General features: G+C 47.2%; 1 long non-coding RNA gene across 2 annotated transcripts; it reads right to left on the minus strand.

Annotated features, from left to right (window-relative positions):
* Positions 1 to 8,984: 8,984 nt before the first annotated feature.
* On the minus strand, positions 8,985 to 59,554 carry LOC141222266 (uncharacterized). 2 transcript variants are annotated; one of them, XR_012290091.1, is made up of 4 exons: positions 59,237 to 59,554; positions 52,017 to 52,184; positions 10,664 to 10,795; positions 8,985 to 9,805 (listed from the first exon to the last, which is right to left on the minus strand). It is a non-coding gene; the product is annotated as an uncharacterized lncRNA (long non-coding RNA). The 2 variants fall into 2 exon arrangements; XR_012290090.1 differs by having other exon boundaries at positions 59,338 to 59,553.
* Between the last annotated feature and the right edge of the window lie 12,535 nt (positions 59,555 to 72,089).

The following is a 72,089-nucleotide window of genomic DNA, read 5'->3' on the forward strand; positions in this document are numbered from 1 at the left end:
TCTGAGACCCAACAACAAAATTTCCCCAAAAAGTCCCATGTAATAACGACAACATACAGAATTTAACCAAAACTCCTTTTAATGGTTAGAGGTCGGTCACAGCCAAAAAGGATGTGCTCAGCGCGTAACTGGTATAAAACCCGGTTAAGGCACTATTGGCCAGCTGAAACGGGTACAAATCCATATTCCACTGCCGGACTCCCGGCGCATATCATACTTCGTACTGGAGAAAAACATCAAGATAGAGCAAATGACTGCTGCTGTGACTTAAATACAGAACAACCAAATAATACCAACAAAACACACTGTACATGGGAAAAAAGGGGAGGGGTGGTGGGAAACGCAGACTGCGGGTCCCATGCTTGTGTGGAGAGAGGCAGGAAGAGGCAGGTGACTAGCCCAGGGGATGGGGGAAGACTCGGTTACCCGGGCCTTTAGCCTTAAGGAGGTCGCGGTGGTCGGCTCCCGGGCCCGTACTCTGGGGTCTCTCTTTAAAAAGGCGTTGATAGATGTTAAGTTTATAAAAGTTCGTGACGCAACCTGTGGCTTCTGGTGAGGATCACCAGCGCTGCGCAGTCCACTGAGGCCGATGATAAGGCAGCTGGATGGTATAGCTCCCCACAGGTGGAGCTAGGCCTCAGGGCAGTGTATGACGGGGTATGCAGGACAAGGAGACTCAGCCGCGTCAGAGCAAGAACAGGGACAGACACGATAGTCACTTCAGTACCTTTTACTGATGGAAATTCAGGCACTCCCCGGAGCACTGTAGGGTGAAGAGTGTATGTCCGGATCCTCCCCAATGAGCGGGTTTTGGGCCTCCTGTTCCTTGCCTCTGCGTAGTAAGTTTCTGACCTGCCTGGAGCTAGGCCTAACTTTGTCTCTGTCCTGCGCTGGCTGTCCTTGTGGTAGGGCCTTCTCTTGGAGTGCACGCTCCCGACCTACGGGGCCTATGTGTCTCCTGGCTCTGGTACGTATCAGCACTTTAGCGATCCTGGGACTTGTAGTTCTCCAGGGATTCCGGTTATATCTTACTGGGTCGGGGATATCCCGGTAAGCTTCGGACCCGGTGTCCGGTAATTTCTTCTTCGGGGTGAGCTAGTTAAGCTCCTCTGCCCCCTATGTACTAACTCTCTCCTCTCGCCTTCGGCCTACTCGGGCCCTCAATAGGCTACTCACACTAACGGCAGCTTGCCGCGCTTCACTGATCTTATGGCGCCGGCACACCTAAGCTCACTATTCTGAGCTACGACTCAACCGGGCTCAACTCTGTATTCAGGCTTGCACTAACTGAACTCTCCAGAGGAATTGCTGAGTCACTGAGCTCCACTGCAGACTGACCTGTTTCTGTGTCTCACTCTGCAGGAACTGACTGCCTGGCTCCACCTTCCCTTCTTTATATATCCCTAACGGGCTCCCTCTGGTGGTCTGAGATGGAAGGTGGAGATGTGTGAATGGTTATGGGGGCCTCTTGTGGAGGAATCCGTCAATACACCCTTCTAGGATCTGTCATACCAAGCACAGCTGGGCTTCACATTCCCCCCTAGTTAATCTCAGCACTCCCGAGCTGAAGTACATTTTATAAAACAATAACAATAGTAAACTTAAGCAATACATGAACAATATTCCCTTTATGGGAGGCACGAATCTTAAACGTTGCATAACAAAACAATTACAGAGTGTCCTCAGAATCCAAGTCTCCTGTGGTGAGGTTCCCAGCAAGGATGTCCATCTCACAAGGTAGAGTACTTTGGTAGTTTTGAGGGACCTGTCCTAAACCTTCTACGTTGGCCCTGGGGTAGCTGCAGGGCATGAAGATCCCGAGTTGGACCTCCAAAAGAGCCACTCCAAACAGGTTTTGCTTCTGAGGTCACCTAAAGGGCACTCCAGGGAGCGCTATTATATATAGTAAGAGTTTTTGGGCTGCACACAGTCCTCAGCCACGAAGTTCTTAGGCAAATAAAGAATTAATGAGAAAAAAGCACAAATGGATAAGCATGCATAAAAATAAACAGTCATGCAGTACATTACAATTTAATATACAATACCCCAGGGGTAACTATATATATTTTCAGAGATTTTTAACTATCTACTGAGTGTACCTAACAGGAGGTTTACCTCTTGTACTACATATTGACCTGCGTAGTGCTGTGGTTGGTGGAGTGTCAGTGTCTGTATCCTCAGTTACTCTACCAGTTCTACATGTAACCATGTTGTAAAACTGCCTTAACCTCTCTCTTGGACTGGCAAGTCTACCATTGGCTGGGCCCTGTTGCTCTGCTCCTGCCGGGGATCCTTCATCCGGGGATACTTCTTGAGCTGGCTCTTCTACAGCACTTACAGGTTTAACTTGCTGTGGAGGGTTTGCTGGCTGTTCATAGAATTGGAGTACTGGAATAATTACTGCACCTCCTATTTGAGGCCAATCCGCTGGGAAGTCTCCTAGGTCAGTGTGGGTCACTGCTTCTTTAGGTTCTTCCTGGGTTGTGAGAGGCACTTTTTCTTGGTGTTTCTGTAAGTCTGGACACAACTTTAGGTGGTCCCTGGACACTGTGGCAGATGTTCTTCCTCCATCACGACTAATTATGCATGTCTTTTTGTTGTTAAACCGTGACGGTAAAACAGTGTAGGGGTCTTTTTCCCACTGGTCATCAAGTTTGTGGTTACTTCTTTTTCTTTTTAACACTGTTTCACCTGGTGTGAAAGGTTCTGCGGGTGCGTTTTTGTTGTATTAAACTTCCTGCTTTTCTCTCACCCGAGTAAGACTGTCCTTGACACAAGCTTGTACCCTTCTGTACTGCTCTTGTCTGGTTTTGTCCCAGTCCTCAGTGGTCATATCAGCTTCAGGTTCAACAACACCAAGCTCCAGATCCATGGGCTGCTTTCCTGGCCTTGCCCGCATGAGATATGCCGAAGTGCAGTTGGTGGAACTCACTGGTATATGATTCTACAGATCCACTAGGTCAGGTAGTAGGTCTGGCCACTGGTTTCTCTCCTCAAGTGGTATGGTCTTTAGCAGGTTGATGATAATGTTGTTCATCTTTTCGCAGAGACCGTTTGTTTGCGGGTGATACGGTGTAGCTCTTATATTTTTACACCCGTAGAGATGGCAGAACTCCTTAAACAGCTCAGCCTCAAAGGCCGGGCCCTGGTCCGTCAGCACCTGCTCAGGGTAACCATGGGGTCTGCAGAAATACGCTTGGAACGTCTTTGCTGCTGTCTCTGCCGTCAGGTCTTTGACGGGGGCGACCACCAAGAAACGTGAGTAGTGATCCACCATAGTCAGAGCATAGGAGTACCCTGACCTGCTGGGGGAGAGCTCAACATGGTCCAGGGCCACGATCTCCAGGGGTCGAGTCGTCTTGATGGGTTGCAGGGGTGCCTTCTGGCTGCTGAAGTCTTTCCTTCTTAGGCCGCAGGGTCCACAGTCCCAGCACCACCTCTCAATGGAGCTGCGCATTTCTACCCAGTAGAATCGACATTTCAGCAGGGTCTCTAGCTTTTTCCAACCAAAGTGCCCCGCCTGATCGTGGTAAGCCTCTAATACCATCTGGATGTCTGTCTTAGGGACTACTATCTGCCATACCATCTCATGAGTCTTTGGATTGACGCACCTCCGGCACAGCTTCTCATGGTAGATAAACAGCCGACTTCGCTCATTCCACAGCTGCTTTGCTTGCAGAGACGCATCTTTCTCCAGGGAGGCACCTTCTTGAGTTATCAGCTGTTTGATGCGGCTGACAACCGGGTCGCTATCCTGGGTCTCTTTCCAGCTGTGCTGAGACAGGGGGTTTAACGTTTTTCCACGCTGATTCCTGGAGGCTCGTTGCTCATGGATCATTCCACTTCGATGAAGGGCAGGTAGCTCAATCTCTTCCAGGTCATCCACTTCTTCTTCTGTGTCTGACTGGTGAGGCATCCTAGACAGGGCATCGGCTTTGGCGTTCTTGCGGCCCGCCCGGTATTTGATTGTAAATTGGTAGTTTGACAGCCGAGCCATCCATCGTTGTTCCGGAGCTCTCAACTTAGCTGTTTCAAGATGGGTCAAGGGGTTGTTATCAGTAAAGGCAGTGAACTTGCTGGAAGCCAGATAGTGCTTGAATCTTTCAGTGATGGCCCAGACCAAGTCCAGGAACTCCAACTTGAAGCTGCTATAGTTCTCTGGGTTCCTCTCAGTCGGGTGGAGCTTCCTACTTGCGTATGCGATCACCTTCTCCTGCCCATTCTGCTTCTGACTTAGAACAGCACCCAGGCCTTCGTTGCTGGCATCTGTATACAGTAGGAACGGTTGGCTGTAGTCAGGGTAGACTAGGATCTCATCACCTGTCAGGATCTCCTTCATCTCCTGAAACGACTCGGCTTGCTCCTTACCCCAGTGGAATGGGGGTTTTTTGCCTTTGGGGGACTGTCCTACCAGGAGGTCTTGCAGAGGAGCTGCTCTCTTAGTGTAGTCCTTTACGAACCTCCGGTAGTATCCTACTAGTCCCAAGAACTGACGCACCTCCTTGAGGTTCTTCGGCTCTGGCCACTTCTGGATGGCTGTGACTTTCTCCGGGTCTGGTGCTTCCCCTTCCGGACTGACAATGTGCCCCAAGTACTGTACCTTTCTCTAGAGTAGGTTGCACTTTGAGGGCTTCAACTTCATCCCATACCGGGACAGTGACTCAAATACCTCTGCCAGGTGTTTCAAGTGGTCCTCGTACGTTCTGGAGTACACAATTACATCGTCCAGGTAAAGTAACACAGTCTCGAAGTTGCGGTGTCCCAGGCAGCACTCCATCAATCTCTGGAACGTTCCGGGGGCATTGCAGAGTCCAAACGGCATACTGTTGAACTCGCAGAGTCCCATCGGGGTGGTGAAGGCCGTCTTCTCCCGATCCTCCTCAGCCACAGCTACTTGCCAGTACCCACTAGTGAAGTCAAGGGTGGAAAAGTAATTTGCAGACTTTAAGGCAGCTAGGGACTCCTCTATGCGTGGTAAAGGGTATGCATCTTTATGTGTAATGCGATTTACTTGACGGTAATCTACACACATTCTCATGCTCCCGTCCTTGTTCCTAACCAGCACTAGGGGAGCTGCCCAGGGACTACAACTATCCCTTATCACTCCCGCCTTCCTCATGTCATGCAGCATTTCTTTTTCCTTCTGGTAGTGAGCTGGGGGTATAGGCCTATAACGTTCTTTGATTGGGGAATGGTTGCCTGTGGGGGTATGATGTTGAACCCCCTTAACCCTTCCGAAGTCTAGTGGATGTTTACTGAACACCTGCGAGTACTCTTGAACCACCCAGTGTACACCCTGTTTTTGGTGGGTAGGAGTGGTGTCCGACCCAACAGGGAGCGGTTGACACCAATCCTCCACCTGGGTTGCAGGGTCATTATCCTCCACTTCTTCTGGTGAAGTTAAGGACTCCGCCTCATGGATGCAGTTGTTGACAGCATGTAATTTGGCAACAGTGGCATAACGTGGCAGTTTGACCTCATCTTCCCCTAAGTTGAGAAGATGGACGGGCATCCTCCCATTACGTACATCTACCACTCCCCTGGCAGTTAAGAGCGTGGGTATGTGCTCAGAGCATAGGGGTTCTACTACCGCCTGGTAGCTCTGTCCTCTAAGACCTATGGCAGCTCTTCATCAGATGAGCATTTCACTCATTGGGGAAACGACAATGGGTATGGGGTCTGTTACCCGCACGTTACTGATTTCACCATCTGTTAACTTTACTTGCTGTTGATACATCAGGACGCGGATCTCCCTCTGCAGTGCCCTCCTCTCTCTCGGTCTGGCAGTGTCGGCGATCTGTTGGAGCAAGAACACAACTTCTCCCAAACAGTTACCAACAACGTTAGTGCCCAATACCATATACGGGTTGCTGTCATCAGGGTTATTCTCCACTACAATTAGTCCCTGGTCCTTCAGCTCCACTCTCCCCACCTTTACAGTCACATTCTTAACCCCGAGTAGGTTAAGGAGGAGTCCATTTGAGGCATACACAGACAGATTTGGAGCTGGCGGACGTAGGTCGTCCATGGACCAGAACCTCTTGTAGAGGACTTCAGGCATGATGGTTACCTGAGATCCTGTGTCCAGCAGGGCATGCGTCGGGATCCCGTCCAGTACAATGGACAGGAAAGGTCTTCCTCCGACGAACCTGTTGTACCAGTCTGATGGGCCTGGTGAGTCTACTCCTGGGTGTCGGCCCTCGGACCCAGGGTTTTCTCGTTTAAAGGACAATTCTGGGCGATGTGTCCGGTCTTGCGGCAGCGGTAGCAGGCTGGGTCCTTTGGTGGACGGCGCTAGTCACTGATCCTCGGCGAGGGTGGTGTTGGTCTCCTCCTCCTTCGCATCCAGGGGACATTCTCAGGGCTATCGGCTAACAGGATCTTCCCTCCTTCCTCAGGCTCCGTCCGCAACTGCAGAGCACTCAGCACAGTGGTCAGGGTTTTACTCAACTGACGCACCTCAGAGCGCAGACTGTCCAGTTCTTTAGGGGACGTTGCTGGAACTTTAGCTTCAGCAGCCACCGGGGAAAAGGTGGGTGTTGCAGGTACTGGGGTCGCCCCACCCTGGTAACGTTGGATGGCATTTGTTTCCAGGGGCTGCAGTCCTTTTATAGCCATGTCCTTAAGATTGTCAAAGGTAGCTTCTGGATGATCCAGGGACCACCAACGCACAGTCCTGCTCTCCTCTGGAGACCTCAGTCCCCGGACAAACTGTTCCTTCAGCATTTTGTTCTCATTTTCAACGCTGGTTGGACTAACCTGGTTTAGAGCCCGCAGGGCCCCCTGTAGACGCCAGGCGTAGTCCCGAACATTGTCCTCTGGTTGTTGGGAACAGCTGTAAAACCTCATCTGGAGGTCCGCCTCAGTAAGGTCCTCAAAGACAGTCTGTAGTTTTTGAAATATTGCGGACACTGACTCCTGGTCTGCGGCCGATCATGTTTCCACTTCCCGCTCCGCAGCACCGGTCAGCTGTCCTAATACAACGGCGGCTCTTTGTTTGCCGGTCATGGAGTACATGTCCAAGATACCACATATCTTCCGTTTGAATCCAGACAGGGTATTTGGTTTGCCGTTGTACTGGGGGAGCCACTTTGCTCCAGGAATGTACGGTAAAGTCATAGGAATTACGGGTGTTACAGGCGCTGCTGGTGGAGCGGCGGCTTCGGCCTGCTCATCATCGGGCTGAACTTCAGGGACGTTGACCGGTAGGTTGGCGTTCTGCTGCTTGTCGGACATCTTGGCACCCCCCTAGTTAACCGTGGCCTACCTTCTGTTTTTTTTCTTCCGGTAGGCCGCAGCTCCGCAGGTGACGGTTGTCTTCAGGACCTTGCGTCCTACGTCAGAGCGTTCAGCGATGCTCCTTACAGGAACTGGCGCTTCTAGCTTTGACGTCAAGGCGTGGGGCGTGTCCGGGGCTTAGCGCTCTTTTGAAGGTACGCCCCTTATTTTCCCGCGGTTACGCCCTTCTTCTTGCTCAACGGCCCAACAATGGCGGCAACCTTCACCACAACTTTACGTACACAGTTCAGAATAAAGGCGCACAGTACCCGGTGGCAATGGGCACAACACTCTGTCGTTGCAGCGGGCACGTAATCCTGTTCGTGACGCCAGTTGGAGATGACTAGCCCAGGGGATGGGGGAAGACTCGGTTACCCGGGCCTTTAGCCTTAAGGAGGTCGCGGTGGTCGGCTCCCGGGCCCGTACTCTGGGGTCTCTCTTTAAAAAGGCGTTGATAGATGTTAAGTTTATAAAAGTTCGTGACGCCACCTGTGGCTTCTGGTGAGGATCACCAGCGCTGCGCAGTCCACTGAGGCCAATGATAAGGCAGCTGGATGGTATAGCTCCCACAGATGGAGCTAGGCCTCAGGGCAGTGTATGACGGGGTATGCAGGACAGAGAGACTCAGCCGCGTCAGAGCAAGAACAGGGACAGACACGATAGTCACTTCAGTACCTTTTACTGATGGAAATTCAGGCACTCCCCGGAGCAATGTAGGGTGAAGGGTGTATGTCCGGATCCTCCCCAATGAGCGGGTTTTGGGCCTCCTGTTCCTTGCCTCTGCTTAGTAAGTTTCTGACCTGCCTGAAGCTAGGCCTAACTTTGTCTCTGTCCTGCGCTGGCTGTCCTTGTGGTAGGGCCTTCTCTTGGAGTGCACTCTCCCGACCTACGGGGCCTATGTGTCTCCTGGCTCTGGTACGTATCAGCCCTTTAGCGATCCTGGGACTTGTAGTTCTCCAGGGATTCCGGTTATATCTTACTGGGTCGTGGATATCCCGGTAAGCTTCGGACCCGGTGTCCGGTAAATTCTTCTTCGGGGTGAGCTAGTTAAGCTCCTCTGCCCCCTATGTACTAACTCTCTCTACTCGCCTTCGGCCTACTCGGGCCCTCAATAGGCTACTCGCACTAACGGCAGCTTGCCGCGCTTCACCGATCTTATGGCACCGGCACACCTAAGCTCACTATTCTGAGCTACGACTCAACCGGGCTCAACTCTGTATTCAGGCTTGCACTAACTGAACTCTCCAGAGGAATTGCGGAGTCACTGAGCTCCACTGCAGACTGCCCTGTTTCTGTGTCTCACTCTGCAGGAACTGACTGCCTGGCTCCACCTTCCCTTCTTTATATATCCCTAACAGCTCCCTCTGGTGGTCTGAGGTGGAAGGTGGAGATGTGTGAATGGTTATGGGGGCCTCTTGTGGAGGAATCCGTCAATACACCCTTCTAGGATCTGTGATACCAAGCACAGCTGGGCTTCACACAGGGTCTGGACTTATAAAGAGGGGAAGAGGGAGGAAGAAGAGGATTATTGGGTGAAAGCCAGGAGGAGAGGAGAAAAAGAACATGGGACACACAATTTAACCCCTTCAGCAGGGCACAGCAGTCAAGGGGCATTCAATTAAAGATTGACGTGCCCTGCAGACTGCTGAGACCCAACAACAATATTTCCTCAAAAAGTCCCATGGAATAACGACAACACACAGATCTTAACCAAAACTCCTTTTAATGGGTAGAAGTCGGTCACAGCCAAAAAGGACATGCTCAGTATTTAACCGGTATAAAACTCGGTTAAGGCACTATTGGCCAGCTGAAACGGGTGCAAATCCATATGCCACAGCTGGACTCCCAGCGCAAGTCAGACTTCGTCCCGGAAAAAAACATCAAGATGGAGAAAATGACCGCTAAGGAGGAGCGGAGTATTTATACTGCGCTCCGCCCCCCACCCATTTGGTAAAAAGCTTGTTCTATGCTATCCTGGAGACCGGAGAGAAAAATATCCAGCCCTATTTCCGTCAGATGGACTCCATCGGGTAGCATAAGACTGGAATTGTCTCCCTCAAGTTGGTGATGCCTCATGACCACTCCGGCCTTAAAACGGATAAAGCGGGACAAGCGGGCATTAAGCGTGCATTAAGCGTGCGCACAGAACGTTCAACTGCCGCCACATCTCTCGCGCCCTGCCATGCAACACGTGACATGACCTCTGACCAAATCAGAGTAAGCTCTGGAAAAAGTCTGTGGAATTTATCCACGTCGGAGCGCATGATTGTGAGGAGTTCCGCTAGGTGAAAGGAGCAGAGATCATTCCCGCCCGCATGCAGGACTAGAATTAAGGGAGAGGAAGCAGTCTGAGCTATCCGCACCACCTCGGGAAGAACCTGAGGCCAGGTCAAGCCTCTTATTCCTCTCAAAAAAACGTTGATGCCGTGGAACCCAAGACCTCTGCCACCTGGTCGACGTTCTGCTCTTTGGGATGCCCAGAAGATGTAAGAGTGGCCCAGTATCCTCACTGTGTGTTTTACACCATCTATGAAGAGATAATAAAGTTAGTGAAGCAATAAATTCGGTCTGATGTATCTTGCAAAACAGGAGGAACGCCATCTACCAATGTGCTGGATCTCGGAGTTAGGCAAACCAGCACGGGCTGCTTCGGTAGCAGCTGCTATCCTAAAGGAGTACGTACCAAATACCTTGAGAGGAAGGCCTACGAAAGCTAAACATTTCCAAAAAAACTAGATTGAAATTGAAAAACCGTAAGAGGAGAACCATCCTCATGTGAGAAAAAGGAGTCACCAGATCGCCAGAATGATAAGTAATTATTAACAAGGGTTAAAGGACAAATAGGACCGGGGATGGTAAGAAGGGGAACCCATGAACAAATACCGGACGGGTCAATTTTCGATTTCCGAAAGTGGATACGGAGACCTCGGTCACAGGGAGTGATACCATCATACTGGAGTCCTCCTGAAGTGCGCTTGGATGGGGACACCAATTCACTAATGCGCAAAGCACCAAACCAAAAAACGCGAGTCAAAAAGCGGCAGAGAGTAGAGCAGACTTGAAAGGAGAAGAGCGGACAGCGGGAGTGGGTTGATTAGGCGGGTAAGTAAACTGAAAGAAATGGGCCGTCTGTTCTCCTGACGAGTGTGCTCCCTCCTCCAATCCATAATAGCCTGCCGAATGATGAAAACCTTAGTAACATCGTTCCAACCTAAGAGGCGAAAATAAACACCGAGATCAGATAGGCGGTTCTGTGCAACGGCTCCTGAAACACCCATGCTACGCAAGTAAAGTAAATATTCGATTGTGACCTCCAGACGGGCAGCGTCGGATGCTGCTGCTGATCTATCCCCAAATAGGTTATGCCACTCATTCCATGCCTTACCGTAAGAACGCCATGTAGATGAGGCCACTGAAGATCTCACCAACTCCATCAATCTTTCTCTACCACCTCCCACATGAGGGATGGGCATGGATGCCCCTCTGGTTTGGCTGCGGGGAAACATTCCCGGAATTTCTGCCAATCGAAACGAGAAAGAGAATCAGCAATGACATTATTTGTACCCGGAACATGGCGGGCTTAAAACCAGATGTTTAAACGTAAGCATTTTAATACCAGGAATCTGAGTAATTTGATAACCAGGGGAGATGAGGATGACAAGTGATTTATGGCGTGTACAATACTCATATTGTCAGTCCAATAACAGATCCGTTTATCCCTGAGGGATGGGCCCCATAAAGAAATGGCTGTGATGATAGGAAATAACTCTAACCAAGTAAGGTTTTTAACCCAGCCCTCAGTGCGCCAAGATTCCGGCCAAGGTTCGGCACACCATTGGTCTCCAAAAATGACACTGAAACCAGTAGATCCAGCGGCATCGGAAAAAAGGGAGAGATCCTCATTAGTCAATTCCGATGACTAAAAGAATGTATATCCATTATAGGACAAGAGGAACTCCTTCCCAACCAGCAAGTCTGCTTTCAAAGGAGGTTTTATCCGAATTCTATGATGGGGAAGCTTGATGCTTTTGGTCGAGAGGGATAAACGTCTGGAAAAATTCTCCCCATAGGCATTACTGTGCAAGCAAAGTTAAGGAGGCCTAGCATGGACTGCATTTGACATAGTGTTACTTTGAGGACAGAACAAAATCCTTCAATCTGGGACAGCAATTTTGAATTTTTTTCTGAGGGAAGGCGAAAAACCATGGCAACGGAATCAATCTCAATTCCTAAAAAGGATAGCGAAGTAGTAGCAAAAGTTTTTCCACTGGATAAGGGAACGCCAAAATACGACGCGAAAAAAATAAAATTGTCCAGCAAAAATTGACAGGACCTGGAATCTGGTGGTCCCACAAAAAGAAAATCGTCAAGATAATGGATTATAGCGGAGGAACCTGTTTCATACTTAACCACCCATTCTAGGAAAGAACCAAATAATTCAAAATAATAGCAAGAGATGGAACAACCCATGGGAAGGCAGGTAGATCTCACATCACCGTTACTTTCTGAGTAGCAACGTCTTCGGAAAGTTTATGAAGCTACATTTACAGAAAACATTGGTCCACTGGCTTTACTAAACGCCATCTACAAATTCGAGCTTCAAGATTTGGAGAGGTGTGTATTGCAAGAATTTTTATCACCCAACCACTTTGAGTAGCAGAAGGAGAGATAGCATTAGCAAACTCTCAAGAACTATCTGCATTCTACAATGACGTAACAACGGTTAAACAGCCGAGCCCTTCTGTCAATTGAACATGAGCTCGCCAGACACCTGAATATTAAAGACCTGATTAAGGATTTTTCTAACCAGCAGGTAAAACGACTGCCTGTTCCATACATGTAAATTTGCATCTTCACATCTTCTACATGTAGCCAGTTTTACATTAGTGTGTTATTGCCATGTATGTTCCCCTGTATTATGGATGAGTGTCCTAGCCTGACTGCGGGATTACTGACCCAAAGTCCTAGTATTAGACAGATGTAACAGATCAGTTAGTAATGTTTCAGTTCTGAGACCTGCACCTGACTGACCCTGCGATGCACTATCCGTACCCCAGATGGGAATACCCATTTAATATTAGGGCTCAGTTTTTAGGATAGAGCGCACTATTGTTTGTTGTTCTTGAATTTATGGAAATACATCTTTATTATTATGGTTCATTTCCTTAGATCGTGTGCAAAACTGTTTGTTGTTTTAATATGTTTTCTGACCTCACAAAATGACCTTATTTTCATTGTATTAATTGGTTATACGTTTTGTCTTTGTTTTGTTACATTATAATTTTGCACTTTACATAATTGACCAAAGGATTTAACTAAATGACTCTTATGAAAAATAGATTTAATTAGCGAAATGTTTAGTGGGAATGTTTTACAAAACTTTTATGTTAAGGGCATTGACCGTGTTCTGGTTATTCTTAACCAATGTGTGTGTGAGATGATTAAAAGGCCCTTAATGCAGAAATTCAACATAGAAATATAGTCTATTTCCCATATTTCGTATTTAGTGCCGAAGTTCAAGAAAGACCATAATACTAAGTGCCTTATCATCATCTCAAACACATTGGTAAAGAATAACCAGAAAATTGCCAATCCTTTTAATCATAGTTTAACTTTTTGGAAGAATTTACTTTAAAGTTTGTCACCCCTTATATCATAAATAATAAATAAACAGAAATTGCTTTTCTAATAGAATAACACGTCCAGAAGAGATTCCTTTTCAGCAGTCACCTCATTATCATAGCCAGCAGGATTACAATGAGAGATAACAGAATCCACCATTCACATTAGGTCGTGTCACAGCTCACCTCTTCCCCTTTCCTGCACAATGACATCTGCATGTCACTAAACATGAGAACATGTATAGAAAACTCTCCCTAGGAATTAGACTCCCATATTTTGTCTTGTGATATATATACATCCATATGTCTATTGTTCATATCTCCAAACAGGCAAGACAGCAGATTTCCATAAATGTACAGAAAACAGGATACAATAATCTGAAGTCAGAAATACAGATTATAAAAAAATTATCACAATCTGGTTTCAATTAGTTTAAAAAATGTACGTCACTCATTCCCTTAAAGAAAAATAAGCAAAATATACCTAAAAAGAATATTGGATAGTTTAAGAAATGTTTAATAGGTTAGAGTAGAGTAGGGCCCTGCCAAAAGAGTCTACCTTGTCGTGGTGGCAGGCTTAAAAAATCTTTTGGCCAAAACAAAAGCTGATGGCTGTGTATGTGATATGGTGTTCGATGGGAACTGTTTATGTGTGATTGGTGAAACCGAGGTGCAGAAGCAGAGTTTTTCCAAGAGTGGGAGGTGGGACGGTGGAAAGTTTGAGGGGTGGAGGCGGGGCTGGTGTGGAGTCTCAAGGGTGCCCGGAAATGTTGCCAGTATGGGGTGCTGAAATTCCTGGTGGCAGCCCTGCTTCAGTATGTAGCAAAAATCACAGTCTCCTACTCTCCACAGGCATGTGTTCAAAGGAGTATGTTACGGATCCGGGTGGTGGAACCTCTGTGCTGCGGTGCAAGGAGGGACCAGAGGGGCGTAAGTAGCTGTCAACTCGGACTGACCAAGGTCATACGGCGGCTCAATCGACTCCGTGACCAGGGAAGACCGAGCAGAGAGACCAGGTGCTACTCTGGGACCAACCTTGTATGAGAGCAGGTGACTCCCACGGGTCAGAAGGCAGGAACTGACCGGTACAGCAGATGAGCACGGCAGGCAGGCTGACGGGTGATCCGGGTAGGCAGACTGGCAGACACGGCAGATAACAAGCAGGAGCCTCCAGATAAGCTGACTGGTAGGCACGGTAGGTAACAGGCAGGTGCTTCCAGGTAAGCAGGCGGGCAAGGCCCATAGACAGACTGGCGGACTTGACTGTAGACAGACTGTCGGGCTGGAGAGTAGACAAGCTGGCGGACTGGACTAGTAGTCAGGCTGGCGGGCTGGACTTGTAGTCAGGTTGGCGGGCTGGACTTGTAGTCAGGCTGGCGGGCTGGACTTGTAGTCAAGCTGGCGGGCTGGACTGGTAGTCAGGCTGGCAGCAGGACCTGAGGGCTGAAGCAGAGTTTAACACACAAAGCTACAACCTTGCATGGGCACCTCCATCTTGGAGGAGGTGCCTTTTATATGAGAGGTCCTCCGGTCATTGGCCGGGGACTCCTTAGGACGGCGTGCGCGGCCCCTTTAAGAGGGCGCCCTAAGCACAATGCCCGGGAAGCTGCGCGCCGGCAGAAGCAGGAGCGCCGGAGGACGCCGGGAGGGGAGCGCGGCGGTAAGAGGGACGGCGTCTCTGCCTGTCAAGGCGCAGAGACACCGATACTACAGAGTATTGTCATGACAAGCACTGGGGTGTTCAGAAAACCTCAAGCTGTCATGACAACCCTTTGGCACCCCACAATCATGATGCAGGGACAGTTAGAACAGTGTGCCCCACCTGGACCAGTCTCTGTAAATTCTGCCATCACAGATTGTTAGCGGCATATAACAGGTTAACGGTCGCTTCCCTCCACTCGCATCTGTTAGAGGCAGATGATGGCTGAATAATGCAGCCATCATTTGTCGGCTCAGTTCCCAAGTCCACATCAAAGAACGGGACCTGGGATTTGTTATTTTTTTCTATAAACCGTTTTGGTTTTTACTTTTTTTACTTTAGTCCCTTTACAGAATGTGAACCTGGTTGAGCTTTATTGCACGATGCTGCGAGGCATGATTTACAATTACAGCTGTGGGGGCCATTGTGTGAGTTGGTTGACTAAAAGAGCCCCCTACCTTTATTTGACAACCTAGATGCCACTGATACTATAGGTTGCGGCATCAAAGGCGTTAATTAAAGATAACAGCTAGGATCACAGACATTGACTGCTCAGTTCCTGCGGGAGCCCCTCAGTGATCCAGCTGGAATGGTGCCAGCACCAGAGGTGAGTATAGCTCCTATTATTTTACTTTGTGGAAACATATTGATTGAGAAGGGTTGGTCCTAGTAGTGAACATCAGAGAGAGACTTGCGGCCTAGCCAGAAAACCCAGTGATCCCCGCTAGGGCCAGAGCTTCATAGAGAACTTACATGGAAACTCACACGACTGGGCACACCACCTTTGTGAAGAGAACATTAACGTTAAATAGTGAAAGACTTTCTCTGCTATCCCAAGCTTACTGTTATTAGTTCTACTGTTGATTTGCCTTGTTACTAACACTTTACAGTTTAAAGTATATACCGTATATACTCGAGTATAAGCCAACTGTTTCCGCACACTGAACTCATCATCTTTCCTTCATCTCGCATATCTTCCCCACCTGATCTTTCTATCACAATAAATGACATCACACTTTCCCCGGTCCCCGGAGTAACCCCTGACTCTGCCCTGTCCTTCAAACCCCACATCCAAGCTCTTGCCACCTCCTGTGGCCTCCAGCTCAAAAGTATTCCCAGAATCCATCCTTTCCTCAACCCTCAATCTATTAAACTGCTTGTTCATGCCCTCATCATCTCCCGCCTCGACTACTGCAACACCCTCCTCTGTGGCCTACCTGCTAACACTCTCGCACCCCTCCAGTCCATCCCCAACTCTGCTGCTCGACTGGTTCATCTCTCGCCTCACTATTCCTCTGCTACCCCCCTTTGCAAATACCTTCACATGCTAATAATAATAATAAAAAGTAATTTTTCATTTAACTTTGCATGAAGCCCTGTGGGTTATACAAAATTTCTGAATACGGTTTTGAATATTTTGAGGTGTATACATGACATATAGATCCCTCAAAATCTTTTCAAATGTGTAGATGGTCCTGAAAAACTGAGGGATGGGACATTTCATTGGCATACAAAATTCAAAGTACAAAAATGAGACTTTTTCTAAATATTTATCAAATTTCCGATATTTTTTATATAAATGTCTATCATATTGACCTAAATTTACCACGAACGTAAACTACAATGTGTCAAGAAAAAAATTATTACCACATAAAATGGCACATATTAGTTTAAAAAATTTGGCTTGGTCAGGAAAGTAAAAAGTACCTTAAGTGGGAAGGGGTTAAAGAGTTATTCCCAATATATGTAATAATTCTGAAGTGGAGCAGACTCCACAATACAAACTGTTTATTTTATTAAAATAAATACATTTCTTAGACCTGATGAGGCTTGTTTGGTTGCATTAAAAATCCACTTGCTTTTGAGCCGAAACATTGGCACCTGTTCACACGGGCCAATAAATACACCATTTTTTATGTAATTTTCTATTAAGTGCTACCATCTTTTTTGCTTACTTATATGCCGACACTGGGGTATCGTGTGCCGGGACCCTTGGAGCTCTCACCGCCATAAAACCTGAACGGCCGTGCAGTCCCTCCGCCTCTTATGGGACGTGCTGGTGAAGGTGCGTACGCAATGACATCATCGCGTACGCGTCTGCATAGAGGGCCAAGATGCCAGTACAGAAGTGCAGCTGCAGGGGATTATATGAGAGGTAAGTATCAATTTATTTATTTTTAATAGAATTAATTAAATGGTCTTGGGGGAGAGCTCATGATGAACTGGGAGTGGAGGTTGGGGAAAGCACTTGGAGAATAGGGAGTGGGGGAAGGGGAGAGCACATGATGAATTGGGAGTGGGGGGGGAGAGAGCACATGGTGAATTGGGGGTGGGGAGAGCAAATGATGATTTTGGAGTGGGGGTGGGGAGAGCTCATGATGAACTGAGAGTCGGGGTGGGGAGAGCACATGGAGAATTGGAAGTGGGGGGTGAGGAGAGCACAAGGTGAACTGGAATTAAGGGGTGGGGAGAGCACATGGTGAACTGGGAGTGGGGGGTGGGGAGAGCACATGGTGAATTGGGAGTGAGGAGTGGATAGAGCACATTATTAATTGGGGGTGGGGAGAGCACATGGTGGGTGGGGAGAGCAAATTATGAATTGAAGGTGGGGGGTGGAGAGAGCAAATGGTGAATTGCGAGTGGGGGATGGGGAGAGCACATGGTGAATTGGGGGTGGGGAGAGCAGATAATGATCTGGGGGGTGGGGAGAGTACATGGTGAATTGGAAGTGGGGGGTGGGGAGAGCATATGCTGAATGGGGGGGTGAGGAGAGCAAATGATGAATTGGGAGTGGTTGGGGAGAGCAAATGATTAATTGAGAGAGGTGAGTGGGGAGAGCAAATTGTGAATTGGGAGTGTGGAGAGCACATGGTGAATTGGGGGTGGGGAGAGCAAATGATGAAGTGGGGGTGGGGAGAGCAAATGGTGAATTGGGGGTGGGGAGAGCAAACGGTGAATTGGGAGTGGTGGGTGGGGAGAGCAAATGGTGCATTGGGAGTGGGGGTGGGGAGAGCTAATGGTAAATTGGGAGTGGGGAGAGAAAATGGTCAATTGGGAGGGAGCGGTAGTGAGAGCTAATGGTGAATTGGGAGTGTGGAGTGCACATGATGAATTGGGGGTGGGAAGAGCAAATGGTGAATTGGGAATAGGGGGTGGGGAGAACTAATGGTGAATGGAGCAAATAGTGAGTGGGGGGTGGGGAGAGCAAACGTTGAATTGGAAGTGGGGGTAGAGAGCAGATGGTGAATTAGGAGTGCGGGTGGGGAGAGCAAATGGTGAATTGGGAGTGGAGGGTGGGGTGAGCAAATGGTGAATTGGGAGTGGAGGGTGGGGAGAACAAATGGTGAATTGGGAGTGGGGAGAGCAAATGATGAGTTGGGAGTGGGGAGAGCAAATGGTGAATGGGGAGTGGGGATGGGGGGAGCAAATGGTGAATTGGGAGTGGGGGGTGGGGAGAGCTAGTGGTGAATTTGGAGTGGGGAGAGCTAATGGTGAATTTGGAGTGGGGAGAGCAAATGTTGAATGGGGGGTGGGGAGAGCTAATGGTGAATTGGGAGTGGGGGAGAGCAAATAATGAATTGGGAGTGGGGGAGAGCAAATGATGAATTGGGAGTGGGGGAGAATAAATGATTATGAATACAGGTTGGGAGAGAGCATGAACATGACATAATGAATTGGAGTGGAGGGGTTCATGTAAATATAATGAATTGGGGGAGCGGAAGGTACAGAGTGGGGGGTGTTGAGGATGCAGGAGTGTGACTGGTAATGAATTGGGAAAGAGTACAGGTGCTATTTAATTTATATATTTATTGGGTGGAGAAAGTGGCTATTTACAGTTAGTGGGGGGGGCCGTGGTGGATTACAATTTGTATTTGGAATGGTGGGTTGCATAATAACTAATTATATATTAATGGTGGGTGCACATCTGTATTCAGCTGCGTAATGTAGAAATTGGGGAATGTGCTCTAGATAACTGTGTGCTATTTTATGCAGAGACGAGTCCTGGCTGGAAGAAGTGAGGTCGGTCTGCGCTGGATGAAAGTGAAAAAAAGCGAAGATGAAGGACTTCAACTAGAGACGTCACTTGTGAGTCAGTGTGTTCTCTGTACAATGACACTATATACTAATGTGCAGAGCTCCTGTGTATGTCACTGGTGATCACTGTATTACCTGTACACTATACACTATATGGAGAGCTCCTGTGCATAATGTCACTGGTGATCACTGTATTACCTGTACACTATATACACAGCTCCTATGTATAATGTCACTGGTGATCACTGTATTACCTGTACACTGACACTATATACAGAGCTCCTGTGTATAATGTCACTGGTGATCACTGTATTACCTGTACACTATATACACAGCTCCTATGTATAATGTCACTGGTGATCACTGTATTACCTGTACACTGACACTATATACAGAGCTCCTGTGTATAATGTCACTGGTGATCACTGTACACCGTCTACTATGTAGAGAGCTCCTGTGTATAATGGCACTTATGGTAATATTAGTATTTTTTTTTTTTTTTATTAATGATCAGTATTGTATTATTTGGTCACTATGTGGTGGTAATATGTGGTCCGGTCATGGTGTGGCGGTATTTGTCCCTTACACTGTGTGCAGAATTATTAGGCAAGTTGTATTTTAGAGGATTATTTTTATTATTGATCAACAACTATGTTCTCAATCAACCCAAAAGACTCATAAATATCCAAGCTTAATATTTTTGGAAGTTGGAGTGTTTTTTTTTTAGATTTGGCTATCTTAGGAGGATATCTGTGTGTGCAGGTAACTATTACTGTGCAGAATTATTAGGCAACTTAATAAAAACCAAATATAATCCTATGTCAGTTGTTTATTTTCACCAGGTAAACCAATATCAGTGCACAAAATTTAGAAATAAACATTTCTGACATGCAAAAACAAAAACCAAAAAAATTAGTGATCATTATAGCCACCTTTCTTTATGATGACACTCAACAGCCTTCCATCCATAGATTCTGTCTGTTGCTTGATATGTTTTCGATCAACATTGCGTGCAGCAGCCACCACAGCCTCCCAGACACTGTTCCGAGAGGTGTACTGTTTTCACTCCCTGTAGATCTCACATTTTATGATGGACCACAGGTTCTCTATGGGGTTCAGATCAGATGAACAAGGGGGCCATGTCATTATTTTTTCTTCTTTTAGACCTTTACTGGCCAGCCACGCTGTGGAGTAGTTGGATGCATGTGAGGGAGCATTGTCCTGCATTTAAATCATGTTTTTTTTGAACGATACCGACTTCTTCCTGTACCACTGCTTGAAGAAGTTGTCTTCCAGAAAGTGGCAGTAGGTCTGAGAGTTGAGCTTCACTCCATCCTCAACCCGAAAAGGTCCCATAAGTTCATCTTTGATTATATCAGCCCATACCAGTACCCCACCTCCACCTTGCTGGCGTCTGAGTCGAAGTGGAGCTCTCTGCCCTTTACTGATCCAGCCTCTGGCCCATCCATCTGGCCCATCAAGAGTCACTCTCATTTCATCAGTCCATAAAACCTTTGAAAAATCAGTCTTAAGATATTTCTTGGCCCATTCTTGACATTTTATCTTATGTTTCTTGTTCAAAGGTGGTCGTTTTTCAGCCTTCCTTACCTTGGCCATGTCCCTGAGTATCGCACACCTTGTGCTTTTTGATACTCCAGTAACGTTGCAGCTCTGAAATATGGCAAAGCTGGTGGCGAATGGCATCTTGGCAGCTTCACGCTTGATTTTCGTCAATTCATGGGCAGTTATTTTGCGCCTTTTTTGGCCAACACGCTTCTTGCGACCCTGTTGGCTATTTGCCATGAAACGCTTGATTGTTCGGTGATCACGCTTCAAAAGTATGGAAATTTCAAGATTGCTGCATCCCTCTGCAAGACATCTCACAATTTTGGACTTTTCAGAGCCCGTCAAATCTCTCTTCTGACCCATTTTGCCAAAGGAAAGGAAGTTGCCTAATAATTAAGCACACCTTATATAGGGTGTTGATGTCATTAGTCAACACCTCTCCTCATTACAGAGATGCACATCACCAGATTTACTTAATTGGTAGTTGGCTCTCAAGCCTATGCAGCTTGGAGTAGGACAACATGTATAAAAATTATCATGTGATCAAAATACTTATTTGCCTAATAATTCTGCACACAGTGTATATGTGGTATTATTTGGTGACCATTTGGTGGTAATATGTGGTCTGGCCATGGTGTGGCGGTATTTTTTCCTTGTATGTGGTATTATTTGATCACTATGTGGTGGTAATATGTGGTCTGGCCATGGTGTGGCGGTATTTTTTCCTTGTATGTGCTATTATTTGATCACTATGTGGTGGTAATATGTGGTCTGGTCATGGTGTGGCAGTATACCTTGTATGTGGTATTATTTGGTGACTATGTGATGGTAAATTGTGGTCCGGCTATGGTGTGATGGTTTTTGTTCCTTGAATGTGATATTATTAGTCATTTTAAAAAATGTATGTGACACATTCCTTTAAAGAAAAAGAAATAAAAATATACCTAAAAAGAGTATTGGATATTTTAAGAAAGGTTTAATAGGTTAGAGTAAAGTAGGGCCCAGCCAAAAGAGTCTAACTTGTCGTGGTGGTTGATTAAAAAAATCTTTTGGCCAAAACAAAAGTTGCTGGCTATGTATGTGATATATGGTTGAGTGGGAACTGTAAATCTGTGATTGGTGAGGGCGTGGTGCAGAAGTGGAGTTTTTCCAATATTTGGTGGTGGGACTGTGGAAGTTTCGAGGGGTGGAGGTGGAGCTGGGGTGGAGCCTGGGCGGAGTCTCAAGGGAGCTTGAAAATGTTGCCAATATTGGGCCCTGAAATTCCTGGTGGCAGCCCTCTATCTATCTGTCTATCTAAATAACAAAGTAAGGCTATGTGTGTTATGATCTGCAAGAAGAAATAAGGAAAGATAGGGGAAAGCTGTCCCTACAGTAAGACTAAGCTGAATCCCTACGATGTAGCGGGCTGCCTGTTCCTAGTCAACAGACCCACTTTTTTCTTCGGCTAGTCTGAACGAAGACCTATAGAATTAAGGAAGGGCTCCTAAAGAACTAAGGACTGGGACAAAAATGGGACACTTCCTAAACAGAAATTGTTGTAGAACACAAAAGACAAATTGACAAAAAGTACTAGAGGTCCAAGAGGACCAAGCAAACTGACAGAGCTAGGCACCGAAGCACCAGGCTAGCAAAACAGTCAAACAACACTGAAGTCCAGCAAAGCCAGAAGGGCAGAGCTGGAATATATAGGCAGGTGGTCACGTGGCCACAAAACACAAGATAGCAAAAACTAACAGGAGGGTTCTAACAGAACCCCCTCTTCTATGAGGATCCTCCTGATCCTCCAGGCCCAGGCCTTTGAGGAAACCTCCTGTGGAAAGCTTTAACTAGCCTAGGAGCAGAGACATCATCCGTCCTTACCCAGGAGTAGTCTTCGGGACCGAAACCCTTCCAGGAGACAAGATACTGTAATTTCCCTCTATGCCATCTAGAATTCAAAATACGAGAAATTTCATATTCGCCGTCTTCCACCACAGGAGGAACTGTGACAGTGGCGTCCCTATTAGATACGTCAGCCTTTTTCAAGAAGGAAACATGAAATACAGGATTAATCTTCCAGGAAGTAGGGACATCCAACCTAACAGCAGGTGGGTTAACAACCTGAAGCACTTTAAATGGACCCACAAACTTAGGACCCAGTTTTTTAGAGGGAATCCTCAAACGCAGGTTCTTCAAGGACAACCAAACCATGTCACCCACAGTAAACAAAACCTCTTTACGTTTCCTGTCAAAATACTTCTTGGACTTTTTGTTAGCCTCTTGAAGGTTACAACGTACATTAGTCCAAACTCTCTCTAAATCACCGGAAAAATTCTCCTCCTCCGGCACCGCCGACCCCAATTTGGAGAAAGAACCAAAAGACGGATGTCTCCCAGTACAACAAAAAAAAAGGAGAACACCCAGCAGAGGAGGATGTATGACTGTTAAGAGCAAATTCTGCGAGAAGCAGAAACTCCGACCACACCTCTTGATTGTCCGCCACAAAGCAACGCAAAAACTGCTCAACATCCTGGTTCTTTCTTTCAGTCTGTCCATTAGACTCAGGATGATAACCAGACGAAAATGACAAATGGACTCCCAACCTGCACAAAAAGCACGCCAAAAGCAAGCCACAAACTGAGGTCCTCTATCAGAAACAATATCCGTGGGAACACCATGGAGCTTGACAATCTCCTTAACAAATGCCTTAGCGAGTGTCTTGGCGCAGGGCAACTTAATGAATGGAACCAAATGACACATCTTACTAAAACGGTCCACGACCACCCAGATGACAGTAAAACCCTCGGACACAGGAAGATCAGTAATAAAATCCATAGTGAGATGCGTCCAAGGCGCACTAGGAACATCCAGAAGGCAAAGCAACCCCGCAGCAGGAGTATGTGAAGCCTTTGACCTAGCGCACACAGTACACTGACACACTCACTTGATGACTTCCTTCTGCCATCCAGGCCACCAAAAACTGCGACTGATCAGTCTCTTAGTCTCCGAAATTCCTGGATGACCTGCCAACAGAGACTCATGACACTCCACAAACAAATCTCTCCTAAAGGCTCCAGGCACGAACAACCTCCCATGGGGAGTGTTAGATGGAGCATCATCTTGAGCTTTCAGAATCCCATTCTCCAAAACAGAGTCCAAAGCCGCCACCACAACTCCTTTCTGTAAAATGCTCTCCTCCTCCTCGGCACCGACCGTAGGAGAGAAGCTGCGAGATAAAGCATTGGCTTTAACATTCTTAGTACCAGGGAAATAGGTAACAGAAAAATGAAACCGAGAAAAAAAAAGTGCCCACCTAGCTTGACGGGCATTCAAGCGCTTGGCAGCATCCAGATAAATCAAATTCTTATGATCTGTGAAAACCTGAATAGGAAATCTAGCGCCTTCCAAAAAATGACGCCAATGTTCAAACGCGAGTTTAATAGCCAGCAGCTCCCGATTTCCAACATCATAATTCAGTTCGGTTTCCGAAAAAATTTTCGAAAAGAAGGCACAAGGATGTACTCCACCCTTGTTCTCCTGAGACAAAACTGCTCCGACCCCCACCGATGAAGCATCGACCTCGACCAAAAAAGGCTTGGTCTCATCAGGCTGCATAAGGATAGGGGCAGAACTGAACCTCTCTTTGAGATACTCAAAAACTTCAATGGCCTCAGTAGTCCACTGGGCCGTATTCGCACCTTTCCTGGTGAGATCGGTTAGAGGTTTAACAATTACAGAAAAATTCTTAATGAATTTCCTGTAATAATTGGCAAAACCCAAAAATCTCTGTATAGATTTCAAACCAATAGGCCTAGGCCATTCCTGCACAGCCTGAACCTTCACAGGGTCCATCTCAAAGCAATCGCTGGAGACAATGTAGCCCAAAAAACAAATTTTCTGCACAGCAAACTCACATTTCTCCAGATTAGCAAAGAGTGAAATATCACCCAATAACTGCAAAACTTCACGTACACTCTGCCAATGGGACTCCAGATCTGGTGAATAAATCAAAATGTCATCCAAATACACAACCACATTCTTACCAATCAGAGGTCTCAGGATGTCATTAATAGGGTTCTGAAAAAATGCAGGTGCATTGGTAAGACCAAAAGGCATCACCAGATTTTCAAAATGACCTACCGGAGTGTTAAAAGCAGTTTTCCATTCATCACCCTCCTTCACACGTAACAAATTGTATGCCCCCCGGAGATCAATTTTGGAGAACCACTTGTCTCCCACTAACTGGTTAAACAAGTCAGGAATTAACGGTAACGGGTAGGAATTGCGTACGGTAATCTTATTTCACGAAAATCCAGACATGGACATAAACCGCCGTCCTTTTTTTTAACAAAGAAGAATCCGACTGCCACAGGCGACTTAGAAGGTCTAATGTGACTAGCAACCAGGCTAGTCTCTTTGTACTCCTCCAAGGCCTTTCTTTCAGGGATAGTCAGTTTAAACAAGCGACTTTTGGGAAGAGTAGCACCCAGAACAAACTCAATGGCGCAATCATAATCCCTATGAGGAGGTAAAACTTGCGACTCCTCCAAAAAAACCCTCCAAAAATCTTGAATAGGTACAGGTAATTCCACTTTTTCCACAGCCGCAGAGCGACCATTACAACATTTATCATAGCACTTCGGACTCCAAAACTTAATCACATTAGTAGACCAGTCCAATAAAGGATTGTGCAGTTTTAACCAAGGCAATCCTAGAACAACTGGAGAGGGTAAATTATCCAAAACAACCAAGTCCAAAATTTCTTGGTGAACTCCATTGATAGTGCGAGAAAATACTGCAACCTTGTGAGTAATACAGTTCAAAGGAGTGTTATCAATTGCAACCACAGAAATAAGTGATGACAAAGGTTTGGATTTCAATTTAAGGTTTTCCAAAAACCCTTTATCAATCACATTAAGTGCTGAACCACAATCCACAAATACCTGAAATTCAATCAAATCTCCCTGCAGAGTAGTACTCCCAGAAAGAAATACTCTTGCAGAGCATAAACAAGCTATACGGGCGTAACTGACCTTTTTTTTTCTTTACTTAAATGACGCTCACAATACTTAATCAAATGGTCACCTTTACCACAATAAAGACACAATCCCTCAGCGAATCTCCAGTCTTTTTCCTGAGAGTGGAGTGACATCTCCCCAACCTCCATCGGTTCCCCGCCGTCAGTGCAGATTTTCTGGGGACTAGGACCTGACATTACAGGAGTCTTTACGTCATTGAGCCTGCACCTCAGTCTCCTGTCTATACGAACAGCTAACTGCATAGCCTCCTGCAGAGTCTCAGGTGCAGGGAATGCAATTAGCAAATCCTTAACCCTTTCACTCAGACCAGCAAGAAATAAACATCTAAGCGCCGAATCATTCCACTTAACTTCTGAAGCCCATCTCCTGATGTGTGTGAAATAATTTTCAACATCATCAGACCCCTGATTCAAACGTCTAAGTTCTGATTCAGCAGATGAGATTCGATCAGGATCGTCATATAATAGCCCCATAGCAGAAAAAAATTCTTCAACAGAATTTAAACACGGATCATTAGGCTGGAGGGAAAAGGCCCAACCCTGTGGTTCTTTGCGCAAAAGTGACATAATAAAACCAATGCGCTGTGATTCATTCCCAGAGGAACTTGGTCTCAAACGAAAATATAACAAATAAGCATTTTTAAAGGAAAAAAATCTTGCTGTTTACCATAAAAAACATCAGGCAGTCCTACCTTTGGTTCCACAAAATGCGCTCCAGGACAGCTACTCACGTGTTGCTGAAGCTCGGCCACCTCCAGAGACAATCCTTGCACGCGTTGAGCCAACTCCTGGACGGAAACCATACTGATCCCTGAATTTCTTTCCTTTTAGTTTTTTTTTTGGGCTGGACTTACTGTTGTGATCTGCAAGAAGAACTAAGGAAAGATAGGGGAAAGCTGTCCCTACAGTAAGACTAAGCTGAATCCCTACGATGTAGCGGGCTGCCTGTTCCTAGTGAACAGACCCACCTTCGTCCTCGGCTAGTCTGAACGAAGACCTATAGAATTAAGGTAGGGGTCCCTAAAGAACTAAGGACTGGGACAAAAATGGGACACCTCCTAAACAGAAATTGTTGTAGAACACAAAAGACAAACTGACAAAAAGTACTAGAGGTCCAAGAGGACCAAGCAAACAGAGAAAGGCACAGAAGCACCAGGCTAGCAAAACAGTCAAACAACACTGAAGTCCAGCAAAGCCAGAAGGGAGGAGCTGGAATATATAGGTAGATTGTCACGTGACTGCAAAACACAAGATAGCAAAAACTAACAGGAGGGTTCTAACAATGTGCCCACGATGCAGAAATGCTCCGGATTTTTCCTGAGCGTTTCTGCATCTCCCCTGGCAGAAAAAACGCATGTGGATTGTACGTGCGGATTGTACATGCGGATTGTACATGCGGATTGTACATGCGTTTTTCCTGCCAGGGACATGCGGATGTGAAGCGTTCTTCACATGCATTTCCGCATGCGGTTTGACAAGTGCTTTCCAAGCGATTTTAGCATCACTTGGAAAGTGCTTGACAACTTGGTCACACTATATAAATCCATGCAACCAGCATGGATTTATATAGTGTGACCCAAGAGAATGTCAAAAAATAAATATTTACTTACCTTCTGATGGCCCCCGGTGTCTAGCTTCACCGTCCCGGCTGCCGGCAGATCATGTTACACTGAAGGACCTGCCGACGTCAGTGTCGCGTGACCCGTCACATGACTATGACGTCAGCGCAATTCCTTCAGTCCATCGAACTGCCGGCATGAGAGGAGGAGCTCATCGGGGGCCGCCAGAAGGTAAAAAATAAATATATACTTATTTTATTCATTTTTTTTTACAATTTTCTATGGTACAAGGGTCCGGAGGAGAGTCTCCTCTTCTCTAGACCTGGGTACGATCCACACATTAGAACGCATGGAATGCGCATCTACATATACAGTGATGCGTAATCCATGCGATCTAATGCAAGTAAATGGCGGCGAAAACGCAGCACTTCCGCAAAATAATTGGTAGTGCTGCGTTTTTTTCCGCAATGATAATCCGCAGTGGAAATTTCCGCAGCATGTGCACAGCACATGCGGATTATCATTGGGGACCATGGCAGGCCTTCTACCATGCGTTTTTTAAGCGTTTCTGCAGCGTTTTTGCTGCTGCGGAAAAGTTTAAAAATGCATCGTGGGCACACATCCTTATGGAGACCAATCTCTGTGATGGGGGAAGGGCACTAAAATAGTGTATGTCCTACACAACAAACTACCTGCTTGAAGACTGAAGACCGGGACACAGAGACACCGAATACAAGAGACACAAGCAGTGTCTGACTGGTGCCAGAGACCCCCACTGTCCAACTTTAGGGCCCCACTTCTCAACTACATGCAAATGTGACATTATCCTCAATCACAAATTTATATAACCATGAACTGGGTAGATTGGTAAATGAATAAGATGCTACCTTTGTCTGCACATAGTGAGTAAAGTTTATTGTGCCAAGTACTGCTCATATAAAAGGGTGGTGGCCACTCTGCACAGGGGTCCACTGGAGGATTCTCCTGTCGGCCAGTCCAAGCCTGAGCACAGAGCTGGCACAAAAATGCTCCCATCCCATCCAAAGTTCTGGCCAGAAGTGGTCTTCAAGGAAGAATTGTAATCAAAAACAATATCTTAGTCATAGAAACAAGGGTGCCGAAAAATGTCAGCCTTGGCTATGGACTAATGAGCAAAAATGTGAAATATTTGCCGTTCACAGAAGACAGTTAGTTTGTCAAAGGGCTGGAGAGTGGAACAATATAGAGGGTCTGCAAGCAACAATGAAGTATGGTGAAGGTGTAAGGGACGAGACAAGGGGTTCCTCGTTGTGTGCACATATTACGGATTCAGCTGATGGCACCTTCAGACTATGTTCTGCCACAGTTGGTGAGACACTGGGACTCTTTAACTCCGCAAAGAAGAAGACAGACATGTTTCCGAAAATAAACTCTCATTTACTAGGTCTGGAAAAAATGTACAATGGGTAGCAGGAATAATGCTTTAAACTTTCATCTGTATAGTATGACAGAGGTTCACATTTGATGGTTGAGGACGGTGGCGCAATACTTGTGTAGAACTTTGCAAATGAACAACAAGCTCCACCGAGGGCCTTCATATTCCCAGTACAGGGCTACATGGGTCGATGTATTGCGCTGTGACCATTGTACCAGCCTGACTGATCCCATATTTCTTCACAAAGACCTCCAGGTCTGGCTAACACTGAGACTAGCTTTAAAATGATTTATTTTTCAGTGGGTGCCCCAACTTGCCTTTGGTATGGAGTACTGCTGCCACTGTTACTTGAATGCTGAAATGTATTCCCTAGTATGTCTGTGACGCGCCCCTGGGCCTGTGTCGCGCAGCGTTGCGCACGCGGGAGCTTACCCGGAGCCGGATCTGTTGAGGGTTGTAGTCTCGTGGCGGTGATCCGGTCCGTGCCCAGGGAGTCAGACTAAGCGGCGATGTTTTAGCAGTAGATGTTAGATGACTACGCCACCCGTTGAGTGCAGCCAGGGAGCTGCTGCTGCAGGGCAGACCGCTGAGGCCGGTGGTAGGATTGTGCAGCGTGATAGTATAACCCCCAACGGGAGGGGTATGGCCTCAGGGCAGCCGACGTGGATGATGGGGGTAGCAGGAACCACTCGGAGACGGTACTGTGTAGTTCAGGGTCTTTACTGGTGACAAAGATAGACCCTCCCGGAGTACTGGCTAGCGATTGGGGCCTGGTCAGTCCTTGAGCAGATGGGATCTCCCCTGGCCAGGCGGAGTTGTAGGCCTCCCAAACTAACTGTACTCTTCTGGCTACCTTGCTAGAGGCGGGTAAAAGTAGCCCACGTCCCTGAGTGTGCCGTGTGGTGCTCACCCGTATGGCCGGTGACTCGGGGCCTTCTAGTAGCTTCCGCTCCACGATGGCGGTGCTGGTCCCATGCGTGTGACCGTGCCTTCAGGTTTCTTGGCCAGAGGACCTGGAATCCCCTGCCTGACGGATTCTGCTGCTGGGCAGGAGTTAGTCCCCACAGCCTCGGACTCCGGGTCCGGTAAGAAATCTTCTCAGTCAGGGCGAGCTCTGCAGCTGCCAGCCCCTGACTCCTTGTACACTGCTCCCACAGAGCTCCTGTTGTTTCTTCCTATATTTGCTTCTTTTCTCTGCTTCTTCTCTACTCACTAACCCTGCCTCAGCCCCAGGTTTATATAGGGGAAGTTCTTCCCCTCCCAGGACTGGGCAGGAGGTGTGGCATGCATAGGATCCCTGACCAAGAGACCTCCCACCTGCTCTCAGACGTAATATCTCTATCACTGTGGCAACCAGACCCCTGGGGTGTCACATTCCCCCCTAGTGAAATTTAGTACTCCGGGACTAAACATATTTTTAGAAAAACATAACAAGGTATAAACAATAATAATACAATAAGAAAAACACATAAAGATGGTTACGGCGTGTCCGCAACCGGGTGCAGTTTTGAAGAAAACAAAGGTGTCCATTTCACCAAAACAGGGAGACGTAACCAGGTAGGGGTCTGTCTTGCCCCGAGTCCTTAACAGTCTCTAGTCCATCCTGGGTTACGCTCCAACTAATTGTACAAGGATTCCCGGAAGATCCACCAAGGACTCCTAAAAATAACTAGAAACACAAAATTATACACAAGCAACAATACACAGGTAAACATAAATAAAACAATTTATACACTTTAAATCCTCCAGCGTGCGGGTAACTGGCCTCTAGTGGCTCTGGTGGACCTACGGAGCTGACTGTCTGGCCCCGAACTACAGGGTGTAGGAGCTGTCAAGGGTAAACTGGGCAGCTGTCTACGAGTTCCCTGGCTCACTAGGGATATGGCAGGCTCACTGCAAGCAGAGGATTGATCCTCCTGGTCTGCGGGTGTGGGGTCTTCTGCCTCCTGGACCGGCTGTTCTTCCAGCTCTACCCGTTGCTCCGTAGGTGCTTGGGATGACGGTTGGAGGAAGGTGAGTACGGGTACCACAACTGCACCATTGACTTGAGTCCAAGACCGAGGGAAGTCCCCGAGCACAGTACTAACCATATCTTCCCTTTCCTCTACGGGTCGATGGTCTTCTTGTTCCTCTTCAGGGTTCCTCAGTTGTTCGGGACACTTCTTCAGGTGGTCCCGGGATACAATGGCTGTGGTTTCCCCTCCGTCTTTACTGATGGTACAGACCTTCGGGTTATCGTGGCTTGAGGGCAGTACGGTGTACGGGTCCTTCTCCCACTGGTCGTCCAACTTGTGGAGCCGTCTTTTCCTCTTTAAGACCTGCTCTCCGGGTACCAGGGGAACGGCGGGAGCATATTGGTTGTAAGTTTTCTCTTGTCTTTCCCTAGCCTGACAGAGACTTCGCTCCACGCTCTCCTGTACTTTCCGGTTCTGGTGAAGTGTCCTCGGGTGTCAGGACTCCCATTTCCAGGTCAACAGGTAACTTACCAGGTCTCGCCCTCATTAGGTAAGCCGGGGTACAGTTGGTGGAACCTACCGGGATGTGGTTGTATAGGTCCACCAGATCGGGCAACTTCTCAGGCCACAGACTGCGTTCTTCCAGAGGCAACGTTTTTAGAAGATCCATTACCACCTGGTTCATTTTTTCACAAAGTCCATTAGTTTGCGGATGGTAGGGTGTCGTCCTTATCTTCCGGCAGCCATACAGATTGCAAAATTCCTGGAAGACCTCCGCTTCAAAGGCAGGTCCCTGGTCCGTCAGCACTTGGTCCGGGTACCCGTGTGGATGGCAGAAGTGCTGCTGGAAGGCTCTAGCTGCTGTTTGAGCCGTTAAGTCCTTGACGGGGACGACAACCAAGAACCGGGAGTAATGATCCACGATGGTTAACGCGTAGACGTAGCCACTTCTGCTTGGGGTCAGCTTTACATGATCCAAGGCTACCAGTTCCAACGGTTGCCGGGTGACGATGGACTGCAGGGGAGTCTTCTGGCTGGCACGGTCCTTCCTTCTCAGGTTGCACGGGCCACAGTCTCTGCACCACTTCTCGATGGTTCCCCTCATGCCTACCCAGTGGAACCGCTCGCGCAGCAGGAACTCCAGCTTCTTCCACCCGAAGTGTCCAGCTCCGTCGTGGTATGCCTCCATCACCATGGCTGCGTCTCTTCGTGGCACCACTACTTGCCAGAGTAATTCATGCGTCCGGGAGTTAACCATTCTGCGGCACAACTTCCCTTTGTAAAGGAACAGTCGACTCTTCTCTGCCCATAGTTGTTTGGCTTCCTCCGGAGCGTCTGATTCAAGGCGAGCCTCCGGCCGAGTCAGCATCTCCTTCACCAGTCGGACGGCAGGGTCGCTGTCTTGCGTTTCTGCCCAGTTGTAGTGGGGTAAGGGGTTCAACGTAGCAGCCTGCTTACTCCTTACCCGGTGGGAATACTGGATAGTCCCATGGCGGTGGAACGCAGGGAGTTCAACTTCTTCCAGTCCCTCCGGATCTTCTCCTCCGTCCGGCAGGTTGGGCATCCTGGACAGGGCGTCCGTGTTGGTATTGGAGCGTCCTGCCCGGTATTTGATTGTGAACTCGTAGTTGGACAGACGGGCCATCCACCTCTGCTCCAGGGCACCGAGTCTTGCCGTGTCCAGGTGTGTCAACGGGTTGTTATCCGTGTACACGGTGAACCGGGAAGAAGCGAGGTAATGCTTAAAGCGCTCGGTGACTGCCCATACCACGGCCAGGAACTCTAGCTTAAATGAGCTGTAATTCTCGGGGTTCCTTTCGGTGGGTCGCAGTTTTCGGCTGGCGTAGGCGATTACTCGTTCTTTCCCCTGCTGAATCTGGGACAGTACGGCTCCTAGCCCGATGTTACTGGCGTCGGTGTAGAGGATAAAGGGCTGGCTATAATCCGGGTACGCCAGGATTTCATCCCCCGTGAGGGCCATCTTCAGCTGGCGGAAGGACTCTTCTTCCAGCTCCTCCCATTTGAAGGGCGGCTTCTGGTTCTTGGCCTTCCGGGACTGGCCTATCAGGAGGTCCTGCATAGGTGCTGCCTTTCTGGTGAAACCGGGAATAAACCTTCGGTAGTAGCCTACCAACCCGAGGAACTGCCGCACTTCTTTTACGCTGGAGGGGCTTGGCCATTCCTTAATTGCGGTGATCTTATCAGGGTCGGGAGCCACTCCGTCAGCGCTCACCACGTGTCCCAGGTACTGCACCTTTGGTTTCAGGAGGTGACACTTGGAGGGTTTCACCTTTAGGCCGTAACTCGCCAGAGCTTCGAACACCTCCGCCAGGTGTTTCAGGTGGTCCTCATAAGTCTTAGAATATACGATGACATCGTCCAGGTACAACAGGACCGTCTCGAAGTTTCTGTGGCCCAGACAGCACTCCATTAATCGTTGGAAGGTTCCTGGTGCGTTGCAGAGTCCGAACGGCATGCAGGTGAACTCACTAAGTCCCATCGGGGTGGTGAATGCAGTCTTCTCCCGGTCCGCCTCTGCTACAGGAACCTGCCAGTACCCGCTAGTGAGATCCAAGGTAGAGAAGAAGTTAGCAGATCTTAAAGCAGCCAATGACTCCTCTATCCTTGGTAAGGGGTACGCATCCTTGTGTGTGATACGGTTGATTTTCCGGTAATCTACACACATCCTCATGGTGTTGTCTTTCTTTCGGACTAAGACTAGTGGAGCTGCCCAGGGGCTACAGCTATCCCTGATCACCCCAGCCTCCTTCATGTCTCTAAGCATCCCCTTAGCGTGTTGGTAGTGGGCAGGGGGTACGGGTCGATACCTCTCTTTTATAGGAGGATGGTCTCCCGTGGGGATGTGGTGTTCTACCCCCTTGACTCACCCGAAGTCTAACGGGTGTTTACTGAACACTCTCTCGTACTCTTGAACCACCCGATAGACTCCTTGTTTCTGGTGTGAGGGAGTGGAGTCAGTACCTAGATGTAGTTGCTGACACCAGTCCTCCATGTTTTTCTTAGAGCCGTTACCTTCCTCCGGGTGAGATGGAGGCAAGGGTTCCACAGATTGTATAGAATTTTGGTTAATGGTATATAATTTGGCTAGCGTGGCATACCGGGGCAGGTACACTTCCCTCTCCCCGATATTTATTATGCGAACGGGCACCCTCCCATGGCGTACATCAACCACCCCCCGGGCTGTCAAAATGGTGGGCCTACTGTCTGAGTAAACTGGTTCTACCATTGCCTGGTAATCCCTACCTCTCAGACCAATAGCTGCCCGGCACCAAATCATCATTTCACTTTTTGGGGGCATGGCAATAGGAAAAGGGTCACACATTCTTACACTACCAATCTCACCGCCGGAGAGTTCCACCTGTTGCCGTCGCATCAGTGCCCGGATCTCTTTCTGGAGCACCCGCTGCTCGCCGGCGCTGGCGTTCTTGGCAACCTGCTGTAGAAGGAAAATCACCTCTGCAAGACAATTTTCAATTACATTAGTTCCCAGAGTTATTTTTGGGTGACTCTCATGTTTGTCAATATCTACAATGATCAGTCCCTGTGCTGCCAGTTCGACTCTTCCGATTTTGATGGTCACCTCTTTAAATCCGATCTGTGGCACGGGCTGGCCATTGCTGGCGATGATACTCAAGTCGTCGTCAGGGTAGCGGGTAATATCCGAGTCATTCCAGTACTGCTTAAAGAGCACGTACGGGATGGTGGTGACCTGTGACCCGGTGTCCAGTAGGGCACTCATGGGAATGCCATCCAGTACCACAGGCAAGACTGGACGTCCTCCCACATATCTGTCTCGCCAGTTCGATGGGCCTGGTGATCTTTTTCCTGGGGGTTGGCCCTCTACCCCAGGTTGTGCCCGTTTAAAGAACAGTACCTTGCCATATGTCCGGGTTGATTGCAGCGGCGGCAGATGGGTCGTCCGTCCTCGCTGTATCGGTCACTGGGTCTTCCTCTGGCCGGTGGGGTCCTCCTTGGTCGACGCCACGGGATGTCCTCCGGTCCGGATGCCAGCTGGATCTTCCCTGGGGTGGAAGCCTGTAAAGACTGCACAGTTCGGGTTAGCGCAGCAACGCTCTTAGCTAGCTCTTGGACCTGATGGTGTAGGTCTGGAGCCGGGTCATTGTCCAAAGCCTGCGCATCAGCTCCCACAGGCCCCGCCGACAAGGGCGCCGCCTCCTGGTGGTAAGTGATAGCAGGGCGCCTGTGGGTCACAACGCCACCCGGTGCCGGTTCTCGGAGCACCCGGATGGCTCTGTCCTTGAACTGTGCAAAGCCCAGATGGGGATCCTGTAAGGCCATTGCCCGCAACTGGGTTCGGTGGGTATTACAATATAGTCCCTCTATAAACTGTTCGGTCAACAGCCTGTCCTCGTTTCCCACTCCATCAGGGTCGGTCTGCTTAATGGCCCTCAGGGCCTCTTGTAGGTTTAGTGCATAGTCCCTTATACTCTCATGCGCTCGCTGCTTGCACCCGTAGAATCTAAGCTTAATCTCGGCTGAGGTGCGGGTATCAAAGGTGTCCTTCAGCCGGGTTAGTATCCCTGCGACAGTATTCCTCCCAGGTGGCCAGGATTTTACTTCCCTTTTGGCTGCCCCGGTTAGTTGGGCCACCAGGATGCTCACTTTTTGCTCTTCTGTGAGGGGGTACACCTGGAAGAGGCTATCCAGCTTTTCTCTAAAGTCATGCAGGGTATGTGACTCCCCTGAGTACTGGGGTAGCCAAGCTGCTCCCGGGATATAGGGCATGGTGAAGGGCATAACTGCAGCAGCGGTAGCGCTGGCAGGGGTTGAGGCAGTGAAGCTCTCCTCCGTATCCGACATCTTCCTCCCCCCTAGTGGACCGTGGCCTACCTTGCGATGATCCTCTTCCGTAGGCCGCGGCTCCGCAGTGGATCGTCAGGGTTGAGGACCTTCCGTCGCGCTCTTGTGACGTCGGCGTCTGCTGGGCTCCTTCCAGGACCTTACGCAACGTCCGGACGTGAGGCGGGGCTTCAGTTCTCGCGCGCTTTCGGAGTCCACGCCCCCTCTTCTTCCCGCGCGGCGTCCTCAAGATGGCGTCCAATGGCGGGAAAACTCCACGGATGGCGGGAAGAAGGCAGAAGATGGCGCCGGATGGCGGGAAACTTCACCGATGGCGGGAAGAAGGCTGAAGATGGCGCCGGAAGGTAAGTTTGAAAAGTCTCTTTTTCAGGCACGCAGTACCCGGTGGTTGCGGGCACGAGATCCTGCCGACTACGCCAAAGTTGACGCGCCCCTGGGCCTGTGTCGCGCAGCGTTGCGCACGCGGGAGCTTACCCGGAGCCGGATCTGTTGAGGGTTGTAGTCTCGTGGCGGTGATCCGGTCCGTGCCCAGGGAGTCAGACTAAGCGGCGATGTTTTAGCAGTAGATGTTAGATGACTACGCCACCCGTTGAGTGCAGCCAGGGAGCTGCTGCTGCAGGGCAGACCGCTGAGGCCGGTGGTAGGATTGTGCAGCGTGATAGTATAACCCCCAACGGGAGGGGTATGGCCTCAGGGCAGCCGACGTGGATGATGGGGGTAGCAGGAACCACTCGGAGACGGTACTGTGTAGTTCAGGGTCTTTACTGGTGACAAAGATAGACCCTCCTGGAGTACTGGCTAGCGATTGGGGCCTGGTCAGTCCTTGAGCAGATGGAATCTCCCCTGGCCAGGCGGAGTTGTAGGCCTCCCAAACTAACTGTACTCTTCTGGCTACCTTGCTAGAGGCGGGTAAAAGTAGCCCACGTCCCTGAGTGTGCCGTGTGGTGCTCACCCGTATGGCCGGTGACTCGGGGCCTTCTAGTAGCTTCCGCTCCACGATGGCGGTGCTGGTCCCATGCGTGTGACCGTGCCTTCAGGTTTCTTGGCCAGAGGACCTGGAATCCCCTGCCTGACGGATTCTGCTGCTGGGCAGGAGTTAGTCCCCACAGCCTCGGACTCCGGGTCCGGTAAGAAATCTTCTCGGTCAGGGCGAGCTCTGCAGCTGCCAGCCCCTGACTCCTTGTACACTGCTCCCACAGAGCTCCTGTTGTTTCTTCCTATATTTGCTTCTTTTCTCTGCTTCTTCTCTACTCACTAACCCTGCCTCAGCCCCAGGTTTATATAGGGGAAGTTCTTCCCCTCCCAGGACTGGGCAGGAGGTGTGGCATGCATAGGATCCCTGACCAAGAGACCTCCCACCTGCTCTCAGACGTAATATCTCTATCACTGTGGCAACCAGACCCCTGGGGTGTCACATTTGCTCTTCGCAAACGCAAAATTATGGCTAGATCCGATTGAAGTTGTCCTTTCTTCTCTGCAGCTCTACTCAGACTCTCTATTAAAACAGGAACTAACTCCTGGTGCCCACTTACTCCTCCCCAAACTATGGGCTGGCCCTACAGTTAACCATGTCCACCCCTGTACAGAGGAAAACTGGAGCCTACATAAGGATAAAACACATAAAACCACAGGTCACACTAACTATACAGTCAGGAGTCTTCAGAGAGGGTGTTCAGACATCTTTTACACCAGGGGTCCTCAAACTTTTTAAACAGGGGGCCAGTTCACGGTCCCTCAAACCATTGGAGGGCCGGAATATAGTTTTTAAAAAAAACTATGAACAAATTACTATGCACACTGCACATATCTTATTTTGTAGTTAAAAAACAATACAGGAACAAATACAATATTTAAATGAAGAACAAGTAAAGTTAAATCAACCGGTATTTCAATAGGTAGGTAACTGTGCCCAATAGGCAGCATAGGTCCTCAATAGGCATGTAAATGTCCCCAATAGGCAGCATAGGTCCTCAATAGGCAGGTAAATATCCCCAATAAGCAGCATAGGTCCCCAATAGGCAGGTAAATGTCCCCAATAGGCAGCATAGGTCCCCAATAGGCAGGTAAATATCCCCAATAAGCAGCATAGGTCCCCAATAGGCAGGTAAATGTCCCCAATAGGCAGCATAGGTCCTCAATAGGCAGGTAAATATCCCCAATAGGCAGGTAAATATCCCCAATAGGCAGCATAGGTCCCCAATAGGCAGGTAAATGTACCCAATAGCCAGCATAGGTCCCCAATAGGCAGGTAAATGTCCCCAATAGGCAGGTAAATGTTCCCAATAGGCAGCATAGGTCCCCAATAGGCAGGTAAATGTCCCAAATAGGCAGGTAAATGATTCCAATAGGCAGCATAGGTCCCCAATAGGCAGGTAAATGTCCCAAACAGGCAGGTAAATGTACCCAATAGGCAGCATAGGTCCCCAATAGGCAGGTAAATGTCCCCAATAGGCAGGTAAATGTTCCCAATAGCCAGCATAGGTCCCCAATAGGCAGGTAAATGTCCCAAACAGGCAGGTAAATGTACCCAATAGGCAGCATAGGTCCCCAATAGGCAGGTAAATGTCCCCAATAGGCAGGTAAATGTTCCCAATAGCCAGCATAGGTCCCCAATAGGCAGGTAAATGTCCCAAATAGGCAGGTAAATGTTTCCAATAGGCAACATAGGTCCCCAATAGGCAGGTAAATGTCCCAAATAGGCAGGTAAATGTCCCAAATAGGCAGCATAGGTCCCCAATAGGCAGGTAAATGTCCCCAATAGGCAGCATAGGTCCTCAATAGGCAGGCTGTTTCCCCCTTATAATGCCCTATGCAGGCTGTTCCCCCCTTATTATGCCCCATGCAGGATTTCCCTTTCTCCCACCATATAATGCCCCGTGCAAGATATCACCCCCCTGTCTTTATAATGCCCCATTCAGGATGTCACTCCCCCATATAATGCCCCATGCTGGATGTCACCCCCCATATAATGCCCCATGCAGCATGTCACCCCCCCATATAATGCCCCATTCAGGATGTCACCCCCCCATATAATGCCCCATTCAGGATGTCACCCCCCCATATAATGCCCCATGCAGCATGTCACCCCCCCATATAATGCCCCATGCAGCATGTCACCCCCCCCCATATAATGCCCCGTTCAGGATGTCACCCCCCCCATATAATGCCCCGTTCAGGATGTCACCCCCCCCCATATAATGCCACAGGCAGGATGTCACCCCCCCATATAATGCCACAGGCAGGATGTCACCCCTAATATTATGTCCCATGCCTCCATACATTAAAAAAAAAAATCCAATACTCACCTCCCTCCTTGCCTGCTGCCGCTGCTCAGGTCCGGACTCCAGTGTCGCGGCAGTGACGTCCCGCACTGCGCTCCCTGTGACGGCTCAGGGGAGGGCGCGGTGTAAAGACGTCACCGCACCCTCTGACCTGAGACGTCACAGGGAGCGCAGACCAGGAAGACAGCGGATCTGCGGAGGCACGGGGAGAGGTAAGTATCGGGCTGCCGGGGCTCTGAGCAAGCGGGAGGAAGGGCGGGCGCTGACACCGCTCTCCTCTGCCCACAGCCCGGCGGGCTGGATAAAAGTCCTCCGCGGGCCGCATGTGGCCCGCGGGCCGTAGCTTGAGGACCCCTGTTCTACACCATTACAGAGGGACCTAGCATATTTGGAACTCCAGTTCAACAAATGGAGTTGGGGATTTGGTCATCATGAATGGTGTCTTCAATGCAGAGAAATATAGCAGATAATTATTAGTGTTGAGCGAGTATGTCCTGTTAACACTTTTGGCGAGTATGACAACTTTAATACATGTGAGGAATGTGTAATAAATAGACATTCCTTACATGTACTAAAGCTGTCAAACAGTCGCAAATCATGCACACGGGAGTGATTTAAACATAACACCGAGCAGCTGTAACTACTCGGTGCTCGGCCCAAGCATACTCGCCGAAAGGGTTAACAGAACATACTCGCTCAACACTAATAATTATCCATCATGCAATACCATCAGTTAAGCGTCTGACTGGCTCTAAATTTATTATTCAGCAGTGTTATGCGCTAACGCAGAAAGACCCAGGAAGACTGGCACCAAACCAGCAAATCCGCAGGGACAGACGCACTTGGCGCAAGCTGCCCAGCTAGGTGAGCTCTTTAGGACCGGGAACACTTTTCACTCAGCTCCCAGTGATGGAAGGGGGACTTTGGCAGAGCCTTCCCAGGCCCACTGTCGCCAGCCAGCTGGGGTCTGGTGACACGGCCGGTGCCTAGTCAAGAACCAGGTGGGTACCTCTATAAGAACACCTAGTAAAAATTAAAAGGGAAAGAGAGGACTCCTAAGACAAAACACTGGAAAGATAACAGCTAATAATGATAGCACCCCTCACCACCACAGCACATTGAAACTGTAATAAACAGCAAAGGACTGAGCAGGGAACAGGTTTAAATAGCCCGCCTAATGATCAGGTGTTGAATACCTCTCAATCATCCCAAGACAACCACTCCCTGCTAACTTGCACAGCAGCTTGGACCCAATCCCACCACTGCCTAGTGCCAGACACCGCAGTATCGTGTGTTGCCTGGCAATCAGGGGAACACAGCATCCCATGTTAACCGGGCATTATATCAGCGGGAGATACGGCATCCCGCGTCCTCACAAATCCTACTACTCCAGAGCGCGATGCTCCATAAGATTGAGGCGGTTTTCCTGCATGCGTAGTAGCTTCGCCTGCAGAGTCAGGACAATGGTGGCCCCTGCAAACCGGAGTAGCGTAGCACTGGACTTGATCCATTCTCAGGTGGGAGCACAGAACCACAATTCCTAACAAGTAGGACAATGACTCCAAACATAAAGCCAATGTGACTAAGTACTATCTACAGTATAAAAAAGAACAACGAACCTGGAAGTGATGATATGGCCCCCACAGAACACTGATCTCAAAATCATCAAGTCAGTCTTGGATTACATAGAGAGACAGAAGTATTTTTGTCCAAGCCTACATCCACAGAAGATCTGTGGTTATTTTTTAGTGAGCCAAGATATTGGGAACAGTCTCCTTGTTGAGGTCCTTCACAAAACTGTATGCAAGTGTACCTGATGCTTTGATGTTGTTTTGCAGCAGTTTTCCATACCTGTTTAAAAATATTGCACAGTACTGTATGTACCCATTTGACTGACTGGTTATAGCTGCATGCAGTGGCGTAACTAGAGTCGTATGGGCCCAAGTGCAAGATCTGGACCGGGTCCCCCTTCTATCTTGAATAAATTATTATATTATATTATATTATATATATATATATATATATATATATGCGCGTCCTCCATCCTGGTATATACTGTATATCACTCATCCTGGTATATATGTCCCTCATCCTGGCCCCATCCTGGTATTTATATCGCCCATTCTGGTATATGTCCCTTATCCCGGGCCCATTCTGGTATATACAGTATATCCCTCATCCTGGTACATTTTCCCCATTCTGCTACTGTTCTTTAATGTATAGAAGAAAATAAACTATGCTCATCAGGGGCGTACATAAAAGTCACGGGGCTCCAAAGAAGAAGTATAATGGACATCTCATAGTCCTTTATATTGTATAATACATCCCATAGTCCTCCATATAATACACTGCACAGCCCATAGTCATCCATATTAGCATAATACACAGCCCATATCCTTCATATAATATAATACACAGCCATTAGTCCTCCATAAAGTATAATGTACAGCCCATAGTCATCCATGTAGTATAGTGCACCCCATAGTCATCCATAAATTATATAGAATCATAGAATCATAGAATGGTAGAGTTGGAGGGGACCTCCTGGGTCATCTGGTCCAACCCCCTGCTCAAAGCAGGATTCACTAAATCATCTCAGACAGATTTCTGTCCAGCCTCTGTTTGAAGACGTCCATTGAAGGGGAACTCAACACCTCTCCTGGCAGCCTGTTCCACTCATTAATCACCCTAACTGTCAAAAAGTTTTTTCTAATATCTAATCTGTGTCTCCTCCCATTTAGTTTCATCCCATTGCTTTTAGTCTTTCCTTGTGCAAATGAGAATAAAGATGATCCTCCTACAATGTGACAGCCCTTGACATATTTGTAGACAGCTATTAAGTCTCCTCTCAGTCTTCTTTTTTGCAAGCTAAACATTCCCAAATCCTGCAACCGTTCCTCATAGGACATGGTTTGCAGACCAGTCACCATTCTGGTCGCTCTTCTCTGAACTTGCTCCAGTTTGTCTATGTCTTTTTTAAAATGTGGTGCCCAAAACTGTACACAGTATTCCAGATGAGGTCTGACCAAAGAGGAGTAAAGACCGATAATGACTTCACGTGATCTAGACTGTATGCTTCTGTTAATACATCCCAGAATTGTATTTGCCTTTTTTGCTGCTGCATCACACTGTTGACTCATGTTCAGTCTATGATCTATTAGTATACCTAAGTCTTTTTCACATGTACTGTTGCTTAGCTCTATTCCTCCCATTCTGTATATGCTTTTTTCATTTTTATTGCCCAGATGTAGTACTTTGTATTTTTCCCTGTTAAAAACCATTCTGTTGGTTGCTGCCCACTGCTCCAGTTTATTTAGGTCTTTTTGAATCTTCCCTCTCTCTTCTCTAGTATTAGCTATCCCTCCTAGCTTTGTGTCATCAGCAAATTTAATCAGTTTACCCTCAATTCCTTCATCTAAATCATTGATAAAGATGTTGAACAATACAGGTCCCAGGACGGAGCCCTGTGGTACCCCACTTGAGACATTCATCCAGCTGGATGTGAAGCCATTTACAACCACCCTTTGAGTCCGATCACTAAGCCAGTTATGAATCCACCTAACAGTTGCCTGGTCCATTGCATACTTGGTCATTTTTTCAATAAGGATGGTGTTTTTTTTCAATAAGGATATTGCACAATCCATAGTCATTCATAACGTATAATGCACAGCCCATAGTCATCCATGTACTATAATGCACCCCCATAGTCATCCATAAAATATAATGCACCCCATAGTCATCCATAAAACATAATGCACCCTATAGTCATCCATAAATTATAATGCACAGCCCATAATCATCCATGTACTATAATGCAGCCCCATAGTCATCCATAAAGTATAATGCATCTCCATAGTCATCCATGTAGTAGTGTGGCGCCCCTGAGGGTTTGGTCGCCACAGAGGTACTGCTCCTCACCCAGAGGTGTGGTGTCTCCCTTCTCTCAGGTAAGGAGGGAGTGCTGCATGGAACCCCAACACCTACATCCAACACTACACTACCCCAGGCCAGCAGGAGGGGCAAGACGCAATGTAGTTTTCTGCTGAGCCCTGACCCTGGCTGGGGTGGGGGGAACCCAAAGTTAGGGGGAACCAGTAGTGGGTGTGGGTGAAGGAAGTAGTTTATGGGAGCACTCATACAGTAGATATATAAAAAGGTAGACATCTTAACAAGAGCAGGAAGTTGAGGAGTGTGGTTCAGAGGAACAGTCTGGGAGCAGAGTCTCTGTAGGAGCTCCGCTCCACTTCAAGGGCCCAGGACTGAGGCCCAGGAGGGGAGCAGGGAGTAAGCTCTGTTCTGTAGAAGGGATCCTAGGGGAGTACGGCGAGTGCAGGCGCCACCCGTACACCCCGAACCTGCCAAGTGTCAGGAGGATCTAGGCTGCAAGAAGGGGACCGGCCCCTGGCCCAGTCATGCAGCTTCAGGCCTCGGCTGGAAAAACCTGAGGCTTCTGACTTCTATAGCCAGGAGCCAAACCCCCACTTCAATCCGAGTAAGGTCAAGCAGGTCTGTGCAACTCCGACGGACAGGGCGGACCTCGCAGCCACCCGAACAGGATTCACAGTGGGAAGCGCAGGGCAGGAGGGAGTAAGACCGAGCGTGAAGTCAGTCTAGAGAGGTACATAAGAAAGTGGGGTTCTGCCAGGTACACCCAAACTGCCTGAGGAAAGATGGAACCCCTGCCCGGTGAACGCGGCGCGACGCGGGAGGCTTGCACCAGTACAGTGCACCTGTGGACTGTCTAAGAACTGTGAGTAAATCTTGGATGACTGCACTGAGCTGCCTCCGCTCCTTTCTTTCGCCGGTGCCATTTGCCTCCCTGCACTACAACGCCCAGCGCACCTCCATTTATTCTACACTGCCCTGAGGCCTGCTCCACCTGTGGGGAGCCATTCCATCTGAAGCTGCCCTATCATTGTTAAATGGTTAATTATGGAAATTCATTTGGAATGTTAAATAATTAATAATCGATAATCATTTTTCTTAAATCTGAGTTCTATGCCTCAGCCATCGTGTCTAGTTGACATGCGCTATTTGTGTGTGTATTTTTAGTTCACTACCATATGTAGAACAGGTGTGCCATACGACTGGCTATAAAAGCCCATGGTACAGAAAGGGGGGCTCTCTTGCTCTGCCCACCCCACAAGAAGAATCTTCATGCTGAGAAGCAGATGACATGTAGGCTTGGACACGTGCTGGACAAAGACATGATTTACCAGCCAGGATCCAAGGAAAGATGGGTGAATCTCAACCATTAAGCTAATTATGGACAAATGGACAATTACTTTATAACTAATTATTGTATGTACCTGCTGCAATCTGATTCTTTTTAATGGACAATCCAAGAATAAATCGATACATTTTTTTATAAGAATATCGTGATATTGATACTTTGAGAAGTCCTCAGTAGAAAAAATAATACAGAGAAGAGTATTATTTTACAATGGTGAGCCAGCCAGTCCTGTTTTTCGTTTTTTTTTTAATTAAGTGAATTTCTTCCGTGAACAAGGGGGGAAGTCCTGACGAGCTGAACAGCTGTTGTTCACGTGTCAGTAAATTCACTAATTTGTCACGAGAAGCAGAAAGGATCTATAGACTGAGGTACTAACAAGGAACAGAATCACACAGGAAAAGAATCAGACGAACTGAAGACAGGATGTGCTGATAAAGAGAAGCTAAGGAATCTTAAGGTAAGCAAAATATGGATATAATTTCTTCTTTTGCTAAACAAAGTAATATTAATTTCAAAGTTAATGTAGGAGATGATATAGAAGTTTTGTGGCTCAGTTTATACAAAGAATGTGAATTGCAGAATTTACAGTTCACTTCTAAATTGGTAAATAGAGACAAACAGAAATTGAGAAATATTCTACATTTGGTAGATTTTTTTCATAGTCTTGTGTTAGAGATTTCTAAGCAGAAAAATAGTGTAGAAATGTCAGATGGTGATACTGATTCTGACTGTAATGTGGAAAATAAACAAGAAATAAGACACGTGTCTGTAACTGAAGGTGACCTTGGGTCTGACCAAGAGATGGACATACAGAAACCTGACATGGGAGGAGACATGACTGACATACGAGAAACCGACATACTAGGTGATGTGGGAGGAGACGTGAGTGACGTAGGAGGAGCGGACGTACAAGAGCCACTAAAAATATCAGAGAATTCAGGAATTACCCAGGCTCAACTGCAAATTAAAATGAGGAAAAATTTGCTGAAATTATACAAAATCATGCCAAAATATGATGTCAAAATCCATGCCTGTAGAAATTCAGAGACATTTGAGAGCTTCTCTGATAAGTTTGATTTATCCAATGAGGAGAGGAATCAATTATTTAAAATATGGATTCCTGTGACATTGTCCAGACGTTTACATTTAATGCCCTGTGAAAATGACTCTCCTAATGGATGGGAAAATGATTCGGACAGATTAAGATATTTGATTTATTGTGTCACAAAGGATTTTCCCAACATAGAAGATCTGCAGAAACTAAGGATTGGTAGGAAGGAATGTACATATACATTCATGTCCATATTTGAACGGTTGTACAAAGCTCTCATCAAAAATGGAAAAGTACAACATATGATAAAAAGTTTTGTACAAAAATTCAAATTCCTAGATCCAGTATCTAGAGTTATAGCGTCACAAAAAGAATCCCTATTCAAATGTGTGCAGTTGCTGGATTCTGTTAGGAAACATGAGAATCGTGAAAAGGAAAAAAATCAAGTTAATTTTATAAAACCAGGAAAGGTAAAATCTTATCAAAAGCCAATATCAAACTCTCCTAGACTGAGTCATCCCCATAGTGAACTCTATCAAATACGCAGGAGATTTCATATCTGTTATAAGCCATATCAGCCAGTGCAAAGGTCCATCTCTTCACAGAATGAGTTAATTCTCAGTCAGAACTGTGATTCTCTAAAAAGGAAAATGGCCGAAACTGATGGACAGAGTCAGGTGAGACGACCGGCTCACAGTGACGTCATGGAATGTGGACAGAAGGACAGGCAGTTCTCTGAGGTTTTGAAGGATAGAAAAATGTCTTTCCTAAATAGGGCGTTCCTGGAGATATTTGAGAGAGACAGAAGATTTGGTTTAGGGAGTGGCTAAGGAAAAACTGTAATTATAATGTAGCATAGAAGTGTTACAATGTCTCAATATTTATTTATAATCTTATACAGTAAAATTGTAGTTACATAGTTTCTACCGTGTTTCCCCGAAAGTAAGGCCCCCCCGAAAGTAAGGCAGGGTGGGGGGTTTCGGGGGGTCCGCCAATGTAGGGCACCCCCCGATTGTAAGGCAGGGTAGCGGCGGGGGGGGCGGGGAATGTAAGGCTGATTGGCCGATCAGCCTGTTCGTCACAGGCTCCGTACCGTAGTCCCTGCTGGCCACCAGCCCGAGCTGTGATTGGCCAGTCAGCCGGCTCGCAGCTGATTGGCCGAATCAGCTGCGACGTCACCGCCTACAGGCTCGCTCCGATTGGTCCAGCTTCCCCGGCATCCGAATCGTCAGCCCGGCACCGCAGAGGAGATCGAAACAGAAGGAAAGTAACGGTAAGTTCCGAAACTCTCTCTGTGTGTGTGTGTGTGTGTGTCTGTGTGTGTGTGTGTGTGTACGGTATGTGTACGGTATGTGTATGGGTGCCGTATGGGGCTGTATGTGTCAGTGTGTGTACGGTACCGGTACGATATGTGTGTGGGTGCCGTGTGGGGCTGTACCGGTACCGTATGTGTCAGTATGTGTGGTGGCAGAGTGGGGGGCAGAACCACTGTATGGGGATGCTGCAGGGGGGAGGATGGGGAGGGTTGCCGGACTGTTAATAAATGTTAATTTTATTGTTAAAAAAAATTGTCGTCATTTTTTTTCCCAATGTAAGGCCTCCCCCGAAAGTAAGGCAGGGTGGGACTTTTGGGGGTAAAATTAATGTAAGACAGGGCCTTACTTTCGGGGAAACACGGTAGTAGTTCATGTATGTATATATATACACTTGTCTAAGTAGAGATTGTGTATAATTGTATTTATATATATGTTTATAAAATATATATATATATTAATTAATAAATTAGAACTTCATATATAAATTTAAGTAACAATATTTTGAATTACATTAGAACCAACCAATATATGTATAAGATATTTAAATAATTCTGTTTCTGTATGAATTTGATATTTAATTTTATTTTCTTATATTTCCTTAGAGTTTTCATTCCAAAGCAGGATTTGATCAAACAACTCTAAAATGGATTTATTTCTTTATTCACACAGGAAGCTGAAAATTGCATGATTTATGTGTAACATTAATTAATTAATATTTTCTGTGCATGAAGTGTTCGTGCAAATTAAAGTAGCTTTACAGCATGACGTGTGACAGCTGCGGCCTTTGAACTTTGAGCTAATAGTATAGATCCTATTCATTCTATTTTCAGCTGATGTAACTTAAGACCGGGCAGCCAGTGAAAAAAGAATCTATAAGGCTGAGTTCACACGATGCGTATTTCATGTGTTTCCGCAGCGTTTTTGCAGTTGCGTAAACGCCGCGGAAAAGCATGAAAAACGCATGGTAGAAGGGAAGCAATGTACTGTGCCCATGATGCGGATTTTTCCGCAGCGTAAACGCTGCGCTCAAAAATCCGCAGCATGTCATTTAATTTTGCGGAAACGCGGCGTTTTCGCCGCCATTGACTTGCATTAGAACGCGCCAATTCCGCAAGACTGCATCTGTACTTGCGTAATTGGTGCGTTCTAATATGCGGATGGTACCCGGGTGTGGAGGAGAGGAGAGTCTCATCCACACCCAGGTACCATTAAAAAAGCTGTAAAAACAAGAATAAAATAAAAAATATATATATACTTACCATCTGTCGGCCCGCGCAGCGCTCCTGCTTGCTTCCCGGCACTTGCAGTGAGTTGTAGGACCTGCGGTGACGTCAGAGTCATGTGACGGGTCACGTGACGCTGACGTCGGCAGGTCTTTCAATTCAAAGTTGCCGGCAGCCGGGAGAACGGAGTGAGCAGGACAGCGCGGGCCATCGGAGGTAAGTATATACACTCTCTAGGGTCACACTGTATAAATCCATGCTGTTTGCATGGATTTATATAGTGTGACCTAGTTGTCAAGCACTTTCCAAGAGATGCTAAAATCACCAGTAAAGCGCTTGTCAATCTGCATGCGGAAACGCATGTGAATCTGCATGTGGATCCGCATGTATTCTGCAGGAAAAACGCATTTCTGCATGCGTTTTTTCTGCCAGGGAGATGCAGAAATGATGCAGAAATTTTCTGCTTCATTTCTGCATCGTGTGCACATAGCCAAACAAGAGGTTTTTTTTTCAAGTATCTGAAATTTCAGCAACTTACTCTCATATTATATAATATGTACTTGGGGAATATTCAAAGAATATTAAGATATTTAATTGATATGACAATGCGCATTAATAAATTGGGATACAACAATTTTGGGTTAAATATATATATATCTAAAACTTCATATGTGGAATGTTTGAGTTGAACAGATCTGTGAATGTCAGAGTGAAGGTGACAGATGAGTAAATCAGCAGCTGCTAAGTGTGATTGATGTGACAGAGGCCTCGTACGTTTGTATGTTTGGAAAAAAAAAATGTTTCTTTATGTGAAGGTACAAAAATATATTTAATTCTGAAAAAAAATTATAATACATAATTAGGTATTATCTACATATATATATACTTCTATATTTCTTTAATAATTATTATTTCTTGATTTAACTAATAGTGGATAAGGGCAACCACACATCAAAATGGTTTACAAAGCAAATTTATATTTAGAATAATTTTCCACATGATAATATTCTTGAATAACTATGATATTATTTTTAATGGTTACCTAAATAGGTACACACCTCTCTTTAGACAAATCTATGCTACTCATCGATATGAAATTTATGCAAAATGTTCATAGAAGAATAATTATTTTTAATTTGGTTCTGATATATACATAAATTTTATAAAATAATATTTTTTGGTATTAAAGGGGAAAATGTGTTTTTGATCCTGATTACATAATCACTTTTGATCAATACTTATTTTTTCACACATTTTAATAAAGAAGAAACAATAATAGAATCATAGAATCATAGAATGGTAGAGTTGGAAGGGACCTCCTGGGTCATCTGGTCCAACCCCCTGCTCAAAGCAGGATTCACTAGATCATCTCAGACAGATGTCTGTCCAGCCTCTGTTTGAAGACGTCCATTGAAGGGGAACTCACCACCTCTCGTGGCAGCCTGTTCCACTCATTAATCACCCTAACTGTCAAAAAGTTATAAGGTACAATGGTATAATTAAGAAGGGTATTACATGCAAAGTTGCATAGTTTAATAATTTTTTGGTGATACAAGGTTATGACAAATATGAAATCATCCAGATAATGGAAATATAAAGGTATTTTTTATGGAGAATATAATTACTCTTCATTTGTCATTAACATATGAAGGCCTTATTTTTATTTTCATTTTTACATTTTTATTCTTACTTATTTTCTTATTTTTCCATTTTTCAGTTTTAATTTTCAATTTTTGATTTTAATTCAGTTCAATATTTCAACTGAGAAAACACATTAATATTTAATGGGGTAATGTCTAGTACAAAGAATATTGCTTCATTAAATATAATGATGATATGAATTAATATAAGAAAAATGTTTACATTTTCTGAGTAAACACAACAATTCATTCATTCATTCTTACATTCATATATTTATTCATTTTAGTTCAGCAGTATACATTCTTTGGTATTATTGGTTTAATAAAGATATAAACACTTGTTGTTTCAAAACACACTGACACCTATGGGTTGGAAAAGGCAATTACACCTATGACATAAAAATGTTCTATCACATGAAGAACTTGATTAATAATGAATTATTATCTATTATTGTTTATTATTCCAAACATAATTTATTTTAATATTTTGATAATAATTAGATGGATATTATTGATTGCTATGGTACGCTGTGATATTATAGGTTAGGAAAGTTGCCAGATTTGGTATCAGATTAGGGAATGAAGACTTCAATCAAGACATCGCAATTATGAATTCTATCTTAATAATGACTTTTCATATTTATAAATCAAAGAGACTCTCAGAGGTTACAAGAAGACGCAACCGATATCCGGAAGTCTCAGAAGGTAACAGGTGTGAATGCTGAGTGATAATAGACTGTGTCAGATACAATTCACACCACTGATCACCGGGACGGCAGAGGACGATGATCCTATATGAACTGTGTTGTGTTCAAGTTTCATCACGTTCCAGTGGTTTCTTATCACCTGCAACGCTTCAATGAAAGCTGGTGAACAGGTAATACCTGGCATATGTGTCCTGTATATAAAGGACTGAGTACTGGTTATGGGGCTATATAAAGCAGGGAAGTGTCAAGTTAACCCTTGCTTTACTGACCAAAGACGTCACATCTGTTCCAAAAGTGACATGAGACCAGTGCAGATGACACGGGGAAGATTCCAGAATATCCAACGTCAGTCCAGGTGACATCACACAGATATTAAAGCTACATTTCATCCATAGACTTTGTTTTCTTATCAGTTGACACACATGATCTTTCTAATAAAGAGTACAGTTTATGGACTGCACAATGATGAATACAATTATGGACTGTACAATATCTACACGCTATAATTTATTTCAAAGGAGTTTTCATCTAAAGACTGTTATAAAAGAACCAAGAAGAAGACGAGACGACGACCCGATGACATCAGATGATGACGATTGGACCCGCGATTACTTCAATTTAGATATAGGGAAGTATAATTATACATATTAAATGAATATTAGTCACGGCTTACCATAACATGAATTCACATCATTATATAACAATAATCAGATATTGATATTATTATTATTATTATTATGGAAATTTAATGATATTGCCAAGGAAGAAGGAAAGAAAAAATGATTGTTATCCTAATGATAAACCTGTCTTCTTTTGAGGATTTTTCAGTCCTTTTTATCCTCAAAAAGGGGGGAATGTTAAATAATTAATAATCGATAATCATTTTTCTTAAATCTGAGTTCTATGCATCAGCCATCGTGTCTAGTTGACATGCGCTATTTGTGTGTGTATTTTTGGTTCACCACCATATGTAGAACAGGTGTGCCATACGACTGGCTATAAAAGCCCATGGTATAGAAAGGGGGGGCTCTCTTGCTCTTCCCACCCCACAAGACACAGAATCTTCATGCTGAGAAGTATCTGACATGTAGGCCTGGACACGTGCTGGATAAAGACATGATTTACCAGCCAGGATCCAAGGAAAGATGGGTGAATCTCAACAATTAAGCTAATTATGGACAAATGGACAATTACTTTATAACTAATTATTGTATGTACCTGCTGCAATCTGATTCTTTTTAATGGACAATCCAAGAATAAATAGATACATTTTTTTATAAGAATATCGTGATATTGATACTTTGAGAAGTCCTCAGTAGAAAAAATAATACAGAAAGAGTATTATTTTACAGCCGCGCATGACGTCACTGCCATGCGCGGCTGACATGGAAAGATCAGCTCCCGGAAGTCACTCCCATGCCGGGTCTGTGTGTGCGGGGAGCAGTGACTTCACTCTCCTTCATAGCCGGCACACAGCTTAGCCGTGCTGCGGCTCCTGCTGCTGCCGGGCTATAGCGTGTGCCCGCTTATTAAAGGACATGAATATTCACCCCCTCCCCACGCCCATGGGCGTGGAGAGAGGTTGAATATTCAAGCCCTTTAATAGCGGGCACAGGCGATTCCGGCAGCAGCAGGAGCCGCAGCGCGGCTACACTGTGTGCTGCTATTAAGGAGCATGAATATTCAGTGCTCCCCATGCCCCATGGGCGTGGGGAGCAGTGAATATTAATTTGCTGTAGCAGCGGGGACAGTGTAGGCTGCAGCGGGCGGCCGCTGCCTCCTGTGCCCCGCTCCTCCACCGCTACCCCCACACCCCACATATATATATATATATATATATACACACCCCCCCCCAACATTCGGACTATAAGATGCACCCCCCATTTTCCACCAAAATTTTGGAGGAAAAAAGTGCGTCTTATAGTCTGAAAAATACGGTAGATTATTAAATTAAATAGAGATTTAGGATTAAATCAGTGTAGGGTGCGGACAACCCCTTTAAATTGTTAATTGAAATAAAAACAGTTCCCCGTTGTATTAATAAGGCAGTGATTCCAACTGTATTACCACTGGGAGACCCCCAACTCACACTCCTATTTCCCGAGTGCCTTCCACGCCAAGCTTGGTTATGGAGGCTTTGGATTACCATCCATACTGTTCAGCACAGATCATGCTTCTTATGTCTTCATCGATCCCCCAGAACACAACCCTGCATTACCGCGTCCTTCAGGCTTTGTCCAATTATTTTCTCCAAATTTGTTTGCCGATCAGTGGCAAGAGGCTGTTGAGCTACTCAGTCTCCTTGTTTCTTTGGAAAATTGGCACACTCTTGCATATAACAGTAGAGAATGGCCAAATCTTACGGAGACACTGGTAGATCGCAACGAAACATGGAGAGAGCAGATGTTCAGCAGTGAACTTGGAGTCTCCCTCCTCTATGAAGCTTTGCCGTACACATCTGACTTACTCCTGAGGACTTCTCGTAATTCACATGTGCAAAAATAGTTCAATCCACAACTAAAACGCTGGAACCAACTCGTGGAAAACTGGATAAAGATAGATAAAAGGCACATTACCTGTGGGTAGCCCAAGTGTGAAGTAATTGTCAGGTCCAGGATTGAACTGGGCGATGCGATTACTTAGGTATTTTGCTGCCCATTCGCTGGCCAGGGCATAGTCATCAAGAATCACCAGCCGCATGATTGTGCCCACAAGCTCTCGCCTGGCAGCATGTGGCTAACAAACTGAAAAGAGAAGCGATACACAAGATAAGAGGTGACACAATAATATACAAAAGAGGTAACACAATAATACACAGTCGGCAAGTTTGGAGACTGAAACACATTCTGGCTTTCATAAAGTTTGCTGCTTCAGTTTTTATAGTGTCAATTTGCATTAACTGTAGATTGTTATGAAGAATGATCAGATGAATTGTTAAAAAAAAAAAAAATGCATATTAATTTTTTCCCAAAGAAATTACTTAACCACAAAACCCTATCACTACACTATGTGTGCTGTAGCCTGCTTCTCCGGGTCCTACATCACCAAAGCTTGGCACTTCGGGGACACATACCTCCCGTCCACGACCTGTCCGGCAGCAACCTTACATACCCCCCCTCTGCCCAAAGCAGGGGGGGGGCTTGGCACCTTCTGCCACCATACAATAGATACACAAAAGGTATAACGCAGTGTTTCCCAAACCCCATCCTCACAGACCCCACAGGTCGTATTTTCAGGATTTCCTTAGTATTACACAGGTGATTGAAGTATCATCAAGGCATCAGGAATTCTCTCACCTGTGTAATACTAAGGAGATTCTGAAAACATGACCTATGGGGGTCCGTAAGGATGAGGTTTGGGAAACACTGCTATAACAGAACAAAACTAAAAATAACCAGTCCATACAGCACGGCATCAGCCGTTTAAATGTAGTGCTTTTCTCGGCCTCCAGCAGACTGAGCAGCACATGCAAGGTTTGCTCACCTTGCACAACACACAGCACCACTGAGACAGGCGCAGCTGTCTTAAATCAGGCCTTCCAAGACCTGGACTGGAGGCAAGTGAGCAGCTATTTCCCCCCAACTCTTTCAGCTGCTCTTAAAACCCGGCCCTTTAATCCGGGCCCATTAACTCCCTCCCAGCACTATGTGTTCTGGAGCCTGCTTCTCCATGTCCTACATCACCGAAGTTTGGTACTTCGGGGACACATACCTCCCATCCACGACCTGTCTGGCAGCCACCTTACAGTGTGCTGCACTGAGTTAGACCAGAAATGAACCAGAAGATACCTGAAGGTAACTGCACAGCCAGAGTAAAAAATGTTTCTCTTTGTTTTCACTCTCACCCCTATAGTCCTACACGTTCTACTAACCCTTCTAATCCCTACACCTAGTAATGAACTGGTCATCTCTCCCTCCATCTCACCTCCTCCTCAGATCTGTTCCTCAACATACAATCCTCTGTCTCTAAACACAGACAGCCACCTCACGCTCGCTCCTTCTGCTCCTCACTGCTGGCGATATCTCTCCAAATCATGGCCCTCCTCACCACATCCCCACAGTCACTTCTACCTCTCATCCACAATCTATCAAATTTCCGCAACATTTCTAACCCTATACCCATTGCCCATCCCCAGCTTCCCCAATCCCACTAACAGGAGCTCTATGGAATGCTCTCTCCGTCTGCAACAAACTTTTCATTACTAACAAACTTTCCTTCCTTGGCATCAATGGTACCTGACTCACCCCCTCTGACATGGCCTCTCCAGCTGCACTTTCATACGTTGGATTCCACCTTTCCCACACCCCTCGCCCCATCGGCAAGCATGGCAAAGGAGTTTGTTTTCTCCTGTCAGATAACTGTACTCTGCTGCCCGACTAATCCACCTGTCCCCCCCACTATTCCCTGGCCTCTCCCCTCTGTCAATCCCTTCACTGGCTCCCCATTATCCAGAGACTCCAGATGAAAACCCTAACCATGACATACCAAGCCATCCACAACCTGTCTCCTCCATATAACTGTGACTTAGTGTCCTGGTACTTACCTGCACGCAACCTCCAATCCTCACAAGATCTCCTTCTCTACTCCCCTCTTATCTCCTCTTCCCACAATCGCACGCAAGATTTCTCCCATGCATCCCCCTACTCTAGAACTCTCTACCCCAATATATCAGACTGTTGCCAACCGTGGAAACCTTCAAAAGGAAGCTGAAGATCCACTTCTTCTGACAAGCCTACAATCTGCAGTAACCACCGCTCCATCATACCACTGCACGACCAGCTCTACCCTCACCTACTGTATCCTCACCCATTCATTGTAGACTGTAAGCCCTCGCGGGCAGGGTCCTCGCTCCTCCTGTACCAGTCGGTGATTCGTTTTTGTTCAAGATTATTGTACTTGTTTTTTGCTATGTATATCCCTTTTCACATGTAAAGCTCCATGTAATAAATGGCACTATAAAAAATAATAACTTAATAGGGGGAGGTTAATTTGCTGTGGAGACTTCAGGACTCCGAAAAAAGTCCAGCAAGTCCCTGTATCACTTCCTACATAGGATTCAGCTATGGAATTGGTTCAACACCAGTGCAGAGCTTGCTCAAGAATGGCAGCAGGCGGGCGTCAGTGCATCTGTACACACCGTGAGGAGAAGGATTTTGGAGGCTGTGCTGGTGTCAAGTAGGGCAGCAAAGAAACCACTTTTCTCCATGAAAAAGATGAAGAACAGGATTATAAAATGCAGTAAACTACAGTGATTGGATTACAGAGGACTGGGGTAAAGTTATTTCCCTGATGAAGGCCCCCTTCAAACTGTTAGGGACATATGGAAGAATGAATGTCCGGAGAAGAAAAGCTGAGTGCTACTTTGAGTCCTGTGTTATGCCAACAGTAAAGCACCCGAGACGAGTCATGTGTGGAGTTATCCATCATCAAAAGGGAGTGGGCTCACTCACAATTTTGCCTAAGAACACTGCAGGAGCATTTTTGGTGATTAACAATGCATATATGAGCATGACGGAGAATATGTCACAAGGCAAAAGTGACAACTAAGTGTCTGGGTAACATTGACATTTTGGGTTCATGGCCAGTAAACTCTCCAGATCTCAATTCGATTGTGGTCACTCCTCAAAAAGCGGGTGGACAAACAGAAATGTATGTAGTGAGCTCCTAGCACTGATTAGACAAAAATTGTCCGTCGTCAGTCAGGATTTGGCCCAGCAGCCGATATCCAGCTGCCAAGGCGAAGGGAACGAGTCTTGAAAAATAAGGGTCAACACTGAATATTGAATCTTTCCATAAACTTGATGTATTTGTCAATAAAAGTGTAAAACTTATAAAATGCTGATAATTGTACTACAGTAACCACAGAAACATCTGACTAAAAGATCTAAAAACACTGAAGTGAACACCAAAATTTGTATCAGTCACAAGACTTTTGGCCAGAACTGTACATAAAGTGACACAAAACAAGATACAAGACATAGGTCAAAAAAAATTCTCCATCTTCTTCGTTCCGTCAATCCGTGAAAAATGGGACTGCACTCAGATGTCATCTGAGTGCAGTGCGATCTTTTCGAAGGACTCATTAACTTGCATGGCCGAACGTGATCCGAATATTAGATGAAACTCAAGCATAGTGATTTTTGTCCTCGGACAGACTGTCTATGGGGCCGTGCACATGTGCGATTTTTCTCCTTGGACAAACACTGGTCACAGTGCGATTCAATGTTTTGTCAGATCGCACTCCGACCGAAAACACTGCTATCTGCACCTGCCTTAACATTGCAACGCTAACAATAGTAATCTCAGCAAGGACTGCTGGGAGATTTCAGCTCAGAAGCCTGCAGATCTCTGAACGCAGCTCTAGACTATCACTGGCTGTAACTCAGGATTAGTAATCGATACGTTTTTCGAAAGTTACACAATAAACTATAATAAATTACTCTCATGTGAACACAAATTCTAAAGGAGAACTCTAACACTAAGATATTAACTTAAGGAGGAATTCACACATCCGTGGTGGGATCCGAGGACCCGGCCCGGCTCTCCGGACCTGATCAGTGCCACATCTATTCCTAGGAGGTAATCACAGATCAGCACTGGTGACCCAGCGGTTGTCAGATCTGAGCTCGCTCCGTGGAGCACAGATGTGTGAATTCAGCCTTACAGAAGTTGTCCCAGAGTAGAAAGCCAGAGCTGTTGGATTACAGCGCCACCCCTAGGTACAGGCTGTGTGTGGCATTACAGCTCAGCACCTGTCACGTCACTAGACCGGAGCTGTAGTACCAGACACAACCTGGGGCCAGGACTGGCGCTCTGTGTTCCTTTTTCTCATGGACAAACCCTGTGCAGAAAAATACAGAATCCAGGAACCTCCAAACATGGCAGACATCGCCAAGTTCTAACAGTGCATAATGGGCGCAGCTCCAGCCATACTGTCAGTGACTGGAAACCTGGTTTATAGTCCAACTGCTTACAGGTGAGAGGCTGCGGCTCCCTGTAATCACCGGCTCTGACCCGTCACCGACCATTGCTGCAGGGGACTAACCACATCCACAGGAAGCCAGGGTGCCCCCCCCCCGGACTGAGACTGCCCCCCCCGGGAGCTCAGTGTGGGGTGCGCAGTCATCCGCCATGTCTCCCCAATACTCAGCAGCCTCACCACCCACAACTCGCTCTGCAGCCTCCTCCCTGGTAAACGTTAGAATGTATGGGCTCCTTCCAGGTATGACGTAGTTTGCGGGGGCGTGTCCTGACTGCATTATGGGCGTGTTCTAGTTTAGCACCAGACGCCAGAGATTCATGCAGAAAGTGATACGGTGAAGCTTCAGGAGGAGGTCAGTGCTGGGCTCTGGGGGATGCTGCTTGCTTTGGGTGGTCTGTGGGGCTGGTGGGGGCATGTTCTGGGTATTCTGGGGGGATGTTGCACGTGTGTGTGTGTGTCTTTCCTAAATTCCTAAACACCCACCGGAAAACTAAGGCGCCCGCGAGTTGCGGGGTGAATTGGCAACTCGGGGGTGTACTTATTTCCTCTGTGGGTAGGTCACAATTTTTTTTTTTACCGTCCAAGATCCATCTTGGCAAAAGTATGGTGGTAATTTCTGCCTTTCTGGACATTGGGGCGGGGTTTATTTTGATCGACGCTAGGTTCGATCAGGACCTCAAACCTCATAAATTTTCTGGCTCAACACCCATAATCGCCATTGACTCTGCACCCTTGAGCTAGGGGTATTTTACTCTTGTCGCTCGTGTGCTACATCTGCAGGTAGGGGCCTTGCACTCTAAATTTATTGACTGTTATGTGCTAGAGGGCTTGCCCTCTCCTGTGGTCCTTGGACTACCTTGGTTTACGCTGCACAATCCTGTGGTAGGTTGTGTGCCCACTATGCGTCTTTTAAGCGTTTCCGCAGCGGCAATTCCATTGCAGAAACGCTTAAACGCTTGGTGGAAGGTCTGCAATGTTCCCCAATGATAATCCCCATGTGCTGTGCACATGCTGCGGAAATTTCCGCTGCGCATTATCAGTGCGGAAAAATCCGCAGCACTACCAATTATTTTGCGTAATCGCAACGTTTTCGCCTCCATTGAATGGCTTAATATCCGCATGACTACATGTGCACATGCGGATATTAAGCGATTCAACGTGTGGATGGTACCCGGGTCTGGAGAAGAAGAGACTCTCCTCAAGACCCGGGTACCATGGTACCTGTAGTAAAAAAAAAAAAAAAGAAAAGAAAAAAATACATTATTCTTACCTTCTGATGGCCCCCTGTCTTTTCTCCGCTGCGCCCAGTCTCTTGTACGGCTCGTCAGCGGTCGCGTGATCTGTCACATGACTAAATGACGTCATGGAAGGTCCTTTCACACCACCGTGAGCCGTACAAGAGACCAGGGGCCATCAGAAGGTAAGTAAAATGTTTTTGTTTTTTGTTTTTTTTACCATTTTTAATCTTTTTTCTTCAACTATTAACTTGGTCACACTATATAAATCCATGCTGGTTGCACGTATTTATATAGTGTGACCAAGTTGTCAAGCACTTTCCAAGTGATGCTAAAATCGCTTGGAAAGCACTTGACAACCCGCATGCGGAAATGCATGTGAAAAAACACTTCACTTACACTTGTCCCTGGCAGGAAAAACACATGTAAAATCCGCATGCATTTTTTTCTGCCAGGGAGATGCAGAAACGCTCAGGAAAAATCCAGAGCATTTCTGCATCGTGGGCACTTAGCCGTAGACTGGCAGACTCGGGAGGTGGTAAAATGGAGCGAGTATTGCCAAGAACACTGCTTGGTCACTCGGATAGCCACGGTGGGTCTGATTTTAGGAATGTGTTTTCTGAACAGGGGAGTCAAGAACTTCCTCCCCATCATCCTTATGATTGCGTCGGCAATATTATTCCTGGGGCCAAGCTACCAAAAAAACAGGTTATATAATATCTCTGGTTCAGAGAGGCAGGCCATGAAAAACTAGATCACTGAAAGTCTACCAAAGGGCCATAAGACTTTCTTCATCTCCCGTTGCAGTGGGGTTTTTCTTTGTCAAAAAACAAACAAACTAGGGGTTGTGCCCCTGCCTTGATTTTTGCGAGTTTAATCAGATTAAGGTCTGGGATGCATATCCTCTCCCTCTCATCCCAGACCTCTTTAGAAAACCATTTGGCTCCTACAATTTGATTAAACTAGACCTCAGGGTGGCTTATAATCTCATTCACATTGAGGAGATGAGTGGAAGACGGCCTTCAATACTCCTGAGGGGCACTATGAAAACCTTGTGATGGCATTTGGGTTGACTAATGCTCCCATTTTTACTCATCTGGCAGGTAGATCACAACAAACCCATCTTGATGACATAATGGTAGACTCCATACTAAATAAGGAGGGAGTCACTGACTGTGGTGGCCCCTCCCTGGGCCGTGGCGATTGGTGACCCCCCCTTCTCTGCCCCTTACTGACCAGTGATCCTGAAGCCCCCGGAAGGATCCAATGAAGCGAAAGGGACGGCTGCTGCAAGCCGTCCCCTGGATACATAAACACCGGGACATCCCACGTTACTTCCTTTCTTTGCTGGTCCCGGAGTCGAATGTCATGGAGATTTCAGGATCAGGTCAGATTGCTGAGGCCCTCCATGCTGGGTTTGCACAGGGGGGCGAGCGCTGGTTACAGGCTCTCATGTCGGGGCTCAGCGCTCATCCCCCTGGCCCCAAGCTCTAAATCCCCAGATCACCCTGCCCCTGGCCCTCAACCCCTTATGGGAACATCATATTCCCCAGTCCCCTCACCACTTGGGCCTACTCACTCCAATTGCCCACGATACAACGGTCCCCTCCACGGCGGTCGGGTCATCTGGAACGGGGGGCTGCATTACTTCCGCGGCCTGGTCCCGATCCCCATCCTCACCTGACCGCCGCATCCGCACAACTTTACAGTGTTCATCGGGCCACTCAACCCGGCACGGGACGGCAGGTGGCTGCGGTAGTGCTGCAGGCGCGCGCTGACTCGGGGAAGCGGGCAGACGTGGCGGTCCGGAAGCGGGCGCGCGACTCCACTAGGCCGAAGAGGCATGTTGGGGGAGGCGGAGCTGGAGGGCAGGAAGCGCTCGATGCGCATGTGCGGGGCGCATGTCCGCCTCACGTGACCCCGCAGGTCACGCCCCCCAGTCCAGAAAGCTGCGGGGCGGAGCAGGAAGCTGAAGCTAGTGCGGCAGTGGACCCTGCGCCTCACTCACAGCGGGCGCAGGGCTCCACTGCACTAATAAATGAGTGCGGGCTGTCTTCCATGTCGGCGGCGGGCACAGAGGGGATTCAGGTCTCCTGCCTGCCGCCGGCGCTGGAGACAGCATAGAGCCTGTTGTTCCCCACCCCTGTTAACACTCCCGTCCCGCATCCTGCCGAGGAGCGCCCTGGAGGGCGGAGGTCCAGCAGGCACTCCCGTCCTCCAGAGCGCTTTAGGCACAGCACCCCGCAGCCTCACAGAAGAAGCTGCGGGCCACTTAGTAACCATTCCCCGCCCCCTCAACACACAGCAGGGGCTGTGGCAGAGCAGAGCTCCAGACAGGAATCCTCTGCCGGGGGCTGTGCTCTGCCTCCCCCCCAAACAATCCCCCACAGAAAAACTCCTATTAAAAATAAAAGAAAAAGTTCCCAAAACAGAACACGTGACACTACACATCCAGGGGACATTGCGGCCCTGTAATCACCGCAGCCCATCCAGCGCCCAGTCACAGTATCAATACCCCACTGATGGACACGATACGGAGCCTAAACACTTCAGCGACCATCCTCGCCTCCCCCATATACCCCTATAATAGCGCAGCGACGCACGCGCTTGACACCGCTATAGCATTGCCCTGGCCACAAATAGCACCGACATGTCCCGGTGGGACACATGTAAACTGCGCAGAACCCCCCATACACCCTCAGGGACACAGAGACTCCAGGCGTACTCACTCTAGGCGAACTCGCTGTAGTTCCTCCGACGACAGATCTATGCCATCGCACACAAGTCACCGGCGAAGGAAGCGGACATCTCAAGCAAAGCGGAGATCGGCATCCCACAGGAGGGGTCACAGGTCGCAGTCCTCAAGGTGGCGCTCACCATCCTCTGCATCAGAGATGTCGAGCGCATCGTCGAGCCCCAACAGCCGCTTGCACCGATCCCGTCCTCCCGGGGACAGAAACTATACAATAGCACCCTCCAGAGCTTACAGTCTGCACGATACAACGATTTCACACAGGTCTACGAGCACAGGCACGCCGCTCACCCCGAGCGAGACAGGTGTCAGAGTCCCTCCACACATCGGAGTCCCTCCTCCAGCCGCAGGAATGGGTGCGTGCAATATAAGTATAACTGAAATGGGAAATAGTAACACCAACTTAATAGCGGCCCTTAAGGCCATAGTCGAACAACTATCCGCGCCACCAGGCGCTATACATAATTCTACTAAAAGAACTCCAGCATTAGCCAGCATACACAAGGACACATTCTTTTGCGGGAAAAGCCCATTGGGCTCACACATAGACGAGGAAACCAGAATTAAAATATGGAATAATGACTGCATCGACATTTGGTCACTTGTAACCGCTGACCAACATACTATAGACAAAGAGAAAAGGATAGCCGACAGACCATTCGACAGAAACAGACAAAAGGTTGCAATGACGATGAGTAACTGGTTACAGGCGTTTTCTGTGCTGGGTTCATCATGGGCCAAAAGCATCCGGAACGCTGCTCGGAACTATTCATATACCAGGATAGGGTGTATAACTCGTACAAAGCCCACGGCGGTTCAGCATGGTGGCGCTACGATGAAGAGTTCCGGAGGTGGTTGGCCCTGCAACCACAGTTAGGCTGGGGGGTAAAAGCTACAGACGTATGGTTGCGATGAATGCTGTCACAGAAACACCATCCCTTTCCAACAACGGCTACTGGACAACAGACAACAGCAGGCCAAAATTCAGTGGTAGTACGTAGACCAGGGGCCAGCTGGCAGTACAATGAGGGACACTGTCGTTTCTACGCCTTATGCAGATACAAACATGAATGCTCAGCCTGCGGTGCAGCCCACCCCGCGGCAAGATGTTCTCGTCCCACAAGCAAATTATCAATTAAACTCCCACAGTCAGAATCCAAGGACCCCGGTGAGCGTAAACGCGATGGGCCCCTGGCTAGACCAATATCCTAAGAAAGACGCAGCGGGACAGTTACGTTTTGGTTTCACATACGGTATTTTTCATCCCTTTCAAACTTAATAAATCGCCCACCTTTGCAAATAACCTTAAATCTGCAAAAGAGCACCCTGAAATACTTAGGCAAAAAATACAAAAAGAAGTAGCTCTAGGCAGAGTGGCGGGCCCTTTCCCAACACCACCATTCAGTAACCTAAGAGTTTCCCCTCTGGGAATAATCCCCAAAAAAGAGCCAGGTTCATTCCGGCTTATCCATCATTTATCTTACCCAAAAGGAGAGTCTGTAAATGACGGTATTTCGTCTGAAGACGCCTCGGTCTCCTACGCGTCGTTCGACAGAGCAGTAATGTTAGTACGCGATGCGGGGCCCGGAGCGCTGCTCGCTAAATCCGACATAGAATCCGCCTTTCGCCTACTACCGGTGCACCCAGATTGCTACCACCTGCTGGGATGCCAAGTGGACGATGAATACTTCTACGACACTTGCCTCCCAATGGGTTGTTCAATATCTTGTTATTACATCGAACTATTCAGTTCCTTCCTAGAATGGGTGTTGAGGTATGAAACCGGCAATAGGTCCGTCACACATTACCTAGATGACTTCCTATTCGTCGCACCCAAAGACTCATATCAATGCCAATCATTTCTTAACGAATTCACAAACATCTCTCGACGGTTCGGAGTCCCATTATACCCTACAAAAACCATAGGCCCCACAACAAAGCTATCGTTCTTAGGCATCGAAATCGACACCACAGCAAGGTTATTCCACCTCCCAACAGAAAAAATACAAAAAACACTACACCTCGAGTGATTTTGCACAGTACGGAAAGTAACACTACAACAGATGCAAGTGTTACTAGGCCTCCTCGTGTTCGCGAGCCAGGTGATGCCAGTCGGAAGGGTTTTTTCTCGTCGTTTATACCTTGCAACAAAACGTGCATTAAAACCGAGTCATAGAATCAGAATCAGCAGGCAGCTTCGGGCGGACTTAGAGGTGTGGAAAACATACTTACAATCATTCAATGGTCACACGTTATTTATGTCAGCAGAACAGTCCAACATTGAACTAACATTATTCACCGGGGCAGCAGAAGTGGGCGGATATGCAGCGATACTAGATAACCAGTGGTGCACAGGCTTATGGCCTCCGTATTGGTCTGAACAAGGGTTAACAAAAAAACAGACACTCCTGGAACTTTTCCCAATAGTGGTAGCCATAGAAATATCGGGCACGTACCTAGCGAACAAAAATATACGCTTCATAACAAATAACACCAGCCTAGCGCACTGCATTAATAAGATGGCATCATCGTTTCTCCCAGTGCTAGGCCTACTACGCCGGCTAGCATTCCTGTGCCTAAAACACAATGTATGGGTCCGCGCTAGCCACAATGTGGAGGGGGGATCTAACGCTGCTGCTAACGCTTTATCACAATTCAATTGGCAGGTTTTCAGAGAGCGCCTCCCCAAAGCCCACCCGTCGGGCACCAGTTGCCCACCCTCCCCATGGGATCTAGTGGCGAACAGCTGATGCCATTAATCAGAGCGTCAGTCGCCCCGTCAATGTGGAAAGCATACGGTAAGGCATGGGAAGACTGGACACGACTAGTAGCAGGCAGACTGGTTGACCAATGTGAACAAGCCAGACTAGATGTAACCATAGAATTTCTCCACCAGCTAATAATGAGGGGAATATCAGGGGCGTCAGCGCAGCGGTGGCGGACCGGAGTAGCATTTCATTTCCAACTACTGAATTGGGGAGATGTGACAAAAAGATTCATCATCAGTCAAGCCTTAAAAGGGTGGAAAAGAGGTCAGACAAGTCAGGAGTGCAGACATCCCGTGTCACTAAATCTGCTCTCAAAAATCATATCCCTAACACCATTAACATGCCACTCACAATTTGAAGCAACACTACTGTCTACTGCATTTGTGATCGCCTTTTTCGGGGCACTACGCATAAGCGAATTAGTCCCTCGATCCAAAATCACCACCAGTGGAGGCTTATTACACCAGGACGTAGTCATAGCCAATAATGCAATACGCCTACGCATACGCAAATCCAAAACAGACCCAGCGGGCAAGGGCACTTGGGTGCTTCTAAAACCCACAAACAGTACACTGTGTCCGGTAACAATAGAAAAAACATATGCAGCCATCAGGCCACAAAGTAATTTCTTCCTATCACACATTGATGGAACGCCATTATCAAGATACCAGTTCCAATTTATATTTAATAAATGCCTAACATCAGCAGGGAACCACCCCAAAGATTACGGGACACACTCATTCCGCATAGGCACGGCCACGGAAGCAGCTAGAGCAGGACTGTCTGGAAGTGCAGAGGATAGGCAGATGGCGATCCGTGTGTTTTGCGAGATACATAAGACCGGACTTGTTATCCTAACGTGGTTTGTTTCTTTTACAGGTGACGATAAGCCAACAGTGTGGGTGATAGGACACTCGTACATATACTGGGCAGAAAAAAGGGCGACAGTCCGCCCAGGCGGGAGGAATATGGGGTTTCATGACACATATTTCAACTGGAGAGGTATTAGAGGCCTGCGATGGCCACAGGTACTAATGGAGGTAATCAACATAGGGAGAGAAGCAACAGGTCCGGTTATCTTAGTTATACACGCCGGGGGGAACGACTTCGGTCATTACAAGAGCGCATAACTAATGGCAATAATGAAGCTAGACACTGAGCGCTTCAGAGCATTTTTTAGTAAACTAACTATAATATGGTTAGAGATTGTGCCGAGAACGGTATGGCGAGGTGCGCGAGACAGTGCAGCCATCGAACGGACAAGGCGGCTAATAAATATTCGGATGGCAAAATTTGTAAAGGAAAGAGGTGGTGTAGTGATAAGACACCGAGAACTGGAAGGAGATAAAGCTGGCCTCATACGGCCCGACGGTGTTCATTTTACGGATATTGGACTGGACATATTCCTGTCAGGACTCCAGGACGGAGTGGAGCAAGCGTTAATGATGATGGGTGGGGGTCGGAGTCCTGCATACGAGTACGCAGGATCCTCCTTGGCCTGAAATAGAAAGGACATGTTGGAAAGTTACTCTTGTTGGCCAACTTGCCGGTGTGGAGACACAGGGCATGCTGCAACAAGCGGAATTATTTTTGGAAATAAAATGCCTTTCTAATGGAATGAGTTAAAGAGTTAATAAAGCTGTGACCTATCCTCACCCATCCAGTTGTAAGAGTTACATTATTGTATTGTTAAGGAAGGGGTGGCGGTAGGGGGCCTGAGCGTCGGGGTTTGGTTGGGGGTCCCCACAGTCTAATTTATTCACCTCGTATCACATCAGGTACATGTCAGGCAGGTCTTACAGATACTCAAAGATAATACATTTCTCTGGTTTGACAAATAATTTATGTTCTCCATCAAGAGGTCCCTTTTTTGGGTTATTTCTTATCATTCACTGTTTTTGCATGGATCTGGCAAAAGTCCGGACGGTACTGGATTGTTATTATATTCAGGACTTAAAGGTGTTACAAAGTTTTTGGGGTTTTGCCAGCTGCTACTGTAAGTTCATCAAAAACTTTTTGGTAGTGGCCAAACCTCTGATGAACGATTTTGCCAAATAATAAACTCTTAATTTTTTTTTTCTATTTTTCTTTCCATTCTTGTACCTAAACACAATCCAGCTAAGTTTTAAAATTGAAATGAAGCCCCTGTACCCCCCTCTCTAGGTGCTTCTGTACCAACTCCTCCCTGGTCCAGGACAGTCTCTGTATCACGGCCTCCATCAATAACCTATTGACACATGATTGTGGCAGCCCTCACGTGCTGGTATATCACGCTGCCAATAGAAATGGGAAGCGGCACAGAAATCACAAAATAAAGGCAGTGTTTGTGGTAATGCAAGAATCCAACAAGCAGAGTAGTCCACACGTCGTACAACAGCCCAACATGGATGATGAAAAGCAGTGACCAGCCCAGGGGATGGGGATGACTCGGTACCCGGGCCTTTGCCTGGCCTTGGGGATGTCGCGGTGGTCGGCTCCCGGGCCCGTACCCTGGGGTCACTCTTTAAAAGGGTGGTTGTTTGTTAATTTTATGAACGTTAATGACGCCACCTGTGGTTTCTGATGATAATCACCAGCGCTGCGGCAGTCCACTGAGGCCGGTGATAAGGTTGCTCGATGGTATAGCTCCCCACAGGCGGAGCTAGGCCTCTGGGCAGCGTATGCAAGGGGAATGCAGGACAGGCGAGACCCAGCCGGGTCAGAGCAAGAACGGGGACGGACACGGTAGTCACTTCAGTACCTTTTACTGATGGAAAGTCAGGCACATCCCGGAGCACTGTAGGGTGAAGGGTGCATATCAGGATCCTCCCCAATGAGCGGGTGTAGGGCCTCCTGTTTCTTGCCTCTGCATAGTAAGTTTCTGACCTGCCTGGAGCTAGGCCTAACTTTGTCTCTGTCCTGCGCTGGCTGACCTTGTGGTAGGGCCGTTTCTTGGAGTACACGCTCCTCAGCTTGCGGGGCCTATGTGTCTCCCGGCTCTGTTACGTATCAGCACTCTAACGATCCTGGGACCTGTAGTTCTCCAGGGATTCCGGTTATGTCTTACTGGGTCGTAGAGATCCCGCTAAGCTTCAGACCTGGTGTCCGGTAAATTCTTCGGGGTGAGCTAATTAAGCTCCTCTGCCCCCTATGTATTCACTCTCCACTCACCTTTGGTCCCGCTCGGGCCCTCACTAGGCAACACACACTGCAGCCGGGACACTGCTCTTCTTCGCCGCTCTTAGAGCGTCGGCACACTCCTAGCTCTCTATCCTGAGCTGAGTTCTAGTCTGGAATCACTCTACAGACTGTACTGAACTCTTTCTGCAGGAACTGCTAGGCTCTGGCTCGACTGCACTGAGTCCTTCTGTGTCTGAGCAGGAAACTGCTGAATCACTTTCTGGGCTGCCTGGCTCCACCTTCCCTTTATATATCCCTAACGGGCTGCCTCTGGTGGTCTGAGGTGGAAGGTGGAGGTGTGTGAATGCTTATGAGGGCGTCTTGTGGAGGAATCCATCAATGCACACTTATAGGATCTGTGATACCAAGCGCAGCTGGGCGTCACAGCAGCGAACGTCGCGTCTTCAGGCGTCTGTGTAAGAACATCACATTTTTGTTTTCCTCCCTGAATAAGCACCAAATGGAATAGCTGAATGCCAGGATACAGAGACCGGCGGGGGGCAGGGAGGCGCTGTCCGCTGGATTTTGTGCTGGTTTCACAAGCGGTCACCCTGCAGTTTTCTCTGAATTTGCTGTGGAGACTTTTCACAACACATCTAATAATTGTGAACCTTCCACCTCACATGTTTATTATCTTGTCAGCTGGGCGGAATGAAAGCCGGACAAGAATGATCCTTATTACATATAATGGCTGCACTGAGCGATGGGGAAAAGCCGCAGAGGTCTGAGAGCAGAAGGGCAGAGGGGTTTCCTCTTCCTCATAGAAGAAAGTCTACAGGGACCAGTACAGAAGCCGGTGCAGAAGGGGAGACAAGGGCTGAGCCACTTACACAGACCGAAAGCTGAGGAGAGGAGGACATGTTATTACTCCAGGATCCGCTCCATTCCTTCCCTATGTGGCATTCAAGCCCTGAGCTCGGCTTTTCTGGAGCCCCATAGAGAATGAATGGAGCTGCAGTTGATCCCTGACTTTCCACTCCTTCCCGATCAGACAATGGTTCGCAGCGGTCAGACCCCACAATCAGTAAGTGATTACCGAGCCTGTGGATAAGTGATAACTTGTTTTCTTCAGACATCCCCTTTAAGCAATGGAGCATGGCAGCAGAGAAGGTGGGAGAAGGCGCTGGTTACAGGGGAGACTTTACCTCTGGAGGCCGCATATAGGACATGTGAGGGGCGGACACTTCCCGTATTCATCATTACTGAGCCCCCGCTCTGTACGGCTCTTACCTGAGCTGCAGGAGACGCAGCAGTTACTAATCAGCCGCTCTCCGTTCACTTGCAGCCGTCCGAGCTCTGCTGTGCCTGTTAGGGGTGAAGTTCGGGTCCTAGGAGGCATCGTCTATGCAGCCTGCACAGCAGATCACAGCCCGGGCACCACGTCTCTGGGTAAATCTCCACCTTTTGAGTTACTTCTTGTGCAGCAGCCCCATGCAAGTTGCTCCGCTCTCCTCGGCCAGCTCCTGCTGAAGACTGAGCTCCTCTGCCCAATCTAGGAGCTCAATAGCCCTGATCACGTCAGTGGTAGCCCAGCACTGCTGGATCAGATTTACAAATGGCAAACTAATCAGCTCTAGGCATTTCTAATATGTGCAGAGCAGGCGACAAAAGTCTCACCGGCGTCCTCATAGACCTTTGCTCAGCCGGGGTCTAATAGGAGCAGTTAGATGGCCGTCATGGGGTCCATTGTTAGATCTCGGCTGCCATAGAAACTCATCGGCACCATGATCGCGCCTCCCTCTCCTGTCTAAAGTGCCTAAATGCTGTGGAAGCCCCCTACTGTGTCATACAGTGGATTAAATTGCCAGGGTCAGGGTTGGCTCCACTGTCGGTGGCTGAGGCAGGAGCAGGAATGTGTTATACAGCCACACTTCTGCCGCAGATCTTGTAAGAGCCCTGACAGGACCTGCCTGATGATAATGTGTCCTATAGAGCGGGTCCTGGTACCGGACTGCCCTGTACATATTCACCACTAGCTGGGAACCAGTTACTAACAAGGTCTAGTTTCAGATGTGTTTCCAGGATCTGTAGTTGTCAGCATTTTATCCTTAAGGCCAAGTTATAATATCACTGTAACACTCTCACCCTGTACCTGTATACCTGCCCTGTGTGCTGCACAAAAGTATATAACAAAGTGTGTGTGTACACAGATATCTATCTCCTGAATGGAATTACTGCTAGATCTCCTGTACATAGAAATATGAGGTTCTTAGCGCACATTTTGAGCAAATTGTGCGAGCCCATCTGCCAACGTCAAGGCGACCTCTTCAGATGGGTCCCTACACTAACACTACACTAACTTAGTAACTGGGACTAGTTTTTTTATTATTACCACCATTTTTACTATTTATTATTATTGCATTAATCCAATTAATTGTAACTGTTATAAAACTAATTAAAAAAATTAAATTCTATTTTTTTTTATTAATCTTGGGATTCTAATAATGGTATTACTAAAATCCCTATGCCTAAAGCTGTTGATCCAGAAGAAGGCAAAAACCCCAGGACACCTAACGCCAATTTGTGTCACGGGAAAAATTCCTTCTTGACCCCGGGAAAAGGCGATCAGTCCTAGGACCCTGGATCAAACCTAATAATGTTATTACAAGTTAAATATTACACTAATTATTGTACTACTGGAGTTATTTTAATTTGTTTTTATAAATCTAACTATTTGATATGGTTATTATTAACATTGTGCTATCTTATTATAGTATTACTCTTCTTTCCTATCACTACTAATACTGCCCTATACCTACAGTGTTGATCCAGAAGAAGGCAAAAACCCCAGGACACCTTCAGCCAATTTGTGTCACAGGGAAAAAATTCCTTCTTGACCCCGAGAAAAGGCGATCAGTCCTAGAACCCTGGATCAAACCTAATTATGTTACTAGTTATGTAATTACTATTACTGTACTAAATGTACTACTATAGTTGTTTTTAATATATTTTTTTTTATATATTTTGTCTTATGTCCTGCTTTCTTATTAAAGTACTACTCTAACTTTTCTATAACTATTTAATATTACTGTATTGATTAAACTACGTCTATAATTATTTTTATTTACTCTTTGTTCTTTCTATAGATATAACTAGTTTATATTTATTATTAATAATAATAATAACCCGCTATCTTATTACGGTATTATTCTTCTTTCCTATTGCTACTAATACTACCCTATTCCTAGAGTGTTGATCCAAAAGAAGGCAAAAACCTCAGGACACCTTCAGCCAATTTGTGTCACAGCGGAAAAATTCCTTCTTGACCCCGAGAAAAGGCGATCAGTCCTAGAACCCTGGATCACACTGCTATTCTACCTACTACTATTACTACTGTTATTTTATTACTTTCTTACTATTATCACTAGTATTATTACTCAAATTACACTAATACTGATATACTGCCACTATATTACTACTATCCTGCTATTATTACTTTGGTGGATTTATACTTACCAGCCGGTATTGCCGTATGATGTTATCGGCAGAGAGGTCCCAGCAGGATGGTCCACATGATGTTCCTCTTTCCTCTCAAATACCGGTTGATGTAATGGCGGACTTTGTTCTGGTTCTGCTTCTTCCTTTTTGTTGTAGGATCGATTGTTGTCTTTTCTGGCCTTTGGCCATCCCTTTCCCCCTAGGGATCTTAAGGTGCAGTTCTGTCCTCTTCGGTCTCCTCTTCGGTTTCCTCTTCAGTGGGTCTCCCCTTCGGTCTCCTCTTCGGTGGGTCTCCTCTTCGGTGGGGCTCCTCTTCGGTGGGTCTCCTCTTGGGTCTCCTCTTCGGTGGGTCTCCTCTTCGGTGGGTCTCCTCTTCGGTAGGTCTCCTCTTGGGTCTCCTCTTCGGTGGGGTCTCCTCTTCGGTGGGGTCTCCTCTTCGGTGGGTCTCCTCTTCGGTGGGGCTCCTCTTCGGTGGGTCTCCTCTTCGGTGGGTCTCCTCTTCGGTGGGTCTCCTCTTGGGTCTCCTCTTCGGTGGGTCTCCTCTTCGGTGGGCCTCCTCTTCGGTGGGCCTCCTCTTCGGTCTCCTCTTCGGTGGGTCTCCTCTTGGGTCTCCTCTTCGGTGGGGTCTCCTCTTCGGTGGGTCTCCTCTTCGGTGGGTCTCCTCTTCGGTGGGGTCTCCTCTTCGGTGGGTCTCCTCTTGGGTCTCCTCTTCGGTGGGTCTCCTCTTGGGTCTCCTCTTCGGTGGGGTCTCCTCTTCGGTGGGGTCTCCTCTTCGGTGGGTCTCCTCTTGGGTCTCCTCTTGCACTGAAGTCTAAAATATGGTGTTAAATTGTCCTGTTCTGCCGGAGGCCGGGGGAGGAGTGCGGCGACAGAGCTCCGCGCTGTCCGGCGCCATTTTGCTGAAGACACACTGTAAATGTGTCTTCAGTAAAATGGCGCCGGATAGCGCTATGCGCACGCGCCGATCCGACGTCTCACTCCGCCCCCGGTCTCCGCTGAAGAGAGGCGCCGCGGCAACGCTCTTCCCGGTCAGGTAAGTAAGTATGGCGCCGGAGATCGCAGTGTGCGTTCAGTGCCTACGCATACAGCGATCTCCGACGCCATACACCTCCTCTTACCTGTAACGGCTGGATGCGGTCTTCTGCCTGGAGCCAGACTGCGCGTCACGCATGCGCAGTCTATCGAGGCTTCGGACAGAGACCCGCATCCCCGGTTATATTATAGATATATATATATATATACACTACCGTCCAAAAGTTTGGGGTCACCCAGACAATGTTGTGTTTTCCATGAAAACTCATACTTTAATTTATCAAATGAGTTGCAAAATGATTAGAAAATATAGTCCAGACATTGACAAGGTTAGAAATAATGATTTTTATTATAAAGAATAATTTTCTCCTTCAAACTTTGCTTTCGTCACAGAATGCTCCTTTGCAGCAATTACAGCATTGCTGACCTTTGGCATTCTAGCTGTTAATTTGCTGAGGTAATCTTGAGAAATTTCCCCCCATGCTTCCTGAAGCCCCTCCACAAGTTGGATTGGCTTGATGGGCACTTTTTGCGTACCATACGGTCAAACTGCTCCCACAACAGCTCAATGGGGTTGAGATCTGGTGACTGCGCTGGCCACTCCATTACAGACAGAATACCAGCTGCCTGCTTCTTCCCTGCATGCATAATTTGGAGGTGTGCTTTGGGTCATTGTCCTGTTGTAGGATGAAATTGGCTCCAATCAAGCGCTGTCCACAGGGTATGGCATGGCGTTGCAAAATGAAGTGATAGCCTTCCTTTCTCAAAATCCCATTTACCTTGTACAAATCTCCCACTTTACCAGCAACCCCAGACCATCACATTACCTCCACCATGCTTGACAGATGGCGTCAGGCACTCTTCCAGCATCTTTTCAGTAGTTCTGCTTCTCACAAATGTTCTTCTGTGTGATCCAAACACCTCAAACTTTGATTCGTCTGTCCATAAAACTTTTTTCCAATCTTCCTCTGTCCAATGTCTGTGTTCTTTTGCCCATAAAAATATTTTCCTTTTATTAGCCAGTCTCAGATATGGCTTTTTCTTTGCCACTTTGCCCTGAAGGCCAGCATCCCGGAGTGGCCTCTTCACTGTAGACGTTGACACTGGCGTTTTGCGTGTACTATTTAATGAAGCTGCCAGTTGAGGAGCTGTGAGGCGTCGATTTCTCAAACTAGAGACTCTAATGTACTTGTCTTGTTGCTCAGTTGTGCAGCGGGGCCTCACATTACTCTTTCTACTCTGGTTAGAGCCTGTTTGTGCTCTCCTCTGAAGGGAGTAGTACA

The sequence above is a fragment of the Phyllobates terribilis genome, unplaced genomic scaffold (genome assembly GCF_046119375.1).
Source record: "Phyllobates terribilis strain yellow unplaced genomic scaffold, ASM4611937v1 Scaffold_353__1_contigs__length_1967111, whole genome shotgun sequence".
In the NCBI taxonomy this organism is placed as follows: Eukaryota; Metazoa; Chordata; class Amphibia; order Anura; family Dendrobatidae; genus Phyllobates; species Phyllobates terribilis.